The 71,700-nt window shown below is 42.1% G+C and overlaps 3 protein-coding genes and 1 pseudogene across 7 annotated transcripts; 3 read left to right on the top strand and 1 right to left on the bottom strand.

Annotated features, from left to right (window-relative positions):
* Positions 1 to 14,522: 14,522 nt before the first annotated feature.
* LOC109873688 (hamartin) lies at positions 14,523 to 49,769 on the bottom strand. 4 transcript variants are annotated; one of them, XM_031808772.1, is made up of 22 exons: positions 49,591 to 49,769; positions 30,495 to 30,708; positions 30,203 to 30,306; positions 29,893 to 30,045; positions 29,586 to 29,730; positions 29,276 to 29,430; positions 29,061 to 29,134; positions 28,734 to 28,912; positions 28,312 to 28,430; positions 27,491 to 27,656; positions 23,044 to 23,159; positions 22,833 to 22,923; positions 22,606 to 22,695; positions 20,624 to 21,260; positions 19,959 to 20,002; positions 18,697 to 18,863; positions 18,172 to 18,354; positions 17,965 to 18,075; positions 17,676 to 17,798; positions 17,216 to 17,403; positions 16,888 to 17,064; positions 14,523 to 16,739 (listed from the first exon to the last, which is right to left on the bottom strand). In XM_031808772.1, exons 2-22 carry the CDS (start codon positions 30,601 to 30,603, stop codon positions 16,052 to 16,054), a joined length of 3,819 nt encoding a protein of 1,272 aa, XP_031664632.1. In that variant the 5' UTR covers positions 30,604 to 30,708; positions 49,591 to 49,769; the 3' UTR covers positions 14,523 to 16,051. The 4 variants fall into 4 exon arrangements, with proteins under 4 accessions (XP_031664632.1, XP_020320941.1, XP_020320940.1 ...); XM_020465352.2 differs by lacking the exon at positions 49,591 to 49,769 and adding an exon at positions 35,955 to 36,251; XM_020465351.2 differs by lacking the exon at positions 49,591 to 49,769 and adding an exon at positions 35,977 to 36,251.
* Positions 39,520 to 44,708, top strand: LOC109873514 (zinc finger protein Gfi-1b). 2 transcript variants are annotated; one of them, XM_020465170.2, is made up of 7 exons: positions 39,520 to 39,701; positions 40,326 to 40,432; positions 42,259 to 42,429; positions 42,595 to 42,824; positions 42,995 to 43,132; positions 43,319 to 43,484; positions 43,989 to 44,708. In XM_020465170.2, exons 2-7 carry the CDS (start codon positions 40,333 to 40,335, stop codon positions 44,165 to 44,167), a joined length of 984 nt encoding a protein of 327 aa, XP_020320759.1. In that variant the 5' UTR covers positions 39,520 to 39,701; positions 40,326 to 40,332; the 3' UTR covers positions 44,168 to 44,708. The 2 variants fall into 2 exon arrangements, with proteins under 2 accessions (XP_020320759.1, XP_020320760.1); XM_020465171.2 differs by lacking the exon at positions 39,520 to 39,701 and having other exon boundaries at positions 40,333 to 40,432; positions 42,348 to 42,429.
* A 120-nt stretch (positions 49,770 to 49,889) lies between the features above and the next one.
* Positions 49,890 to 64,064, top strand: gtf3c5 (general transcription factor IIIC, polypeptide 5). Its single transcript, XM_020465879.2, has 11 exons — positions 49,890 to 50,483; positions 50,858 to 51,056; positions 51,644 to 51,842; positions 52,130 to 52,325; positions 53,158 to 53,262; positions 53,742 to 53,856; positions 53,983 to 54,063; positions 54,174 to 54,259; positions 54,385 to 54,467; positions 57,019 to 57,161; positions 63,789 to 64,064. Exons 1-11 carry the CDS (start codon positions 50,262 to 50,264, stop codon positions 63,938 to 63,940), a joined length of 1,581 nt encoding a protein of 526 aa, XP_020321468.1. The 5' UTR covers positions 49,890 to 50,261; the 3' UTR covers positions 63,941 to 64,064.
* Positions 64,065 to 70,086: 6,022 nt separating this feature from the next.
* LOC109874311 (bile salt-activated lipase-like) overlaps positions 70,087 to 71,700 on the top strand; it is a 3,828-nt pseudogene continuing 2,214 nt past the window's right edge.

Below are 71,700 nucleotides of genomic sequence, written 5' to 3'. Positions count from 1 at the left end.
TTGTCACCGTGCCTGATCATAAATCTATGGGCTCCCCTCTTTCCCTCCAATATGGGATGAGCCCCATGAATCAATGGCCGTAGTTTACGTCTCTTGCTCAACATAGATCTTAATGGTGGATGAATGTCTGTAGGTAAAACTGTGTTTATTCCAACTCCATGACTGATTCAGTATGCCGCCTCTCATCCACATGCATGCCAGGTAGTAGAAAATCAAATCACGGATATGAAAATTATCAAAATGTATATGGGGGACGATGAGAGAGAACAATCTGAAATGATTTCTGAGAACAGCGTAGATTCAAAACAGACAAAGCAAAAAGCGAATTAAGTCAATGATTTTCTAAGTGTTCATGCTGGCTAAAATGGGACTACTATAAAAGACTGCAGTGCAGGGGTGCATCTGGCTCTCTGTCATGCCAGCCCTAGCTGTGAAGTAAGTGTACTAATTGCAGTGATATGGGCCTGCTACAGTCACCACTGTTTGTCTGCACTAGCTAGAGGAACTAATTTAAGGGCTGGGGAAGAGCTGAGAATGCAGCCTGATAGGCTGAATGGCTGTGGAAGTGGGACACGGTGCCCTAACGGGGCGGGAGGGGGGGGGGTTCTCTATTGGCCACTGTTGTGCTGTTGAGCCGGTATACCTACACTCCCAACTAACTGAGCCAATATCACCACGCTTATGACCTAATTAGACATTAGCTAATGTGCCTATATGCCCATCATCCTGCCCTAAATACCATTAATTATCTCATGGTCAACCTTTTGGTTATCATGTGAAAAGGCAGTCTCTATAGTCATGGGCAGATTGGCCATCTGGCATTTCGGTCAAATGTGTTAGAAATACCAGGGCCAATTTCCGGTCCCAGTCTGCCCCTGTCTATAGGTCATGACACAATTAACCATGGCTGTTGATTCACATGAGCACCACTTCCATTGAGCCTTGCAATGGAGCCTCAAAAAATGCAATGAAATAAGAATTTCCAGGTAGCTGAGCTGCATGCAGTGAATAAAAACACAGTAACGACACGAGCCAAGGTTTGGCTGCAGATTCCAGGTTACAAGCAGCCCAAACTGTACGAGCTCTCATCCTCATCAACCTGCAGGTCTGAACTGAGCAATGAGCAGAGCGACCTGCAAGGTGTGGGAACCCAGGCCCTAATAAACCTGGAGCGCAGCTTGCCTTAAGGATACATCTTTTCCTGTCATGGAAAAACCAATCCACCCGCCCCGACAGTGATACCATCAGCCGTGCTCTGGGCGGCGTGACACAGGGATGACCCGCTGTTTCCTGCGTGAGGCCGGCTCTACAGACTGATGAGCACAAACATCAAACAGGCCGTGACAGACCTCCCAGCGACGTCTCTCCACTGCCCTGTCTCATGCTCTCCCCTTTTATTTGGGGTTGATGTAGGAGGACGGATCCTCAAATATCGATCATGGTGTGCTCCGTAAAATTCTCTCTCCAGGTTTGAGAGGTGATTATAGACCCAGGCCCAGCTGATGCAGACAGTGGTGTGTGTGTGTGTCTCTCTCAGATGCTGCTACCCAATATGTTCCAATCATCCAGACACAGACACCCCAAAGAGAATGACTAGAGGGAAAGATGTATAAAATAGGCCATGGAAATACTGAGAATAATGCATATGAAATCCAATCATAAAAATTATAATGATTTGGAGCCATCCCTCCAACCATCCTCCTTTCCCTTGCCTGCCTTCTGTTGAAGAGGCTCCAGAATTCCCCATAAGATGCAGCTAGATTCCAACTGTTTGCAATAGGAATGGGCTATTATTAATTAAGGTTGTGGGTAGAGTTTTTGACAGGGGCTCCAGAGTGCAAAGTGGTGTGATTCTTGGCGCTGACCTAGCCCAGCGGGGGTACTCGCTGCGTCTTTGAGGAGGGGGGAAGATAGAGGGTGGCAGAAAGGAGAGAGGCAAAGTCGTGGGGGCTGGCTCCATGCCGGCAACCAGGCCTGCCACGTCTGTGTTCCTGCTTTGAAGTGTCACCTTGAGAGAAGAGCCGATGGCCGGGAAGCAGGGAGGGCGGGAGCCGTGGAAAGGAGTGGCACTGTTGGCATTGCTAGACACGCCGTTTTAATATTACATGGGCTCCCGTCCATCTCTCTACACACATAGAAAATTCCTTCTGCTTGATTTAGTTTGAAAGTAGATCTTTGGGGTTTTTCTCCTCGCCGTGCTGTGGCTCAACACCTGTGCTGGTTCAGTGTCCACCCTGGCCTGAACAAATGTCAAGCTCTCAAAACGGAATATATTTAGTAAGGCATAATATCATTCAGCATAACGCCAAATGGTCAATAATGTATGACTAGGTGCTTATATTCTGATCAATTTGATGTACAGTATTTCTACAAGAAAGTAGGCTTGAACCAAACATGTAAGTTGGCAGCAGAGGCAATATAACGGACTATAAAACTACACTGAACAAAAATGTAAACGCAACATCAATTCAAATCAAATCAAATGTTATTTGTCACATGCGCCGAATACAACAGGTATAGGTAGACCTTACCGTGAAATGCTTACTTACAAGCTCTTAACCAACAATGCAGTTCAATAAATAGAGTTAAGAAAATATTTACTAAATAAACTAAAGTATATATATTTTTAAGTAACACAAGAAAATTGATGACTGGGAATACAGATATGCATCTGTTTAATTGAACCTTTATTTAACCAGGAAGGGCTCATTGAGATTTAAAATCTCTTTTTCAAGAGCGTCCTGCCCAAGATAGGCAGCACCAAGTCATTACAAAAATGACAGACAAACAACATGAAAAACTACAAGTAATCTAGTAAAAACCATAGAATACACAAGAGTATAACCAAATCAAACACAGCTAATTAAAAACATTGACAGGTCAGGGAATCAGTCTCAACATCATTCATCAGTGATTTAAAGACATTGACAGGTCAGGGAATCAGTCTCAAGATCATTCATCAGTGATTTATCGGAACAAGTTCTTCCAGTTTAAAAGTATTTTGTAAGGCGTTCCAAGACGATGGCGCAGAGTACATAAAAGCCCTTTTACCAAATTCAGTTCGGACATTTGGAACAGTTAGCAGGATAAAGTCCAGCGAACAAAGAGAGTACCCACCACATTTCTGAACAATAAAAATGCCCAAATAAAAAGGTAGTAAACCCAAAATGGCTTTGTAAATAAAAGTATACCAGTGCCTGAGCCTACGAGTGACTAGAGAAGGCCAACCCACCCTGGTATACAAAGTGCAGTGGTGAGTAAGGGTTTTGCAGTTTAAAATAAATCACAAAGTGCCATGGTAAAGGGTGTCAATTGATCTCAAACATTGAGGGGAAGCATTCATATATAAAATATCCCCATAGTCTAGTAAAGGCATAAATGTAGCTGATACTAGCCTCCTTCTGGCTTCAAAAGAAAAACAGGCCTTCCTAAAATAAAATCTCAATTTCAGCTTCAATTTTTTTGTAAGTTGTTGAATATGCAATTTAAAAGAGGCCGTCATCAATTAAAATTCCAAGATATTTATATGAAGTTACAACCTCAATCTCCTTTCCCTGACAGGTAGTAATAGGTGAAATGTTCAGAGGTCTATTTTTTGCTTTAGAAAACACCATTAGTTTAGTTTTGTCAGTGTTGAGGATAATCTTCAATTGACACAAGGTATGTTGAACAGTATAAAAAGCAGTTTGCAAGTTCTGGAAAGCTTTTGTAAGAGATGAGGCACAACAGTAAATAACAGTATCATCAGCATAAAAATGAAGTTGCGCATTTTGGACATTTTGTTTATAAATAGTGAATAAGATAGGACCAAGTACAGAGCCTTGGGGCACACCATTAAAGACATACAATTTAACAGACATAAGCCCATCAAATTGAGTGCACTGAGTTCTATCAGACAGATAGTTAGCAAACCATGCAACTGCATGCTCTGAAAGACCGACCCTCGACAACCTCTGCCTTAGCACAGCATGATCAACTGTATCAAAAGCCTTAGAGAGATCAATAAAAAGTGAGACACAATGCTGTTTTTTGTCAAGGGCTTCAGTGATATCATTTAAAACCTTCATGGCTGCTGTAATTGTGCTATGCTTCTTCCTGAAGCCCGGTTGGTACATTGATAAAATAGAGTTAGTAAATAAAAACTCTTTTAGCTGTTCACTCACAAGGGTTTCAAGTATTTTCACCAGGGGTGACAGCTTTGAGATTAGCCTATAATTATTTAAAAGAGTTGGATCTCCCCCTTTTAAAAGTGGTAGGACAAATGCTGATTTCCAGATTTTCGGGATTTCATTACATTCCAGGGTTAGATTGAACAGATATGTAAGTGGTTCAGCTATGAAATCAGCTGCCAGATTTAAAACGCAGAGATCCAAAAGATCAAGACCTCTAGGCTTTCTCTGATCTAAGGATTTCAGGGCTTTATGTACCACCTGCACTGAGAATGGCAAAAAGCTAAAAGTTTGACCAGCTCTCACTGGTTCATCCACACAGGGTTGTAGAGACAGAGGACACTGAATCAAACAGCCTACCAGATGATACAAAGTGCTCGTTGAAACAATTCAGCATTTCAGTTTTGTCATATGCAGCAACAGAGTCCTTCAAAACACATGGCGGTAATTCATTAACATTACTGTTACAGACAGACTTAATAGCCTTCCAAAACTTTCTAGGGTCATTCAGGTTGTCAGTGGTAACAGACATAAAATATTCAGACTTGGTCTTCCTGAGAAGAAAAGAACACTTGTTTCGTAACTGCCTAAAAATAAGCCAATCAGCATCAGAACATGATTTCCTTGCTTTAGCCCAGGCTAGGTTACGGTCATGAATAATACAAGACAGCTCAGAAGAAAACCATGGATTATCCCGCCCTTTAACCCTGAACCTGCGGAATGGGGCATGTTTGTTTACTATTTGGGAAAAACCATCATGAAAGAATTTCCAGGTAGTTTCCACATCAGGGATAAACTCAATCTTGAAACAAAGCCTGCTCATTAAAACACTTCAAATTTCTCTTACGAATTAAACGTGGGTTTGTCTTATGAACCTTAGTATTTCTAACAGCAACAACAACACAATGGTCACTTAAATCATTATAAAAAAACACCAACCGCAGAATATTTATGTGGAACATTTGTCAATATCAAATCAATCAGGGTAGATTTCTCTGGGCATTTCAGATTTGGGCGAGTAGGTGAGTTAATCAACTGGGTAAGATTCATAGAATTACAAAACATGTTTAAATCATCAGACACCGGCTTTAACCAACACCAGTGGAGATCACCAATCAAGATCATTTCACTGGAAAGAAGTTTAGACATAAGGTGCGTCAAAGAAGAAAATGCATCACCGAGAGCAGAGGGGGGTCTGTAACAGCCAATCACAGTTATAGTGAGCAGGGGGGGGGGTCTATAACAGCCAATCACAGATATAGAGAGCAGAGGGGGGGTCTATAACAGCCAATCACAGTTATAGAGGCCCTTTGAAACCTCAATATTCAAAGCAAGAAATTCCAACTGTTAACAAATAGTTCCAGACTATGCCAAACTTACAGGGAATTTAGTCTTTACATATATAGCCACACCCCATCTTTCTTAACCCGATCAGTGCGATAAACATTGTAACCACTTATACAAATATCCTTATCAAAACCGGACTTGCTGAGCCAGGTTTCAGAAGACACAATTACATCAGCATCAGTTGATTTAGGCCAAATCCTAACACCATAAATTTTTTGGACAACAGGCTGCGTACATTTAAATGAAAAATACCAAAACCAGATCTTGATTTAAAATCAGAGGGGGTTTGGAGACATTGCATATCAGGGCCAGGGTTAGGTTGCACGTTCTAGAAGGAAAAGAAACGCACACCTTTTAAGACGAGGTGCTGGCCAGCGGAGTAGAAACTTGAAAATAAATGAGTCATCCCGCAGTGTTTGTGATTATACCCTGATGAAGACAGCTTGGCTTTCGAAACGTTGGTATTACATTTTTGCATCTGAGCTCCAAGAGTGTGCGGCTTTCTTTTATTTTTAGGTTGCACCTGATATCAACAAAAGAAGAATAACTAGGCACCTCTGTTTAATAACCTTGCACGGCTTCTCTTTTTTTAAGAGACCTACTGCAAGCGAATTCTACAAGTGAGTTTCCAGACAATACAAAACATTCATTTAAAACCATTAGACTTTGGTAGTGACACAAATTCGTACTGTTCACATCATGCCACAAATACATCAGCACTTGGACGAGTGGACCGAGTGAAAAAGAGCTATCTGTTGGTCACAGATATCTTTAAAAAAAAAGGTAGGGGCGTGGATAAAAAAATCAGTCAGTATCTGTTGTGACCAAGCAGCAAGACATCTCCTTCTCATAGAGTTGATCAGGCTGTTGATTGTGGCATGTGGAATGTGGTCCCAATCCTCTTCAATGGCTGTATGAAGTTACTGAATATTGGCAGGAACTTGAAGACGCTGTCATACACGTTGATCCAGAGCATCCCAAACATGCTCAAACGGTGACATGTCTGGTGAGTATGCAGGCCATGGAAGAACTGGGACATTTTCAGCTTCCAGGAATTGTGTACAGATCCTTGCGACGTGGGGTCATGCATTATCATGCTGAAACATGAGGTGATGGCGGCAAATTAATAGCACGACAATGGGCCTCAGGATTTCGTCACGGTATCTCTGTGACATTGAAATTGCCATCGATAAAATGCAATTGTGTTCGTTGTCCGTAGCTTATGCCTGCCCATACCATAACCCCACCGCCACCATGGGGCACTCTATTCACAACAGCAAACCGCTCAACCACACAACGCCGCACACGTAGTCTGCGGTTGTGAGGCCGGTCGGACCTAATACCAAATACTCTAAAACGACGTTGGAGGCGGCTTATGGTAGATAAATTAACATTCAATTATCTGGCAAAAGCTTTGGTGGACAGTCAGTATGCAGTCAGCATACCAATTGCACATTCCCTCAAAACTTGAGACATTTGTGGCATTGTGTTGTGTAACAAACACCTGTGTAGTGATCATGCTGTTTAATCAGCTTCTTCATATGCTACATCTGTTGGGTGAATGGATTATCTTGGCAAAGTAAAAATGCTCACTAACAGGGATGTAAACCAATTTCTGCACAAAATGTGAGAGAAATAAGCTTTTTGTGCCTTTATAAATGTATTTTATTTCAGCCCATGAAACATGGGACCAACACTTTACATGTTGCATTTATATTTTTGTTCAGTGTACTTATTAGTTGGAGATAACTTTAATTAAGGGGTGTACACTCCATTTGATAGTACTGCTATCATAAACGAAATCTATTTCAGTGATGCTAATTGCTAAGCTAATGTTACTCACTTGCCCATATAATTGCTTTTTTATTGAAAAGTCAGTATCATTAGGGGAAAAACACATCCTATCAAAATCTTTTAGCAATCTTCCCATGTCCCTCCCTCCTGCCAAGACTCAGTGATGTAGAGCACATCAGAATATCAAGCACTGTGTCAGTCATTTCACTGGCAGTGTGCTACGAGAGAATGAAGAGAGCTTCTCGGGTATGAGGGAAGTGTAACAGAGAATGAGGAAGGAGGTGTTTTGAAGTGAGGAAATAAAATAAAAAATCTTTCTACCTACTTTAAAAACCGTCCCAGTTCACAAATAGCAGTTTTAACTCCCCTGATTAGCTCTGACATCTGCAGCCTTTCATCTTTCCCTCCATCTTGTTTTTTAAAATCACATTAACCCAAACGGGCATCCTTTAATGGCCTCTTTTTTAGGAAAGCTGAAAGAGGAAAGATAATTAAAATAATTAAACCATAGGGATTGGCCTGTGCATGCTCCTCTTCTCTCTCTCTTTCTCTTTTCTTTTCTTCTCTCCTTTTTTAAGTTTTGAATCTGCTTTGCTTACTGATTCAAGAGAGAGAGAGAGAGAGAGAGAGAGAGAGAGAGAGAAAGAGAGAGTGAGACTCACCACCCTCATTTAATTGCATTAACTCTCCTCTCAGAGGTCCAATTTTTTCATCCAAAAACAGCAACCAATATAGTCTGATGTGGAGGTGCATGTCAGCTGTCTAAATGTGATAGTGGGGGAAGGGCACATGTTCTAAACAGACTTTATAGTGCATATTTATTTAGTCTATTTTAGGGTGTTTTGCATAAGACCTCGTATTAAAAAAAGGAACAAGTATATTCTTTAATGATGATTTATTCATGGACTTTTAAGCTTTTAATGAGGACAAATGAAGCCGTTTTCCACAGTGTCAGTATGTAGTATGCTTACCAAAAATGTTCTTGTTTTGCATTTTTCATCCACTGTGTGACCATGTGGAATAAACACAAACATTTAAATAGAACTAGGCTTTTGAAAGGGAGACTTAGATAATCATGATTTTAACTTGATCCTGCATAAATTCCTTATCTTAAATATTTCTCCTATAAATTCTTATCAAATTCAAATCATGATACTTATCAGCTGCACAGTATTTTCTGCCTCTAAATTAGATTTCAATTCATGTAGATTATTGCAATAATTTAAGGGAACATCTTGAATGAATAAAAACTTTGAGTTTGATGTCCAGTGCAATGGACAGAAATAACTATTTCAAACTCATTATAATAGGATAGAACGTTGTCAAGTGCCTATAGACTTTCAAACAAAGTCTTACTTGAGGAAAACCTTCTTCTGGGCAACTTCAAAGAGCATTTCCTGGTCATTAAATATGTCATTATGATATTATTAGGAAAAGGAGGACATTAAGTATTGAAAAGTTTAAAACTTTACTGGCCACATGAATGTAACAGATGCTCCAGTTCATTGGAAAGTGTGGATATTATTCAGGAGATAGTTGCTGTAAAAGAGAGAGATGTGTTCGCCTGTATTAAAATATTTTTTCTTCTTCTCACTAATTGGTCTTTTGACCAATCAGATCAGCTCTGAAAAAGATCTGATATGAAAAAATACCAACTAGTGGAAAAAATATCAGAATTGGGCTTCCCGTGTAAATGCAACTACGTCTGCTTGCAATTTTATACATAAATATCTTCTGTTGCTTAAACTTGCACCCCTGTATTAACCTATTTAGAAACATCTGTAATGTAGTGTATTAATTGAGGTTTGGAAATTAAGGGTGGCAGGTAGCCTAGCGGTTAAGTGCGTTGGGCCAGAAACCGAAAGGTCGCTGGTTACAATCCCCGAGCTGACTAGGGGGAAAAACTGATGATGTACCCATGAGCAAGGCACTTAACCCTAATTGCTTTTGAAAGTCATTCTGGATAAGAGTGTCTGCTAAATGACTAAAATGTAACTGTGTAAGAATCAATGTAGCAAAGTAATACTCTGCATTACAGGTGTATTTCTGAAAATTGTAATGATATAATTCAAACTTTACTATTTTTGTCTCTCAAAAAAAATATTATCCACAGGGCTTTACTGTTGGTAAGAGATAGACATTCTCCTTAGAGCCCAATTCTAACTTGAACTTTTCCTCATTCAGATCATTTTCACAGGGCTTCATTTCAAGTTGGCAAAAAGAGAAGAAACCCTTTGCTGGAAATACTTTAGATTTTATATTAAAATGTTCATGGAATCTATGAGAACATTGAGGAGCAATTTCACATTTGCACTGACATCGAATTTCTCAAGAAATGTTAAATCACAAATTGCCAAGGATTCCCTCTGTGCCCAATTATCCTGCATCAATTTCCCTGACCCCGTGGAGGACTGGTGAATTAATCATACCATCTTCTTTTTACTCACTCATGAAATACATAGGCACATGTTTGATAAACTAATCACACTTGCTCAGTTATACCCACAATGATTCCTTTCCTTTCACAGACTGATATAGAACCAAGTAGTATTAACCCAGGGAACTAAGCTTTGTCGACGACACACACACACACACACAATATTGGCATAAATCGGTCACTATTCATTTTATGGCTTTGCCCAATATATTCATATATGGATTAGAAATGTACTAAATAAAAAGAGTTTCAGGTAATAGGAAGGAGAGGAATTTAGAATTATTTGATGCTTAGGAAATAGTCAGAATGGGCAGACTACACTGAACAAAGATATAAACGCAACAACATGTTGTTCCCATGTTTCATGAGCTGAAATAAAAGATCGCAGAAATGTTCCACATGCACAAAAGCTTATTTCTCTTACATTTTGTGAACAAATTTGTTTACATCCCTGTTATTGAACATTTATACTTTGCCAAGATAATCCATCCACCTGTCAGGTGTGGCATATGAAGAAGCTGATTAAAAAGCATGATCACTACACAGGTGCACCTTGTGCTGGGTACAATTAAAGGCCACTCTAAATGTGCATTTTTGTTACACAACACCATAGATGTCTCAAGTTGAGGGAGTGGGCAATTGGCATGCTGACTGCACGAATGTCCACCAGAGCTGTTGCCAGATAATTGAATGTTAATTTATCTACCATAAGCTGCCTCCAACGTCATTTTAGAGAATTTGGCAGTACTTCCAAACGGCCTCACAACCGTAGACCATGTGTACAGCTTCGTGTGTTCGAGCGGTTTGCTTATGTCAAAGTTGTGAACAGAGTGCCGCATGGTGGCGGTAGGGTTATTGTATGGGCAGGTATAAGCTACGCACAACAAACACAATTGTGTTTTATCAATGGCAATTTGAATGCACAATTTTTTTTTAAAGATATCTGTGCCCAACAAATGCATATCTGTATTCCCAGTAATTTGAAGTCAATAGATTAGGGCCTAATAAATGTATTTCAATTGACTGATTTCTCAAATAAACTGTAACCCAGTAAAAAAATATTTGAAAAGTTGCATGTTGCATTTATATTTTTGATCAGTATATTTCAGCAAGGTTGAAGTGTTATGATTGAGCTAGTTTGATACATGACTATTACATTCTATGCTGTCTTTTTGTACCACTAACCATTTCATATAGTTGACGAGTAATAATGCAACAGATGACATAATCGCACATATATATATATATATACACACACATAGTGAGGGAAAAAAGTATTTGATCCACTGCTGATTTTGTACATTTGCCTACTGACCAAGAAATGATCAGTCTATAATTATAATGGTATGTTTATTTGAACAGACAGAATAACAAAAATCCAGAAAAACGCATGTCAAAAATGTTATAAACTGATTTGCATTTTAATGAGGGAAATAAGTATTTGACCCCTCTGCAACACATTACTTAGTACTTGGTGGCAAAACCCTTGTTGGCAATCACAGAGGTCAGACGTTGCTCGTAGTTGGCCACCAGGTTTGCACACATCTCAGGAGGGATTTTGTCCCACTCCTCTTTTGCAGATCTTCTCCAAGTCATTAAGGTTTCGAGGCTGACGTTTGGCAACTCGAACCTTCAGCTCCCTCCACAGATTTTCTATGGGATTAAGGTCTGGAGACTGGCTAGGCCACTCCAGGACCTTAATGTGCTTCTTCTTGAGCCACTCCTTTGTTGCCTTGGCCTTGTGTTTGGGGTCATTGTCATGCTGGAATACCCATTCACGACCCATTTTCAATGCCCTGGCTGAGGGAAGGAGGTTCTCACCCAAGATTTGACGGTACATGGCCCCGTCCATTGTCCCTTTGATGCGGTGAAGTTGTCCTGTCCCCTTAGCAGAAAAACACCCCCAAAGCATAATAATGTTTCCACCTCCATGTTTGACGGTGGGGATGATGTTCTTGGGGTCATAGGCAGCATTCCTCCTCCTCCAAACACGGCGAGTTGAGTTGATGCCAAAGAGCTCCATTTGTCTCATCTGACCACAACACTTTCACCCAGTTGTCCTCTGAATCATTCAGATGTTCATTGGCAAACTTCAGACGGGCATGTACAGTGCCTTGCGAAAGTATTCGGCCCCTTTGAACTTTGCGACCTTTTGCCACATTTCAGGCTTCAAACATAAAGATATAAAACTGTATTTTTTTGTGAAGAATAAACAACAAGTGGGACACAATCATGAAGTGGAACGACATTTATTGGATATTTCAAACTTTTTTAACAAATCAAAAACTGAAAGATTGGGCGTGCAAAATTATTCAGCCCCCTTAAGTTAATACTTTGTAGCGCCACCTTTTGCTGCGATTACAGCTGTAAGTCGCTTGGGGTATGTCTCTATCAGTTTTGCACATCGAGAGACCGACATTTTTTCCCATTCCTCCTTGCAAAACAGCTCGAGCTCAGTGAGTTTGGATGAAGAGCATTTGTAAACAGCAGTTTTCAGTTCTTTCCACAGATTCTCGATTGGATTCAGGTCTGGACTTTGACTTGGCCATTCTAACACCTGGATATGTTTATTTTTGAACCATTCCATTGTAGATTTTGCTTTATGTTTTGGATCATTGTCTTGTTGGAAGACAAATCTCCGTCCCAGTCTCAGGTCTTTTGCAGACTCCATCAGGTTTTCTTCCAGAATGGTCCTGTATTTGGCTCCATCCATCTTCCCATCAATTTTAACCATCTTCCCTGTCCCTGCTGAAGAAAAGCAGGCCCAAACCATGATGCTGCCACCACCATGTTTGACAGTGGAGATGGTGTGTTCAGGGTGATGAGCTGTGTTGCTTTTACACCAAACATAACGTTTTGCATTGTTGCCAAAAAGTTCCATTTTGGTTTCATCTGACCAGAGCACCTTCTTCCACATGTTTGGTGTGTCTCCCAGGTGGCTTGTGGCAAACTTTAAACGACACTTTTTATGGATATCTTTAACAAATGGCTTTCTTCTTGCCACTCTTCCATAAAGGCCAGATTTGTGCAATATACGACTGATTGTTGTCCTATGGACAGAGTCTCCCACCTCAGCTGTAGATCTCTGCAGTTCATCCAGAGTGATCATGGGCCTCTTGGCTGCATCTCTGATCAGTCTTCTCCTTGTATGAGCTGAAAGTTTAGAGGGACGGCCAGGTCTTGGTAGATTTACAGTGGTCTGATACTCCTTCCATTTCAATATTATCGCTTGCACAGTGCTCCTTGGGATGTTTAAAGCTTGGGAAATCTTTTTGTATCCAAATCCGGCTTTAAACTTCTTCACAACAGTATCTCGGACCTGCCTGGTGTGTTCCTTGTTCTTCATGATGCTCTCTGCGCTTTTAACGGACCTCTGAGACTATCACAGTGCAGGTGCATTTATACGGAGACTTGATTACACACATGTGGATTGTATTTATCAACATTAGTCATTTAGGTCAACATTGGATCATTCAGAGATCCTCACTGAACTTCTGGAGAGAGTTTGCTGCACTGAAAGTAAAGGGGCTGAATAATTTTGCACGCCCAATTTTTCAGTTTTTGATTTGTTAAAAAACGTTTGAAACATCCAATAAATGTCGTTCCACTTCATGATTGTGTCCCACTTGTTGTTGATTCTTCACAAAAAAATACAGTTTTATATCTTTATGTTTGAAGCCTGAAATGTGGCAAAAGGTCGCAAAGTTCAAGGGGGCCGAATACTTTCGCAAGGCACTGTATATGCACTTTCTTGAGCAGGGGGACCTTGCGGGCGCTGCAGGATTTCAGTCCTTCACGGCGCAGTGTGTTACCATTGTTTTCTTGGTGACTATGGTCCCAGCTGCCTTGAGATCATTGACAAGATCCTCCCGTGTAGTTCTGGGCTGATTCCTCACTGTTCTCATGATCATTGCAACTCCACGAAGTGAGATCTTGCATGGAGCCCCAGGCCGAAGGAGATTGACAATTCTTTTGCGTTTTTCATTTGCGAATGGATTTGTGAATCGCTGTTGTCACCTTCTCACCAAGCTGCTTGGCGATGGTCTTGTAGCCCATTCCAGCCTTGTGTAGGTCTACAATCTTGTCCCTGACATCCTTGGAGAGCTCTTTGGCCACGGTGGAGAGTTTGGAATCTGATTGATTGCTTCTGTGGACAGGTTTCTTTTATACTGGAAACAAACTGAGATTAGGCGCATTCCCTTTAAGAGTGTGCTCTTATCTCAGCTCTTTACCTGTATAAAAGACACCTGGGGGCCAGAAATCTTTGTGATTGAGAGGGGGTCAAATACTTATTTCCCTCATTAAAATGCAAATCAAACATTTTTGACATGCGTTTTTCAGGATTTTTTTTGTTATTCTGTCTCTCACTGTTACAATAAACCTACCATTAAAATGATAGACTGATCATTTCTTTGTCAGTGGGCAAACGTACAAAAATTAGCAGGGGATCCAATACTTTTTTCGCCTCACTCACTCATATATATATATATATAAATAAATAAATCATATACATACACACATATTTGTATTTACACAAATACATCCTGTAGCTCCCACTGACAGTATTTGACATTAACAATAATTGTCTATGGACTTGTTCGCTCCAATCTACCAGACTGGTTTACCTGTTGATTGAACCACTGCAGGAAAAGGCTGAGTATTTAGAACAACAGTGCTCTCTAGTGGGGAATGACAGAAAATTGTTTCGGGGTCAGTTTGAGCCTTGAAGTAGAGTTGTGACTATAGAAAATCAAATGAAAAACATTCAGAGGATCTGTAGTGCAAAACATTGAAGACGATTTTTATTGTTCACAGTTAAACGCAAGCAACTGCTTTTAAGAACTTTGTTTTTTCAAAATCTCCAGCTCCAAAAGGAATCCCAGGTCAAGCTTTCCATTCAGTCCACGCTTGATTGTACCTTCTATATTGGGTTTGTTGTAGCCCCTACTACTATACTGTTGGCATTAAAGTGGATTGTTGAACATGCTTTAGATAGCAAGGCAGAGGGAATAACAGCTGAAGTTCACAGTGGACAACAGGATTTATGACCATTTAAACACATGGAAGAACCCAAAAGAAAGAGGCAATTCTGACTGTCATTGGTCAGTAGGACCAACAAGAATCAATTGGCAGAGACTTGTTTTTTCTTTACAGACTCACTGTAGCTATGACAAGAGGATGACACATGCAAACCTTTTATACAGCAATCAGCCCTTTTGAGAGACACCCAGATACCGAACTAGAATAGGAGCACTTGGTGAGGTCAATGAGTAATTTTGAAATGGTTGTATTCTATATCTGGTAAATGTTTGGCACTGTCTTTCTGTACACTTTCGGTTAGTGAACTCAAACAGAAAATACTGCTGCACACAGGTTGATGTACTGCAAATGATGTCAGAATTAACATAACAAGTCTGATTTAAAGTCAGGATAATTGGTTATCAGCAGCAACATTAGTTGCAGAAAGTTACAAGTACTTTAAGTATCATATTTGTCACTACTCATAAAAAAAAACATTTCTAAATGATTGCAACATGACTTAAACATACACTTGCATGCACTCTCCTTCTTCAACGCATACTAAAGGTCATTTCTGTCAGGAACATAATGAAACCAGCATGGAAAAAAAGCAATCCGCCTCCTATATTTTATCTACAATGAAACAGTCAAACTCCCACGTTCCTTCCCAAGCATAGCAGAGGAGTTGGACTCATTGACAATCTCATACTTGGCACAGCTACTCCCCAAGCCTTGAGGATCACACCACCCCAACCCACCTCCCTCACACACACATCAGTACAGGTGCTCAAGACAATAGCCAACCAAAACCAGGCTTTCATAACCATCCCTTTCTCACACTCTACAAGACTAACACATACGAATGAAAAGGCCCTCTCATACTTTTCTTAGTGTTTTATACTCGTCTAACTTGTTTTGAACCCAATATGGCGTATTCTTATAACTTCAAACAACAAATTTGGAACTAGGGTCTCTATTTATATGAAATTGTTTCCGGAAAAAATAACTCCCAGCTGTCTAAGTATATAAAATGCCTAAGTATAACTGCAGTCAGACCAGATAGATAATGTGGTCTCTGCTGGTAGATAGTAAAATGATCTTATTTAAACCTTCCTTCATTCCCATCTTTACATCTGGGATTAAATCAATCAGTGGTTCAAATCCTGTTGTCCACTTGAGGGAATGGGATAACACTGAATTTAACAGAGCTCTGTCTTCAACTCTTACGGTTCTACTGCTTATAGCTCTTGCTCCAGACAACCTCTTCTCTCGCAGTTTGGTGTCTCTAACTGTGCTCTTGTTGTGTTTCGTTGTAGTCCATGATCCTAAATTGCTGTTGCTGTCTGGGTTGTGCTTCGCTGGCCACTGCCACTGCCCCTCCCCTTGCTCCTCCCATTTCCCTCGTAGGACTCTCCTGCTTGATAGCCCTTTGCCTGGTTTCAGGTGGGTGCTCCTTGGCAGGCACAGTGAGAGGGGCCCCTACTATAGAGGCAGGGACAAGGGTAGGGGTTGGGACAGGGGCAGAGACAGGACATGTCAGAGCATTCCCCAGTGGGGGAAATAAGGGCTCCACACACAGCTCAGTCTTCAGGCCCTGTGAAAGGCCGGCCAGGTGGGGGGGCTCCTCGTCACACTGGCTTTCGCTCTTGTTCCGGAACAGCTCCCGCGCCCTCATGCCCAGGAAGCTGTTGGCGCTGGGGTAGGAGCCAACGGTGAGGGGGACGGCGTCAGGGGGCAGCGGGGTGGTGGCCAGGGGGGCATGGGGATGGGAAAAAGAGGGCTCCACAAGGAGAGGCGGGGGGATGTCCTGGGTGCTGCTGGCAGAGTTGACAGGGGGAGCTTTAGGTGGGTTGTTCGCCTTTGGTTGCCCTGGCAATAAAGTGCTGCCGTTGCCCCGTGGGGACTGATATGGTCTGCTGTCATCAGACCACTTATTGGTCCCCAATGTGACAGGTCCATCTGGTTCCATGATACTGCCATTACCATAGCGACAGAGGAAAACATGGAGGGTGATTACTTTATTATACGTTTGGCTTCCAATGGCACAAATACACATTTCTGCATGTGAATTCACAGCAATAAAATAAGAAAATGTAACTAACAGTTTGACAGCCATCTTACCAAGAGTCTATAGGAGGACCAGGATCGGTACTGCTGCCCCCTGCTGCGGAGGGTGTGGCAAGGCAGGCATGACCCTCCATCTCTAGTCTGCTATAGAGGTGCAGCAGCTCCGTTTGCAGGAGCTGCGTCGCTCTCCTCTGGGCCTGGTACCTGCTCTCTGACGCCTGCAGCTCGCCCCTGCACAGACCCATGGATATGTTCATATCACACACTTACAGAGACAAGCTGCTATGCTAACACACACATCTGTACAGAAAAACACAATACAACTGCTTTGATGCAAATAAGTCTGAGGCCTTTTCCACCTCTAAACCCAGAGCGCACATACTTGGCCTGGCCCTTGACATCCTCCAGGAACTTCTTCTGCTCCACGATGAGGTGTTCCTTCTTGGTGAGCTGAGTCTCCAGCTCGCCCACTCTCTGCTGCGCTGCCTCCAGCTTCTGGCCCTGCTGCAGCAGGCTCTGCCTCAGCCGCTCAACCTCCTTCCCCCAGGACGCCTGCACCATCTGGGCCTCCTGCAGGGATAGAGAGATGGTGGTGGCGACAGGGGACTGTAAACTAGTTTGGTATCTATGAGTTGTTGGTCTTTTCCAAATACATACGTATGGGAACAGGCCTCAGACAACGTTTACTACAATGGAACACAATATGGAAGACAGGTATTCTCTCATGGTGGTTACAGAAAGAGAAATCCATAGCAACTTTTCACTGATTCAGATTCGACACATGCTCTACTATCGAGTCGGTTATTTTTTCCCCCCCGTCGGTGGCCCTTGGCCCCTCCTACCTTGGTGTTGTCTGATCCCGTGTGCTGCTGCTGCAGTACATCCAGCTTGTGGGCCTCCCCTAGGAGCAGCAGCTGCTTGTTCAGGAAACTCATCTGCTGCTGGGTGCTCTCACTGGTGCTCAGCTGAAGAACACACATAACCAATCAGAAGGGAGACAAACCCCACAAAGCCCTCTGTTTGGTTGATTTATGTAAACAAAAACACCAAGCTTCTTAGTCCTTTAATCTATGCACATAAAGACTGATACTTTACAGAGCAGAGCAAGTAGAGCTAGGTGAAGTGCCTCACCTTGATGGTCATCTGGTTGAGAAGGTGCCCTGTGTGACACACCTTGTTGTTGGCTCTCTGTAGATCTGCCTCCAGCTCATTCATCTTCTTCTGATACTCATTCAACAGACTCTGGAGAGGACATTCCAGAGCAGAGATAATTCAACACAGTGCATGGAAGACTTGATATACGGTATTCTGTGTGTGTAAATGTGGTCATGCGTCTACCTGCAGTTCCTGGTTCTTGGTGTAGTAGTCGTCCCGGCCCTGTTGTAGCTGGCGGACCTGGCTGTGTAGTCTGGTGACCACGGTCTCTCGGTCGTCCCACAGCTGTCTGCAGCGCTGCTGCTCCACCTGCAGACTCTCCTTCAGAGTCACCACGTCCACACTCTGCAGGTTCAGCTGGTCCTTCTGCAGGCAGACACACAAAACAGGGAGCCAGGATGACACACCACTCACTGTTTCTGAAGTAATCTACAATGTCATATGATTTAATAAAACAGTTTTTTTTTCTCTCCACCATATGCAACACAGAGGAAAACCTACAATACTCTACTGAACCCTCACATGCATGTGTGAGTGAGTATAACCAAGTCGGCGAGTGAAAATGGGTCAAGAGCAGACGCCCGCTTCTTTCCGATTCTTTGAATGATAACCGCTTTGGCAGTCAGGGAGGTTGGAATCTCCAAACAGATTTGCGCTGGTTCTGAGAAGCTACGGGACAAATCCAGGGAAGGGAGGAGCGTTCATTACCATGGCGTTGTTCTGCTCTTCCAGTGCAGTGGCGTTGATGACGCGGCGCAGTAGACGTCGGTTGCGGACGGCGTGCTGCTCCCTCTTGTAGCGCTCGTACAGCAGCTGGCTGTGCAGCAGGAGCAGCTGGCTACGCAACGTGTGCAGCTCGTCCAGCGGAGCAGAGCCTGGGGCAGGGAGGACAGGCACACAGAGGGTTAATGACCAGGAAAATGGTGTGGTCATAGACAGATGAATCAGGATAATAGACTATTTACAGTGTACCAAACATTACGAACACTTAATATTGAGTTGCTCGAATGTATTTCTGAACTTATTTCTGATTATTCCTACTCACAGTTCCATCTCTCCCTCTACTGCTATTATGGGCTAAAATATCTTGGACATTGATTATTCATCATCTTTTATTAAAGTTGTATGACTTTTGCACTCTATGTAGTCAAACTAACAGAGGAAAGAGGGGACTGAGTAGGTGTACATAAAATAAACTGCCAGATAACATGAGAATTTTACACCGAAGCCTCAGTAATTCCGGGAGCTCTTGGTGGAGTTGACTTCACAATCACTTATACATTACTTCTATAAGTTGTATAACCAGGGGATCTCATTCAATTCCAATATTTGGCAAGCGGAGAGGGAGTTTTGGCCCAGACAAGGCTCTTATACAGTGATCAGCAGCTGGAGATGGTTAAGACAGAGCCCCTTGTATCCATCCAGAGAGGATCGGATTCTCATATAGCATCTAGGATCATGTGAACTCTGCTTGCCTTTATTATTGCTATTCTACCTCCAAGGTACTTAATGAGACCAGGTTTTTTTCCAGGATCCAGGAAAAGGGGCTTAGCTGGATGCCGTGTTTTTGGAATATTTTATACAAAAATTCTCCATGACTGTCCAGCTTTTACTTTGGTGATTGTTAGTTCTCAAAGATGATATTAGAGAAGAAGAAACATGTCCATATCCTTCCTACATACTTTATATCAGGTTTTAGTTGTTTAACTTTACTAAAAGCGTTTCCATCCCGAAAATGTATAATAATAATAATAAAACAAACGTTTCAGAAGCCCACCAAAGGATTTCAATGGCAGAAAAGTGTGAGCATATTGTCAAATGCCCCGTTTCTGCATGATGTAGGAAAACTACATTGTAGTCATTGTATGGTAAACACATCATGAGGCCTAAATAGCCTGAAAGCTTTCAGAGATCCCCTGTTGCACTAGCTAGTCCAGTGCCCCTGCAGTGCTCTGGTGCTGGTTCTATACCTCCAAAATGTGTCCAGTCAGCTGACTTGCTTGGCAAAGGTAATCTGTAAGAGAAAAAAAAACAGGGGTAGCTCAACAGGGGCAGCATTGGGACAGTACATCAGACCCCATATAAAAAGACCCGAATGGTAGATCCCAGCCTTCTCGACCCATCTGGGCTTGGACATACTTGTGTGTGTGTGTGTGTGTGTGTGTAGGCCCTCTGTCCCAGTGAATTACATCCCTCAAACAGGGCATGGTCAGCCATTCATCTTTGGGGAAGATACTAAAGAGGTGGGGGGGGGGGGACGTGCAAAGCCAGATAGTTCTGTAAAGAACGCCAACTCTGCTGACACGGTCTCTGCTATTGTATTATTGGTTTAGGAGCGAGGACTGTGTGTGTGTGTGTGTGTGTATGTAGGAGGGGAGTGGAGTGTGTCAGACAAAGCATGTAGTTCTCCACTGAGCATTTCCTGTGGGTTGGGCAGTGGACTGGAAAGAACCCAGCGAGGTTCACATCACATACACTCCGTCTTCCCCTTGCATCCAACACATACAGCACACAGAAACCCATGTTCTTGGACTAGGTACTAAGACAACGCATTAATGGTTTTGATAGAGACTGATTGGCATAAAGTTGATCAGACAGTTGTGACCGGATAGATATTAAAAGCTGGGCCCCTCACCTCTTGAGCACCTTGTCGTGGGTGTCGCTGCCCTGCTGAACAAGGTGATCTAGCACCTCCAGGGGGGAAGCATTCACCATCCCCTCGCCCTCCTCCTCCTCCTCCCTGTCCTCCAGTCCCTCCTGCTGCTGGCACATCCTCTCCAGGGCAGCTCTGCCCCGGGCTTCCGACGTCCTCCTCCCAACGAAGAGGGATGCAGCCCGGGGCAGAGCCAGGTCAAACAGGGCCTCGTAGGGCAGGGAGGGGTTCTTCATTGGGCGGCTTGGCGAGAAAAGGCCACTGAACTTGGCCACCTCGTCCTCCAGGGCAGAGAGGCTCTGGTGGAGAGGGTGTTGGATGGGGCTGAAAGGACACACGGGTTCAATAGACCAGGACTGGTCCAGGGCCAAGCCCCTACTACTGTCCCCACCTCCACCAATAGCCCCCTGGGCATTCTCCAGTGCATTGTCTGAGGTCGACACAGCATTGTGGGGGTCCTGGGGCGGCACGGGGCCGCCCAGTGGGGGGTTGGGTAGGGGCTTCTCCTGGGTACCTGTCAGGGTCTCGGTGGTGCGGTAGAACGGGGAGTCAAAGACCCTCAGGCCGGCCAAGTCCCACATGTCCTCCGTGATTTTCAGGAGCTCCTCTGAGATGGCAGCTGGTGAGTTTTTGGAGAAGTAAAACGGGAGACATGAGGCTTGTAGTGGAACAGGCTTTTGAGTCATTGGTGACTATTTCTATGAAATGTACACACACACACACAAAAGTATATGGACACAGCTTCAAATTAGTGGATTCGGCTAGTTCAGCCACACCCGTTACTGACAGGTGTATAAAATCGAGCACACAGGCACGCAATCTCCATAGGCCAACATTGGCAATAGAATGGCCTCACTGAAGAGCTTAGTGACTTTCAACATGACACCGTCATAGGATGCCACCTTTCCAACAGGTCAGTTCGTCAAATGTCTGCCCTGCTAGAGCTGCCCCGGTCAACTGTAAGTGCCGTTATAGTGAAGTGGAAACATCTAGAGGCAACAACGGCTCAGCCGCAAAAATTTTTGGACACACAAGCTCACAGAACGGGACCGCCGAGTGCTGAAGCGTGTAAAAATGGTCTGTCCTTGGTTGCAACACACACACACCGAGTTCTAAACGGCATCTGGAAGCAACGTCAGCACAATAACTGTTCGTTGGGAGCTTCATGAAATGGGTTTCCATGGCCGAGCAGACACACACAAGCCTAAGATAACCATGTGCAATGCCAAGCATCAGCTGGAGTGGTGTAAAGCTTGGACTCTGGAGCAGTGAAAACACGTTCTCTGGGGTGTTGAATCACGGTTCACCATCTGGCAGTCCAACAGACGAATCTGGGTTTGGCAGATGCCAGGAGAACGCTACCTTCCCCAATGCATAGTGCCAACTGTCAAGTTTGGTGGAGGAGGAATAATGGTCTGGGGCTGTTTTTCCAGGCCCCTTAGTTCCGGTAAAGAAAAATCTTAGCGCTACAGCACACAATGACATTCTAGAAGATTGGACTCTGGAGCAACTTGGTGACAAAAGTTTGGTGAAGGTTCTTTCCAGTTTCAGTATGACAATTCCCCTGTGCACGAAGCGAGTTCCATACAGAAATGGTTAGTCGAGTTGTGTGGAAGAACTTGACTGGCCTGCAACGAGTCCTGACTTTGGCTGCTTCTACAGGGTGGCCCCATCGAACATGGGGCCACCCATGAATTGGAATGCTGACTGCAAGCCAGGCCTAATATCAGTGCCCGACCTCATGACTGAATGGAAGCAAGTCCCCGCAGCAATGTCCCAACACCTAGTGGAAAGCCTTCCCATAAGAGTGGAGGCTGTTATAGCAGCAAGGGGGGGGGGGGGTCGACGAGCAGTGTCCACATACTTTTGGTCGTGTAGTGAAAATGGTTCACTCTCATTCAACTGAAATGTTATGTCAACCTCATATAGACCAGCTCACTCCCATTCTCAATCCTTGTACTCACTCTCTTCCCTCTCCTTCTCTGTCCTCTGCTGAAGCTCCTGCTCCTTCATAAAGACTGACAGCGTCTTGGAAACAGTCTCACCACCACCATCTAGTATGCAAAAGACAGCCAATAAACATTGTTTTATGTAAAACAGAACATGGACTGACAATGTTTAAAAACCAAGGTCATTGCAAAAAGCATACAAATAGTAATATCCATTTCCACATTTTTTCATGACGACTGACCTCTGTTGATGACTTCTCCCCCCTTTTCAGGATCTCCGATTGGTTCCAGCCTCACCAGGCTGGGTTTGGCTGCTTCTACAGGGTGACCATCCTGAAAATGAACAGTTGTGTTATTCAGAAGGTTTTATTTAACAAGGAAGTCCTCCCAAGTTCTCTACTTACACTACAAAAGGCCAGAATGCCCATTGTGGGAATTGATGTCATACTGTACCTTCTGTGGTGGACTGGTGGTGTTGGAGAGCAGGGGAGCAGGGATAGGGAAATCAGAGGGGGTGTGGGGTGGGGAGGAGGTGGCAGGAGTGCTGGAGGCAGGCGTGCCTTTGCCACCTGCTGACAGAACCCAGCAATTAGAAGAAAATACCAACCAAAATGTCATGTAGGATTAACACTAGAACTGTTAAAGCAGTCATTTTCACTGCTCATTAATATATATCTTTTTTTTAACACTGTCATTTTTTAAGTTCCCCTCCATCCTGGACTTTTCCTGAATAAGGCCTGGGGGGCCTGCTCAGCTCCTTGTTCCAACAGTTGAAAGTGCCCAGCTGATAATCGCCCCGTTAACGGCCTCGAAACTATAGCGAAAATAATTTCACACAACAGATGAAATATATGAAGTAAAGTATGATGGGGGAGAATGGGTGAGTTGAATAGAGAGAGAAAGCGAACAATGCCTAATTATGTAATCACCAATTGTGAATGAAGAACAGGGCGGGCCATTCTATTGTATTGATCCATTGAAATGACACTGAACAAAAATAAAAACGCAACGTTACAATAAAGACTTCTGAGTTGCAGTTCACATGAAAGGAAATCAGTCAATTGACAAATTCATTGGGCCCTAATCTATGGATTTCACATGAATAAGAAACACATATGCATGTGTTGTTTTTTTAAAAGTAGGGACGTAAATCAGAAAACCAGTCAGTATTTGGTGTGACCACCATTTGCCTCATGCAGCATGACACATCTCCTTCGCAGAGTTGATCAGGCGGTTGATTGTGGCCTGTGGAATGTTGTCCCACTCCTCTTCAAATGGCTGTGCGAAGTTGCTGGATATTGGCGGGAACAGGAACACGCTGTCGTACACGTCGATCCAGAGCATCTCAAACATGGTCAATGGGTGACATGTCTGGTGAGTATGCCAGGCCATGCAATAACTAACATTTTCAGCTTCCAGGAATTCTATACAGATCCTTGAAATGGGGTTATGCATTATCATGCTGAAACATATGGCGGCAGATGAATGACAACAATGGGCCTCAGGATCTTGTCACGTGCATAGATTTTTATGTATTTGTTGTCCGTAGCTTATGCCTGCCCAGATCACAACCTCACCATGGGGCACTCGGTTCACAACGTTGACATCAGCAAACCGCTGGCCCACATGATGCCATTCACGCTGCCACAGTTGATAACCGGGATTCATCTGTGAAGAGCATACTTCACCCACGTGCCACCGAAGGTGAGCCTTAGCCCACTGAAGTTGGTTGTGATGCCGAACTGCAGTCAGGTAAAGACCCGGTTAGGATGACGAGCACGCAGATGAGCTTCCCTGAGACGGTTTCTGACAGTTTGTACAGAAATTCTTTGATTGGGCAAACAGTTTCCTCAGCTGTCCGGGTGGCTGGTTTCAGATGATCCGCAGGTGAAGAAAGCCGGATGTGAAGGTCCTGGGCTGGCATGGTTATATGTGGCCTGCGCTTGTGAGGCCGGTTGGATATACTGCCAAATTCTCTAAAACAACATTGGGAGGCAGCTTATGGTAAAGAAATTAATATTCAATCCTTTGGACCGTGCATTTTGGTGTTTGGTGTATTTTATTTATAAAAAAATAAGTGTTACAGTGTTCCAACACATATGCTTTCAAGTTGTAACAAAACGCAGTCCACAGAAATGTTTTATTGAACACCTGATTAAAACGGTTTAGTTTTTACACAATCCTACTGTATTACTTGAAAAAGAAAATGTATTCTAATGTTACCCAAGGCCTTCATAAACACAACCAAATGCTTAATTTTGCAATAGCATATATGAAATATATTAATTACACTGTCAGAATGACTGCTCATTAGCTTAGGGGGGGGGGGGGATCCAATCGAGGCCCAGCGGTTCTAGTGTTAATAACAAAAAATCCCCCCCTATCAAATCTATTTAAAGCACACGTGGTAATATGTAATATTCCAACTTTATATCGGTTTAATAGAGAAACTGGTTCCACAACACATTTTTGAAGTATAAAGAGACATTTCTGGTATCAAATCTGACATTCCCAAGCCACTTCGAGATAGTGTGGGACACTTCTTCACCACATTACCCCCGCTGACTGGTACAGTGTAAAGGCAATTGCTTTCCAATGCCAGTCTATTTCTATGGTGCAGACATGCATAAAGTGTGAAGGTGGCTAATTTAAGAGTACTGTCTAACAAAACAGAGGGTGTTATTTAATGGAAGCCTCTCCAACATATTCCAGGTAGAGTCTGGAATTCCCCAGGGCAGCTGTCTAGGCCCCTTACTTTTTTCAAACTTAACTAAATACATACCACTGGCATTGAGTAAATCCAGTGTGTCTACGTATGTAGATTACTACACAGCGAGTGAAATCACTGGAACACTTAAGAGCTGCAGTTAGTTTTAGAATGAGTGGCAAGGAATAAGTTCAACCTAAATATTTAAAAAAAATAAAAGCATTGTATTTGGGACAAATCATTCACTAAACCACAACAATCTTGTAATAAATCATTTGGAAACTGAGCAAGATGAGGTGACTGAACCACTTGGAGTAACCCTGGATTGTGTACTGTCATGGTCAAAACATGTTGATACAACAGTACCTGAGATGGTGAGAAGTCTGTCCATAAAAAGCCCTGCTCTGCCTTTTTAACGAGGCAGGACCAACAGGCTCTAGTTGTCACACCTGAACTACTGTTCAGTCGTGTGGTCAGGTGCCACAAAAAGGGACCTCGGAAAATTACAATTGGCTCAGAACAGGGCAGCATGGCTGGCCCTTAAATGTTCATGGAAAGCTAACAATAATATACATTTAAATCTCTCATGGCTCAAAGTGGCAGAGGGATTAACTTCATCACTACTTGTTTTTGTAAGAAGTGTTGACATGCCGAATGCACCGAGGTGTCTGTATAAACTACTAGCACACAGCCATGCATACCCCACAAGACATGCCACCAGAGGTCTCTTCAAGTCCAGAACAGACTATGGGAGGAACACAGTACTACATAGAGCCATGACTACATGGAACTCTATTCCACATCAGGTAACTGATGCAAGCAGTAGAATCAGATTTTTTTTTAAACATAAAAATATACCCTATGGAAAAGCGGGGGACTGTGGACACACACTGATGTTGTATTGTAAATATGTGATCGTGGAGTATTTTATTTTATCTTTATTTAACTAGATAAGAACAAATTCTTATTTTCAATGACAGCCTAGGAACAGTGGGTTAACTGCGTTGTTCAGGGGCAGAACGAAAGATTTTTACCTCGTCAACTCGGGGATTCGATCTTGCAACTTTTCGGTTACTAGTCCAATGCTCTAACCACTAGGAAATGTCGTAATATTTTAAACTTTATAACTGCCTTAACGTTGCAGGATCCCAGGAAGAGTAGGTGCTGCCTTGGCAGGAACTAATGGGGATCTTTAATAAACCCCAGGAAGAGTAGGTGCTGCCATGGCAGGAACTAATGGGGATCCTTAATCAATACAAATAGTGTAAACAGAAAAGACAGATCGTACGTCATAGTATAAAGCTGTAAAGAAGCATGTTAGGATCATTTTCTACAGCATATCATACAAATCAATATTGTTTATTCAATCTATATCAATCCAGTCAAGGGAACCATTAGTTATCGACCTGATAAAGATGAGCAAAAAATAAATACTGAGCTATTTTGTATGCAAAAAAAGGGGGGAAATTATATTTTATGCTAACACAACTGCTCAGAGAAATATTTTGTAGTCAAACTTATTGGCACCCCTGTTTTCAACACACCCTGCGAGGGTAAAGATAGACCTTTTCTCAAATCTTTTATGAGATTGGAGAACACATTGGGAGGGATATTAGACTATTAGTCCTGCGGGGGCCCTTGTTAAGGTTAACAGCATCATGAACTTTACCAAGTAGCCAAAAAGCTGTCCGCCTCTGCCAGGAGGATGACACTTGGCCGCAAGTGAATCTTTCAACAAGACAATCATCCCAAGCACTAATCAAAATCCAAAGAAATGGTTAATTGTCCATAAAAATAAAAAAAACATTTTGCAATGGCCATCTCAGTCTCCGGACTTGAACCCCATTGTAAACCTGTGGTTTGCATTGAAGAGGGCAGTCCATAAGAACATATGAAGGATATCAAGGATCTGGAAAGATTCTGTATGGAGGAATGGTCTAAGATCCCTCCCAATGTGTTCTCATATCTAATAAAACATTTATTACAAGGAGAGGGTGCTAGTTTACTGAAAGCAGGAGAGGCAATCATTTCAACCCATATATTTTGTATTACTTGTATGCACTTTTTGTTTTGTTTAACAAAAATAGCTCAGTATTTGTATTATTTATTTTAGTATTTCTTGCTCCTCTTCATCAAGGGTACAAATAATAATGGACCTGACTATGTTGTAATAGTTGAATGATCCCTTGTCACCTGATGTGCTGTGGACACGGGGGCCTGGGAGGTGAGAGGCACTATGGGAGAGCTCTTGGTTGGGTGACATTCCCCTAGAGGAAGGGGGAGTGGCCATGCCACACTGGGAGGAAGGGCTCCAAAGTTCCTTTACCCCACAGGTGGAGTCAGGTTCACAGCTAGAGTTCTATAGGAAGACATTCACAATGTTACAGGTTAAGTGATAATTACACATAATTATACTGAAATGTTTGATAATGACAGATGTAGTATACTATAAAATTGTATCTGTAAATTAGGTTAGTGTTTTCCAGGATCTCAGTTTCCTACCGACGAATCCTCAGACAGACCCAGAGGGCTGAACACCAGAACGCCCTGCGTGGGTGGCTCACAAAGAGAGGGACAAGACAGTGTCGCCAGGGCAACCAGCTCCTGTGACAGACCATGGTAGAGTGGCAGGGCGGGGACATGTTTTCTGCTTTCTAAGGCCTGACACCACCGCCCGCGCCGATGATTCAAAGCCACACCCACCCACCCTGAAGCGCTCCCTCCCACCACTCCTCTCTGAAATAAAGGGGGCGATTCATAGGCCCGGAGGGGGGGGGGGGGGGGGGGGGGGCAGTGGAATCAGGGACAATTGACTAACCAGCATCTGACACAGCCAATATATCAAGTGTAAACAAAAGAAGTGAATTAGAGAAGAAGCAGCAGATAGCAGTGGCTACACACTCAGGCTGACAGTCTCCAACAAATCCTGTTTCCATCTTGGGACTAATCTGGACACAATTACTATAAGTCAGTGCAGTGAAATGTTGTGCAACAGAAATGTGTGACTGTGTTACCTGACTTCTGGAGGTCTGGGGGCTGCGATACAAGGACTGTGCCCCTGGGAGAGGGGCCAGGGACAGGGGAGGTGGCAGTGGCTGGCGGGGGGTAGAGAAAGGGGTTGAAGAGGAGCTTCCTGTGGGGAGGAGAGGAAAATAATCAAATCAGTCTGACTCACTGACTACCATATCCATGTGTTAAATCTTCCATTCATTCACCATTATTATCAACACCATCACCTCATGACAAGTCATAATTACACTCCAACTAATCTGGCAGCCAAACAACAGACACATTTCAGATGATTAATAGTCTGAGCATTCACGTGACTCAGAAAAACAGAACACATTTTAGACATGAACAATGAGAACACCAATCAAACTTATGACATTCCTATCCACCAACGGGAGGTGAGGGAGGGGGGGGGGGGTGTTCTCACCGTAGCTGTTGTGGAAGTCTGTGTAGGGGCTGGAGACGGAATCTTGTGGCCGAAGCTCCGGGTGGGGGTAGAAGTTCCCGGGCATGGTCGCATAGCCCTCCTCACACGACGCCTCCTTGGGGTCCAGAGACACTTTGGCACACTCTATAACGATGTCATGAATCTCAAACTTTTTCCACCTGCAGAGGTCCAGCATGGTCAATCACATTGAGGAAAACTATGTAATAATATTAATCTCTAATTTGTCAGCAGATAAGCTCTTTTCTTGGTTGACAGAATATGGTGCAAAAACAAGTGAGTGAAGCTGGAGAGCTGTGATTGACTGACCTGGTGGGATCAAGCTCATGGTCTTTAGTTCCAGTCACTAGTTCTGGATGTATACGGACATGTTCCAGCATTGGCTACAAAAAAAGACATTAAAAAAATATTGGGGAAAACACAAAGGATCAGATCAATTTCTAAGGGTAGAACATCTTCCTGAAGCCAAAATCAATAGAATAAAAATCTAAATTAAAGATTGCTCAAAATCTCAACTCTTTCACCTTCACCACTTCCTCAAAGGTGTCCACGTTCTCCTTCATGTTGTAGTGGGAGCGCAGGTAGGACACAAAGTTGCAGGGGTACATGCCATAGAGACGGTGGAAGAGCGAGTAGATACTGGCGTGTAGGTGGATGAGATACACCTCGGAGATGTGCCCTGGGGGAAGCAAGAGTAACATGATGTCAGGTCAGAGGCAGTGTGAACAAAAACAGTCCATCTAAAACCATGCCTGGCTCTCAACCATTTCCAATATTTTTTATTGTCTTCTATCTTAATAAAATAGCTCCTCGGAGTCTTTTCTCAGGGATTACCTGGGTTCTTCAGGTTCCAGGAAGCTAGGCGACCAAAGATGTCAAAGAACTCATACAGGTGTTGTTTGCCAGCGTGGGGGATCATGGGGAGCAGAGTGATCAACACCAGGACTCCAGTTATGAGGACCACCACGTCTAAATCCGTCTGTACAGAACAGGAAGAAAAACATTCAACATTAGCATACATATGAAAGATGTCCAGGACACTCGATTTAATAAGCTTGTGCTTCCAAGTATTTTTTTTTTTTAAACAAAAGCTTTCTATATAGGAGACCTCTGTGGCCAATGGCCCATCTTTCCCTCTTACCTTGAGGCATTTAAGCAGTGAGAGAAGCAGCGGGTAGCGGGAGATCTTGTGGATCCAGGACGGCTGCTTGCGGACCACATGGCCTAGCAGGGTGAGGGTAGGCAGCCGGCAGGCCTGTTTGGTCATACACTCGTTCATCTTGTCCAGTAGGTGCTGTGGTGGGTAAATTAAAAACATTGAGCTATAAGACAATCATATGTATTCATTGTTTCACAATGCATGAGTTTAAGTTATTGAATTAACATCTGATGAAAAATGGGGTTACAGTCTCTTGCAATATAAGGTGATGGTGGGGTTTGGAAGATCTCACCTTATCATGTGGCTCTCTGACTGAGGAGAGAATATGAATGGCCTGGGCCGAATTACTCTCCAGGAAGTAGTCCACCAGTCCATTCAGCAGCATGGCCCCTCGCTCTGCACAGAGAGGAGGGAATAATTAACATAGTCCCAACATCCACATTATGGTCCACAATATGGCTGCATCATTGAAATGACCAGAGCCCTCTAATACAATCAGAGTACAGGATAAAAGGTTGACTGACCAAGTCAGACTGACCAAGTCAGACTGACCAAAACAACTTATTAAAAAGCCAAGTTCTCACCAGTGCTGAGATGCTCATTGATAAGGCCTTTAATCTCCTCCAGTTGGTGGATGTCGGAGGACTCCAGGAGAGGGAGGAGGTCCCCTACGTTGGGCTGCTCTCTCGCCATGGTGACAGTGGTGGAGGGGGAGGTGGTGGTAGGAGGGGGTGTCTCTCACAGTGTCCTGCCTGGAGGGCTCCCTGAGCCTCCGGCCAATACAGTCTCCAGGCACCACTACAGGACAGGGCAAGCAACAGGACAGGGTCAAACCTAACTCAACACAAGTCAGAGAACTTCAGTGATATGGAGGTTATTAGATACAACTTCACACTGCCGGGATTCTAGAAAAGCATAAATTGTATTAACATATGATTATGACCCTTGTAAAGCCTAATCTAAAAAAAAGTCACAGCGCACAGACAAAATTAAGGAAAATAGCAATGTTATTAATGACACCTACTGTAGCTAGATACATAATGGTATTATTAGGCTTGTTACAATGCATCTCCTAATTGCTAAGGGTATATACATAAAAGATAAGGCCACCGATAGGTACAGTGTGCTTTTGATATTGCCATGAGAAATCTAGCACAATAGTTTCAAAGCAGTGAAACACTGACAAATTCTAATAAATATCTCGGACCCCACTTGGCCCAACGGAACAGACAAAAACACAATCTTAGTCATCTCTGTGCCCACAACTTAAACAACCATGCTTAATACAAGAGTCAGAGAAAATAATCTCCTCTCCAGCTAACAGCGGTTTGTCATAATATTCTGAGCGTTCACAGGATCTCTCTCCGTCTCAGTGACTCAACCTTTCAAAGGAAAAGAGGCCAAAGGAGGCATCCAAATCTCCAGCTGACAAGTGGGCATAAATAATTATGATAGGCAGGTCAAGATCACCCAGATGTCAATCACCCATGGTCCCTGGTGGGTAGGACCGTTGGGCCAGTAACCTAAAAGGTTGCTGGATCGAATCCCCGAGCTGACAAGGTACAAATCTGTCATTCTGTCCCTGAGCAAGGCAGTTAACCCACTGTTCCCCGGGCGCTGAAGATGTTGATGTCGATTAAGGCAGCCACCGCACCGAATATTCAGAGGGGTTGGGTTAAATGCGGAAGACACAATTCAGTTGTACAAATGACTAGGTATCCCCTTCTTCCTATATGTGGGAGAAAAACAGCAAGCCTGTTATTGTTTTCTTAAATCCTAATCCCATGCCTAGCCTATTTCTGACACTCCATCTTGAAACTAGGCTACTCCGTTTTAATCTTTATGGTGTCAGTGTGTGGCCCTGCTGAGATGAAAGGTTGACAGGCAGGCACAACTGTTAGCCTATAGACTACTCTGTTACTGAGGCTCTCCCCCACTAGTCTCGCAAGGTATCAATTAGCTCCTTGGTTTTAGCATTGGTCTAGGGTTTTAATATTGGTTTTACTTTATTTAACTAGGCAAGTCAATTAAGAACAAATTATTATTTATGTTGGCCTACACCGGCCAACGCAGGGCCAATTGTGCACCGCCCTATGGGACTCCCAATCACAGCCTGGATTTGAACCAGGGTGTCTGTAGTGACGCCTCTAGCAAGGAGATGCAGTGCCTTAGACAGCTGCGCCCCTCGGGAGCCTAACGGGTATGTAGAATTGAATTAGGGTGTTTTCAGTCAGTGGCACAACCAGGAACAACCCTCGGAGTGACCTCAAGCAGCAGCAGCTCTGGAGAACACAAAGAGCCTTTATGCAGCCCCATGCACTTCCATGTAAACACTGGAAATTACATTTGGCTGTGTGCAAGCCGTTAAGCGCCACCCTCATTCTCTCACAAATCATTTCACAAACAAAATCCATTTGAAGCCTTAGGCTAGATCTATGGACTCAACTGGACTAGGATTTTATAATAATTCTGTCATTGATCCCTAGTCCTAACCACAATCTGCAACAATGGACCAGATTTTTTTACATTTCACCTTTATTTAACCAGGTAGGAGAGTTGAGAACAAGTTCTCATTTACAACTGCGACCTGGCCAAGATAAAGCAAAGCAGTGTGACAAAAACAACACCGAGTTACACATGGAATAAACAAACGTACAGTCAATAACACAATAGAAAAATCTCTATACAGTGTTTGCAAATGAAGTAAGGAGGTAAAGCAATAAATAGGCCATAGTGGCGAAGTAATTACAATTTACACTGGAGTAATATGTGCAGATGAGGATGTGCAAGTAGATATACTGGTGTGCAAAAGAGTAGAAAAACTAAAACAAATATCAGGATGAGGTAGGTAGTTGGTTGAATGGGCTATTTACAGATTGGCTGTGTACAGCTGCAGCGATCGGTAAGCTGCTCAGGTCGCAGTGGTGGGTGGTATATGGGGCTTTGGTGACAAAATGGATGGCACTGTGATAGCCTACATCCAATTTGCTGAGTAGAGTGTTGGAGGCTATTTTGTAAATGACGTCGCCGAAGTCAAGGATCGGAAGGATAGTCACTTTTACGAGGGTGTGTTTGGCAGCATGAGTGAAGGAGGCTTTGTTGAGGAATAGGAAGCCGATTCTGTTTAATTTTGGATAGGACATGCTTAATGTGAGTCTGGAAGGAGAGTTTACAGTCTAACCAGTCACCTAGGTATTTGTAGTTGTCCACATATTCTAAGTCAGAACCGTCCAGGGTAGTGATGCTAGTCGGGCGGGTGCAGGCAGTGATCGGTTGAAGAGGATGCATTTAATTTGACTAGCATTTAAGAGCAGTTGGAGGCCCTCGGAAGGAATGTTGAATGGCATTGTAGCTCGTTTGGAGGTTTGTTAACAGTGTCCAAAGAAGGGCCAGATGTATAGACTAGATGTCGACCGATTATGATTTTTCAACGCCGACACCGATTATTGGAGGACCAAAAAAAAAGGCGAGACCGATTAAATCGGCCAATGTTTTTTTATTTGTAATAGTGACAATTACAACAATACTGAATGAACACTTATTTTAACTTAATATAATACATCAATAACATCAATTTAGCCTTAAATAAATAATGGTTTAAATAATGCAAAAACAAAGTGTTGGAGAAGTAAAAGTGCAATATGTGCTATGTAAGAAAGCTAACGTTTCAGTTCCTTGCTCAGAACATATGAAAGCTGGTGGTTCCTTTCAACATGAGTCTTCAATATTCCCAGGTAAGAAGTTTTAGGTTGTAGTTATTATAGGACTACTTCCCTCTATACCATTTGCATTTCATTAACCTTTGACTATTGGATGTTCTTATAGGCACTTTAGTATTGCCAGTGTAACAGTATAGCTTCCGTCCCTCTCCTCGCTCCTCCCTGGGAGGAACACAACAGCCACCCTCGAAGCAGCGTTACCCATGCAGAGCAAGGGGAACAACAACTCCAAGTCTAAGAGCGAGTGACGTTTGAAATGCTATTAGCGTGCACCACGGTTACAAGATTGGATCCCCCGAGCTGACAAGGTGAAAATCTGTCGTTCTGCCCCTGAACGAGGCAGTCATTGAAAACAAGAATGTGTTCTTAACCGACTTGCCTAGTGAAATAAAGATGAAATAGGTGTAAAAAAAAAATTAAAAAGCCAAATCGGTGTCCAAAAATACCGATTTCCGATTGTTATGAAAACTTCGGCCCTAATTAATAGGCCATTTCAATTAATCGGTCAACCTCGAATACAGAATGGTGTCATCTGCGTAGAGGTGGATCAAGGAATCACGCGCAGCAAGAGCGACATCATTGATGTATACAGAGAAGAGTCGGCCTGAGAATTGAACCCTGTGGCACCCCCATAGAGACTGCCAGAGGTCCGGACAACAGGCCCATCGATTTGACACACTGAACTCTATTTGAGAAGTAGTTAGTGAACCAGACGAGGCAGTCATTAGAGAAACCACGGTTGTTGAGTCTGCCAATAAGAATACGGGGATTGACCGAGTCGAAAGCCTTGGCCAGGTTGATGAAGACGGCTGCACAGTACTATCTTTCATCGATGGCAGTCATGATATCAGTTAGGAACTTGAGAGTGGCTGAGGTGCACCCGTGACCAGCTCGGAAACTGGATTTGCATAGCGGAGAAGGTACAGTGGGATTTGAAATGATCAGTGATCTGTTTGTTCACTTGGCTTTCGAAGAATTTAGAAAAGGCAGGGCAGGATAGATATAGGTCTGTAACAGTTTGGGTCTAAAGTGTCTCCCCTTTTGAAGAGGGGGATGACTGTGGCCGCTTTCCAATCTTGAGGAGTCTCAGACGATACGAAAGAAAGGATGAACAGACTAGTAATAGGAGTTGCAACAATGGCAGTGGATAATTTTAGGAAGAGAGGGTCCAGGTTGTCTAGCCCAGCTGATTTGTACGGGTCCAGGCTTTGCAGCTTTTTTAGAACATCAGCTGTCTGGATTTGGGTGAAGGAGAAGCAGGGGGTGGCCAGTTTATGCAGGGGGTGGACTTTACAGTGTCCCAAAACCTTTTTTAATTAGTGCTGCAGGATGCAAATTTCTGTTAGAAAAAGCTAGCCTTTGCTTTCCTAACTGACTGTGTATATTGGTTCCTGACTTCCCTGAAAAGTTGCATTGCGCAGGAACTATTCGATGCTAATGCTTAGGAAGGAGGATAATGAGTTAGTCTATTGCACTAAATAGCCAACTGCAAAGGGACACCCTATCTAGCCTAGTAATGCAACTTGTATCATAATTGTGTATAGTAGCTACATACCAAATACACTGATATTCCTTTTTATTTACGGTTGCATATGATGAATTACCTATGGCCATCTAGTTATACAACAGAATATGCCTACAAGTAGGAATGTGCTGTAATATCAAATGCAATGAGATATAACGTTAGCTAGCTAAATTAGTACCTATGACGCCTACGCCCCAAGCTTTTCTCAAAATGTGATACTGAAAGCAGCTGCAAGATTGCAAGAAGTTGCAGCTGAATACAACAAATATATCTAGCTAGGTAACGTTACATCATTCACCTGTAACGGGCCATGTAAAAATCAATCTGCAGTCAAAAGCAAACTAGCCAAGAATTCTCAACTACAGTATCGAGGAGTTAAGTATTATTGGCTAAACGCTAGCTAGTTGCGTCGCCAGCAAGCAGACTACTATAGCTAGCTAACGTTATCTGGAATGACCACTTACTGTCGTAAACAACTCAGGGGGAACAATGGGCAGGGCTCGGTTTGTTGTATCCGAGTATCTTACATTAGTTCATCTTGGCAAGCTGAAAACTATTTCAACAGATGCATGGTCATGAAAGTAGCTAACTAGCTATGACTCAAACCATTATTGTCATCGTCAACAGAAATAGAATTAACGTTAGCTGACAATCCAAAAAAAGTCATTATAAACAGCTACGGCGAAGGGAAACAAAACATGCATTTGACAGTCATGAAAGAACATCAGAAACACATAATACCCACGCCTTATATTAATGACATTTTAACATCTGAAATTCACCATTATATATTTAAGTACCTCAATACATGGACCTGTTTACCTGTCAGAGTCGCTGCACTCCACAGGGCGCCGCCATCTTGAACACCTCACAGCCCCTTCCTCTGCAAGCAGCCTCCGCTGACTCGCACGCAAAGTAATCCCTGAGACATTCAGTCTCTGCAGTTGCACACTGCCTAGTATATTTATCTAAATAACGCTACACCTACGCTTATTCAAATTGTTCCATTCTGCTGTAATGATATTTTAGTGCACCAAACGACTAATTTCCTCACTCTACGAGAAATGAAGCATTGTTTTTCTCAGGTGGAGGGATGAGTTTATATGTAATGCGTTTTCGCGTGACTCAGGTAGTGAGCGCATGCGCTCAACAGAATGGACACATTAGGCGTTATCTGTAGCACTATATTGAATAACTCCAATATCATATCCCATACTCACCTCACAAATTGAAATATGCAACACAGAAATATTTTCTAAATGTTATCTGATGGTGTTATTAGCCTACATAGGCTTATTTATACAGATCAAACATTACCCAACATAAACCAAGCATTCCACTCAAGACAGTTTTAACTACTTTTTGGGGCCCATTATTAGGATTTCCTTGACTACAGTTACTACAGATATGATTAAGAAAGACTTGTGAACATCAATCTAATTCAGGAGTTCCCAACCTATTTCACACAGGGTCCCCCATTTCACAACCAAAAAAATAGCTGGAAAGAGAGAAGACATGGTTTTATGTTTAACTAGGCAAGTCAGTTAAGAACAAATTCTTATTTACAATGACAGCCTACCAGGGAACAGTAGGTTAAATGCCTTGTTCAGGGGGAGAAGGGCAGATTTTTATCTCGTCAGCTCTGGGATTCAATCCAGGAACCTTTTGGTTACTGGCTCAATGCTCTAACCACTAGGCTACCTGCTGCCCGTAAACCATGCCTCCCTTCTTTCTATTAGCTTTTTATAGACACTTAATTTTATTAACTAAATTGTGTCCTGAAAAGTGCAAAGTAGGCAAGGGATAAAATACACAGTCCTGTTTACCTATTAGAGTTTCTGCAGTCCACACGTGTTATGGAACGAACAATGGCAGTATGAGATGACAGGTAGCCTAGCAGTTAGAGCGTTGGGCCAGTGATCGAAAGGGCGCTAGTTTGCAATATCCTAGCCGACAAGGTGAAAAATCTTTTGAGCTGCTCTTGGCCCTTTGAGCAACACACTTAATCCAAATTGCTTCAGGTAGACTCTGGCTTTGACCCCACTGGGATATGTATAATACATATATGTGTGATGTAGGAAAAACATAAGCAACCACAAACATTTTGGCTTGTAACCGTTGGGCAAGTAACCAAAAGGTTGCTGGTTCAAAACCTGGTGCTGACAAGATGAAAAAAATATGTCACTCTGCCCTTGAGCAAGGCATTAAACCCCAATTTCTCCAGGGGTGGTGGACAATGGGGACCCTGGCTGTGACCCCACTCTCTTTTGGTATCTCTGGGGGAATTGGGATATGCAAGAAAGACATTATCCACTACACAATTATGTGTAACAAGACAAATGTAAGCACCCCCCAAATTATTATCATCATCTTAGGTACATTTCTATTGTGGGGCCGTAATTGGATGACTTTTATTTTGATAGCGGATGCTGTTGAACCGGGACTGACCACAGGCACAACAGTCTCTTGCACTGACTCCCTGCATTTTACACACATGCACTCCCTCACATAAGCACGAACACACACACACCACATGAATGCTGCAACTGGACACCTATTTATTTTACAACACTAGGTCTATTTAATATTGCACAATCTATTACACAATTCCCTGGCACGTGTAAATATCTTACTTCAATTCGTTTGAGTGCCTTCTTGTATTATATTTGAGCTAATTTGAATCCTATTTCTATCCATTGAGCTTACATTTTTTTGTACTCTTTTATTCACTTAATTAGTCTACTATTCTACTGTTGTTGCATTGTCAATAGGTAAAGATGCAAGTAAGCATTTCGTTGCACTGTGTATTCTACATATATCATATATGATTAATAATCAATCTTGAACTTGAACTGTTGCTTTGGCTATACATCACAGGGGTTGCTGGGATAGCCCTTCAGTCTAGAGTTTGGTGCCATAGCTCTGCTGATTTTATTTCTCCTTATATTTCATTTGTCCCCTGAAGTTGAGTGGTTGCTCTAATCAAACCATGATCTATATCGGAGTGCATGCATTCGGAGTGCATTTACCCTGCCTGGGCTTATATCGGCTGGCAGCTGGCTGTTCTTTCAAGAATGAAAGCTAACAAACTATCACCACTGGTGATCTAGACGCTAGACTAGAGTCTTGTGAAGGCCCTATAGAGTTAGATAGAGGACTTTAGATGAATAAAACCTATTCTGGCATGAACGGTCGCCATTGAGGGCTTCAAGAATTTTAAAGTAGTCAAGTGGGTGGGACTTCCTTTGGGTTAAGGCAGGATCACATGAATCCATCCGGGTCATTAGGAGGGATCAGCCAATTAATTATACTAGTCAGCAAACACTAGGCACTCTTTTAGTTTATTTGCCAAATCAGAAGTAGTAGAAAATGGACTAATTCGACAAGGAGATTCCCTCAATGGCGCTCCCCGTACGCTCACAGACGCCATAGTGGGACAAAAACAAACATGATATCTGTGTAATTCTCTGTGAGGCTCCTGCATGAGAAAAATGTATTGACCAGAAACTGCCACGTGATGTCGCAAGTGTGCCTCTGCACTTCATTGCGGTGTGAGTTCATGACCTTAAATACTCGTCTTGGCAAGATTCAGTATATTAGTGTCGTTTACAAAGATTACATCCATTGTTTTACTGTTATTGTAACACAAAATAACTTCATTGTATTTGTTTTATTCAAAATAATATTTTCATTATTTTCAACGCACTGATCCATTAAGATACATATTTATGACAGTTTGGATAGAGTAGACCTACTGTCTGACAAAAGTTATGAGAAACAAATCTAAGCTGTCAGTAACTGATGGACAGGTACACAAAATACAGTCCAGTGCAAACAAGACTGTGTAAACATGAATAATCGGAGACTGGTTTGGTGTGTGTATCTATGGAGGAGCTGGTGTCTAGTTTTGCTTATTTAAATCTTAAATCACCCAAGACAATGTATTGGCAATTGTATTTACACAACACAGAGAATGTAACCACTACTGTAAATCTTGTAAATCAAATATTGCAAGTTGTAGGCTAATGTGTTAAACTTTTGGATTGGATTAATTTTTTTATTTTTATTTTGGATTGGATTTTAATAGCTGTAAAGTACTCTGTAATTGGTGAAATTACCTTTGTTCCTTCCAATTTGAAAACCATTATATGCCAAACAAAATATAATCATGTGGGAGACATGATGTTCAATAATTATTTCAATTTATTTGTGAACTGTTTGAAACTTAAAATCGTTTGTAACAGTTTGAGGAGCTGTGTCTACGTTCATATATGTTTTTCTACGCAAATTTCCACCTGTGAGTTGGCGCTCTCATTGGTTGAAACCACAGTCAGATTCCACCACAACACTATCTGATTGAAAATCAGGGAGGGGAGCAAAAGAAAAGAGCAAAAAGTGCGGAGCTTAAATGTGCCATCTTAAATCTTATCTTATGTCTTACAGTGGTTTGGATTCTGAGTTTTGCGAAAGGATTTTAGGAAATATTTACAGTATATATACAGTAATACGACCACTATCCTACCTAGCCTACTTGTTATGAACTAACGGTAAGTGCAGCAAGTGCATATTATTATAACGATTCTTTTTCCTGTCGCATAATTTATGTAAATTTGTATTGATAATTCGAAAAAATAAAATAGATTAATTTAGGTTATAAAAAAATGAATTTTACAATTAGCCTATCCAAGTCAGTAATGTGTTATTATTTTAAACATCACAAGCCTATCTATCATATGCTTTTATTTCAGTCTTTTACAGCGTTATTTCATGATAAGCATACATACTTAAATAGGTAACTCAAATACTGATTGATCATTCTGTTGTATTGGATTTGACAGCATATTTATTTGTGGCATAGTCTGGGAATTAGTTGGTATGGCTTGGTTATTTTAAATGTACAATTCATGTAGGACTACAGTTTATTTAGCCTACATTTAAAACATTCGTGTCAGCATAAAGTCAAACAACCTACCTAAACATATAATAATTTATTTAGCCCATTGTTTCCCTCGCTCAAACTCGCTCCTTCAAAATGTTTATATCAGACATTCTAAAAATGTTGAAAGTTCAGACTCGTAAACTGCATTATAACATGTTAGGCCTAGGCCTTCATAATACCTCAAATATTTGGAATTGCCCATAAGCATTTGCATAATTATTTTTTCCAACAGCGTTGTCATGCCACGATCCTTTTTGGTGAAAAACAAGAGGTGCACATCTTACAATGTGCACCAATCTCACGAAGATGAAGCCGAACCGAGGGACCCGGCCTTTACAGGTTAGTTAGAATGCCAAGATTATCATGGAGACACATCAATACCTTTACACGTGTATTATGAGAAGTGTATAATGATTTGCTAGTTATTTCATGCATTGCCACAGTTTATAATTCATCAATTGACAATGACAAGTTTACATTTCCTTTACTCATGTAATGTGCATCACAGACATCAGTATTTTTTTTTAAGTATCTGCACCACTATAGGCTATTGCAAAAAAATGAAAAACGAATTACATGTATTGACTTGAGGAAAGTGAATCCATAATTATGAGTTGCAGCATGCAGTGAGACTTTTATAAATGTATGTTTCATTAACATCATCATAGAAAATACATAAAATTGAGGACAGAGGCAACACCTGTTGAACTATTAGACGAAGTATCGTCCAAAGCAAGGGAAATATGCTCCGACTTTTATTGATGGTCGGATTTGTCAATGCGTTCACAATTCGCTGAATTCTTCGAATTCATTGGAATTCGCCTATTGAAACTGAGCGGTTAGGGCTGGTTTCACGGATATGCAAAATATACATTTTTCTGAAGAATAGCCGTCAGAGTTTGCACTGTACATGTAACTGCCAAAATAAAGGAAACACAACATACAGCGTTTTAATAGTGCGTTGGGCCACCACGAACCGCCAGATCAGCTTCAATGCGCCTTGGCATAGATTGTACACGTGTCTGGATCTCTATTGGAGGGATGCGACACCATTCTTTCACGAGAAATACCATCATTTTGTGTTTTGTTTGTTGGTCTGTCTCAGGCGCCACTTCAGAATCTCCCATAGTGTTCCATTAGCTTGAGATCTGGCAACACACACACACACTTTAAACCCTTTGAGACCCCTGTTTCAAAGTCACTTGCTGTGTCCAAATACTCATACTAGTGTACTATACTGAAGAAAAATATAAATGCAACATTTTCAAATGTTTTACTGAGTTACAGTTCATATCAGGAAATCAGTTCATTGAAATACATTTATTAGGCCCTAGTCTATGGATTTCACATGACTGGGCAGGGGTGTGGGCCTGCCCAGTTGACATCCACTTGACAGCCGGGCCCACCCACTGGGGAGCCAGGCCCCACCAATCAGAATGGGACCAACACTTTACATGCTGCGTTTATATTTTAGTTCAGTGTACATACTTAAACTGCATACTCATTTCGGAGTTTGATCTAATTTAATTAACTTGTCTTTTCCAACTCAACAGTTTCACAACAGCTGATAATCAGATAAATTGATGCACTGTACCAAAGTGAACGAATGGCGGGAGTCAACGCAATCGTGCATTAGATGATGCATTGGGAATACTATTTTCTAAATTTCGCACACTATAAAATTATTTTATTTTGCATACTATTTAGTATGCTAGTATGGTTATTAGGACATGCCCACTGAGATGTCTTCTTCTAGCCATGAATGCCAACATAATGGGAAACTGTGTATTTGTATACATGAACCTAAGCATAATGGGAAACTGTGTATTTGTATACATGAACCTAAGCATAATGGGAAACTGTGTATTTGTATACATGAACCTAAGCATAATGGGATGTTTTAATTGCTCAATTAACTCCGGAACCACAGCCACATCTGTGTGGAAGTACCTGCTTTTAATATTACTTCTACCCATCATTTACTCAAGTGTTTCCTTTATTTTCGCAGTTACCTGTACATTTATGTACATTTTCATAAACGTTTTTCATATAAAACATTTTATTTTATTACTTTTTAACTCTCCATTGTTGGAAAATGGCTCCATACATGTTGTATTCGGTCCATGTGACAAAAAAAGCCATTCTATTTGATTTGATCTTGTCAGAACCAAAGAGTCCAGAGTCTCCAGTCAGTCCTCAGTCACTGGGTCAGCCCACTCATCCCGACCCCTATTCTTACATGAAAAATGAACAGGAGCCTGAACGGCCAGTCCCCTTTCACCCTGACCCAACGGGACAACCTGTTACCCGTGCTCCTCCACCATACTACTTATCAGGTGAGAGACCCTCCAACTGGGCTGGGATGTTGTGAAGAGACAAAAATCGTTGGGAATATAATATAATAGAACCTTATTGGTCCTAAATGGGACAACATATGATTCAGAATGTTTTTTCAGAGGAAGTGTTCATTGAGTCAATTGTCTTATTACTTCTACCCTCAGAGGCTCACATGGCAGAGCTCCCTGCATACTACAAGCCCTCCTACACCTGGGACTCTGTACCTGCGCCCTATGACCTTTGTCCGATGGGCTTCCCCCCCTCCCTCCTGCAGCACTCCAGCAGCCTGTTTGGGGTTAAAGTCAGCCAAAGCCCTGAACCCCAGCAACCTCTGGACTGCAGCACACACTACTACCCCACCTCGGGAACTTATCACTGCATCACCTGTGACAAGGTACATATGCAGGAGTGGTGTTATAGCTTTCTCTTTACACTGTGTAACTGACAATAACTAATGGGCCTATACAGAATTAGACTGCCAGAACACTTGTTTAAAAGACTACACATTGACATTGTGACTTCATGGTAAGCTCCTCCTAACCCTGTCCTCCTCTGCCACGGCAGGTGTTCTCAACCCCTCATGGTTTGGAGGTGCATGTCAGACGCTCCCACAGCGGGACCAGACCATTCGGCTGCAGCATCTGCAGGAAAACCTTTGGTCATGCTGTCAGTCTGGAGCAACACATGAACGTTCACTCACAGGTACCCACAATGCACAGTGTCCTGTTGGAGATGGTTAAGGAGACAAGACAGACAACCAGAGATGTGTACTCTGGCACATTGTCCAAATTGCCCTAAGTTATGTGTATACTTCCATAGAAAAGTACTTTCATGACAATGATATTTGAGATGAGATGATAAATTAAGTACATGTTTCCTTAAACAAAGAAAAGAAGTTTTGAATGCAAGATGTGTGGAAAGACATTCAAGCGCTCCTCCACCCTCTCCACCCATCTACTCATCCACTCCGACACCAGGCCCTACCCCTGTCAGTACTGTGGAAAGAGGTTCCACCAGAAGTCGGACATGAAGAAACACACCTACATCCACACAGGTGAGGAGAGAAGAGCATCCACAGAGCATCAAAGTTAGGGATCCAACCACTGATTTGATTGTACTGTAATTTCTTAGAAAACTAAAAAGCAATGTTAGTGATTGCCTCACACTGTATTTCTCTGCTTTCTAGGTGCTGTTAACACATTGTTTCCTAGAGTAATATAACTGCCGACGAATCAGACTAATAAACTTAAACAAATGTCCATCTGATTTGCATATCTGGTTTTCCTACTTTGCCAAGGCCTCTGTGAAAGGAGCTCTGTGCAGGTGGAATATGTCTCCAATGAATGTTTGACAAATCTTAACAATGGCACGATTCTTTCCTCCCAGTCACTGATACTGACTTTACAGCACAGATATATGCATAACATGTTATCGGTTTTCATACTTTTTATACTACATGTACAGCAAGAGCATCAATACAAAATGAAACTGTGATATTTGATTCTGATAGATTTGATAATGACACTGTTTAAACATGTCTTTGTATGTGTCTATTTAGGTGAGAAGCCCCACAAATGCCAGGTGTGTGGCAAGGCATTTAGCCAGAGCTCCAACCTCATCACACACAGTCGTAAACACACAGGCTTTAAGTCCTTTGGTTGTGAGATCTGTGCCAAGGGCTTCCAACGCAAGGTGGACCTCCGCAGACACCATGAGAGCCAGCATGGCCTGAAGTGACGAGGTTGAGAACAATGGATAGAGAAGAAGAGGAGAGAGTGCCTTAGTAAAACAACATAGCAAAGAAAGGGAAAGAAAGACCAAACATGTGCCTTAGTGGTGAGCATCATGGTGCATCATGACACAAAATGGCCACTACGGACACAATCATTTTGTTTTACACATATCGTATTGAATCTTATCCTTCTTGTGAAAAGGCATTTTTAAGTCAATCAGAGCCAGCAGCTAACCAGCATAAATTAGACAAGGCAAATTATGAAGATATTTTTTTCATAAAGTATTTGCTATCACTTAAGGAGGAACAGCCCTTTGGAATAAAATATAATTCAACTGATATCCTTTGGGTGCATTATGATGTTGTATACTTATGACAGAGGCCTTTAAAGTCAAATGTGAAGAGAGATAGGTCTCATGATTTTGTTGCATAATGTATTTAAGAAAAGGCTTTATATGTTCACAAAGAGTGCGTTTGCCATTCATACTATAGTTATAAATGAATCTTGTGTCAAATAAAAAGGAAGCAATGGTATGAATGAACAAATGCTCTCCAAATAACGGTGAGATTTTATTATAATCCTCGTAATCACTGTGGTTTGCGGAGAAAAGACAACTCGCACTCCGCCCATATTTAACATAATCATGCATTCACTGTCGTGTGACAAGTTGACATTGTGAAGGAAAGGAAAAAAAACAGTCAAAAGGTCAATTGCAAGCAGCATGTTAGCTTAGTAAGATGAGATGGCTCACGGGAAAGCCTTTATGTGTGACCGTTTACTCATGGCGCAGATTGCATGCAGACTGTCTTCCAACTGGCTCTGTAGCAGTCCTCTGCAAGGCTGAGCTCATGTTGTCTGGGGCTGAAATCTCTAGCATGACCAGTCAGAGATCATTCCAATCTATACCTGGAAAACCATGCAAATCTCAAGTCCACCGGGTTTTCAAATGTCACACAGAGGAATGGACTGTCCATGCATGCCATCATGCTCACCAAAGAGCGGAGAGGGAGGATCAATCCCCCTAATCCTTCCAAAATCTCAATCACTAATATACAAACTGCTGAGGCCTTCCCCATGTATGATGCAGTTCTTCACACCCGTAAGCAAAAGTCTGCACATTCAACTTCATCTCTAGTTAGTCACACTGTTGGTCTTCAAGTGGGAAGAAGTGTGTTCCCTCTGTGTCATGATATTGGGATATACTGTATGACAACAGACAGACAGAGGATGGAGTACTCAAACAGCCTGTCCCCATACTGTACCACACCCATCCATTCTGACAGGTTTGCTTTGACATACACATTGCACTTCTCATGAAGACACAACACCTTCCTCAAACACCAAATCCAGTTAGGCCATTTAAGCTGTTACAGTCAAATCAGACCATTTCTTAGTAAAAATCTGTCATCAAATACTGTATACGTAGCTGGCCAAGTACAACTATGGGTTAAATCAGGTTTTGAGGTTTTAGACCTACCACTGTCCACAACTGTTTGCTCATTTCTAACAAAAATATATTAAATTCCCACTTTATGCTGCAGGGTAGTAGAATTCCATGAACTTTCAATAAATTCCCTGGTGTTCCGGAAATCCTGTTTGGAGGGTTCCAGATTTGCCTAAAAAACTGATTTCAACCACCAAATTAACACTCACAGAGAAATTGTCGGGAAAGTAATTTCAGTGGGTGAAAAATACAACACCAATACATGGTCACAGCAGCAGTATGAGTTTGTTACAGAAATCAGTGTCTAGGTGCGGAATGAAACATACAGCCTGTCCACTGTCTGGTACAGTTGGTAAACAAATCTGTGGTGCCATGCAAATTAGTGTTTATATAACCCAGGCAACAGGGTCCGTTGTGCTCAGGAGAAACAGTTATAGTTGCAACCTGGTGTGAGGGTACAGAGCAAATCAAAACACTGTACAGGCAGCCAATGGCAGAGAGAGGAGCAGGACGAGCGGGCCTAAACAAACAGGACATGGGTCCTGCATTGGAGGGGTGGAGCCCAGACTGTAGCCTGGGGGGAAACTGGGAAAATTAGGGGACCAGGTCCACCCACACACACCTGAGCTGAACTTCCCTTTTCAACATTCGCATACAGGTGTGTGTGAGTGCTTTTTATCATTTAGTACAACACAACGCAGGGTTTTAATTAAAACAACACAATATAGTAACGTCTCAATAGCATATATTAATTATTGTATGCTTTTATGCTCTCTTTGTCTCTCTCCTCCCCCTCTTCATTTGCATCTCCTGTGCCGGCCTGGGGCACAGTGGCATCCTAATCCTGAAAAAAACTAAACTGTACGTTTCTCTGGAACTTCAATGTAAAACTGACCACTCTAAGTAAAGCTAAAATTAACATCTTTAAACACTTCCAGCTCAACAACAAACTTAAGCTAAATCAAGACAAATTATTTTCCCCTCGTTTGAGTTTTTTAAATATTTTTACTAAAAGATAATTAAACAAAAGGTGAAATCAACAAAGCAAACTGCTTTCTTTTCAATTGTGCAGCACTAATTCGTCTAACGGCCCATGCCTACTGCCTTGCCAGCAAGCTTATGGAGGAATCAGATACCAGAAACCGACTTAACACGGACAAACACATTAACAGAAAACAAGAAAAAAACTCTAAATCTGTTCCACCCAGCCAAGACCCTGTAAAACACAAGAAAATCATGGCACACATCTGCACACACTCTTAACCTAACCACACACACACACAGGTAGAGAGCCAGAAGATGAATTAAATTTGTCTTGCAAATGAGTATGCAAAATATCCCTGGTCTGTGCCCTGGTAAAGGGTTGGAAGGTGGAAAGGTGTGCCAGCCCGAGGCTAAAAGCTAGGGCAGACATGTTGAAGAACTCCCATGGGCTGCTCTATCTTAAAAAATATGTACTATTTTATGTACTACTTTAATTAGCATACACTGAGTATTTACTCTGTTTCAAGCAATGGAAGCCATAACATCGATGTACAGTCATATAGTAGTATTATTAGTTTGCAATGCTTGACATAGAAAGTCCATGAAAAGTATGAATTGACAATATATATATATTTTTAAAGTTACACATCCCTAGCTACATGAACTGCCCCACTCCAAATCAACTGAAGGACAAAGAACCCTATCATCCATGTTTATGACCTCAGAGCCAGGTACTGGATGATATGAGATAGAGAAGAGACAGAGAAGGAGAGGAGTGACCAGGCCAAGTCTAACACACGCAGATTACCAAAGAAGAGAAGATAAAAGGCAATCATGATTTAAATCCAGGGAGTGGATTATTTGTTTGTGTAAAGCATCAAATTAAGGTAAAGTCATGCTCTTCTCCAGAACCCAGCTGGGAAAGCTGAAGAGGTAAAACATTGAAGAGGCATGAAGCTTGATTTGATCTACTTTTGCTAATACAACATTCATATCATCCTTTTGCTACTTTTATTTGACTTTTACATGTTTATGTTTAGCCTTGAATCTCAATGCTATTGTACTAGTGAACTAAAGAAGAAGCCAAACTGAGGCAGCTTTCTTCCATTTGCCTAGACACAGAAAGTAGGTCTCTGATCACATGAGAGTGGCAGCCTGGTGATACCATTTGAATGACAGTTATCAGGGGGAAGAGTGCAGTGGATCAGAATGACAATAATGGCAGCAGCCATCTTCGCTGCAGCTCTGAGGCAGTTCATCATCCAAAAATGGCTTTGCCTTTCCAACCGCCACACAATCAGCTGCAAGGCATGGGCTTCTGACTGCACATGATGCATTGAGAGAGAGAAGAGGAGAGAGGGAAGGGAGAGAAGATTAAAAAGGAGTGAGGACTGAGCAGGGTCAACAAGGAAAGAGTGAAAATTTAAAAGAGATAGAAAAAGAGGTGGAAAGAGAGAGGGTGAAATCTGGGGCTATACAGCAGGCCTTGCTGGGCAATGGTGGGTGTGTGATAGTCTTATCATGGCTGCCCCACACTGTAACGGTCGGAAACATGCCAGCGGCTCGACAGGGAGGAGTGCAGTCCCTCCACAGAGATAGCACCCAACACAGCCGTAATCTGGGAGACACAGGAGCACGGACCAATAGACAGAGGTGCTAGATCCCACTCCGTGTGACACCCAGGCTCCACCACACCACATGACAAATTGTTTCTCCCAGCATGACCTCTTCTACCGTCTCATCTCACGCAAAGCACAGAACTTCATAATACATCCTGACGCAGGAAGCACGAATGCCTTATCTGGCTCTACTCTAGAAAAGCATGGCACTAGGGTTCTTATTCAAACAGCTGTTACACACCAAAATCATCTCCATTTCAGGGGATGGAGTGAAATATAGTTATTTGTAATATACACTGTGACTGTGTTGGAATTAATCTGAAGCGGTAAAACTGAAACAGGACGTCAAAACAAAAGTTTCACGACTTGACTATCTATCAGAAGGACACCAGACATCATCAAGCCTACAAAAAAACAAGAAGCCAATGGAAAACATATACTGTTTATCTTGAGTCACATCATATTAGCTTATATTGCCCTTAAGGCACAGAAGTCGGATTTTAAAAAAGTAAACAGAAATGTCTATCACTAAATAGAACATTGCTAAATTGTAGGCCTTTCCAACATATTCTAACACAACTTGCTTTGCTGATCTAATATTACTTCTCTGTATAATCAGATTCTCTTTCTGATGGAGGATGTTATGAGAGTATACAGATTACACCACACTTGAGGGAGGAGGACATGAAACAAATGCACAAACCACTGTTTCAAAGTTTCTAACAGCAAGACCAGATCACTCCTTTTCTAAATAACAAGGAAACTCTGGGGGCAGGATCCCAAATTGGAGTTTAGCGTAAAGTAAACTTTTAAAATGGTGATACAACTGATATAGCATTTCAAGTTGGCAAGAGAAAATGTATCAATAGGGTGAGGAAAATTACAAGTGGCTTTATCAATCTGAGACAATATCCAAACATTTCAATGTTATGTGTAAGACCGAAGTATACATTAAAGGGAGATTTCAGGATTTTGACAGTGAGGCCCTTTATCTACTTCCCCAGAGTCAAATGAACTTGTGGATACCATTTTTACATCAGTGTTGCAAACGGAACCTTATGTCTTTTTACCAAAGTACAGTACTTGATTTGCGTGGGAGCACACTGGAAGTGAGTACCAGGTGGCCCACCTAAACACGAAAAGAAGTCACTTAATGGCAAAGTTGGGTTGGAGCCCGTAAAATATCGCCTTTCTCTGTCGGCGCCATCTTCTGTCCGAGGAATCGTGCAGTATGACAAACAAAAGCGATACAACATCAAAATGTGTATGAAGTCTTTAGCGCATATATATTAAAAGCATAATAACTGTTTATAAAGTGGTGGAAATGTCCGTTCGACTTGTAGCTAGTGTAACACAATTAAGAACGTGCCATAAACTCACTCCACAGCTAACGTTAGCTTGAAATGTCCTGGATGGAGCCATCCAGTTGATAGCTTTCAGGTGGTTCAACCTGTTGGAATGTCAAGTAGAGGATCACTGGTTTAAGCCCAGTATGGGGAAGTTGGTAGGTGAAGGAATGTTAGCAGCACGAGAGAGACCACAAGGACACACCTGATGCTTAAACCAAAACCTGACCTTAACTTAATTGTATGGCCTTTTTTCTTGCAGTACAGACTGACAATCGTTACACTAGTCTGTCTCTCTCCTGCCCCCTTCTGGCTTTAAATTGCTTAGACTTCAGATCTAGTTTGAGGGTCTGTGCTATCAGGATACTTAGGCTGTTCCAAGGATCACGCATAATACTGACCGTAGTGAGAATTATTAGACCTGGCTGAATATAGCCTAAGAGGTTTATAGGGATAAACTAAATATTGGAGCTGACATCAAACATGCTTCTTCCATAGCCGATATTCGTCAAGTCTAATCGTTCTCTCTGGTCGGAACTATAAACACTTCCAATTGTTTCCACCCGTAAGGATTTATTGGTCGAAATGTTTGAGCTTTTTACGAATCAGAAAACCACACTTCAATCTGTAAATTGTTTAGCTAATTAGTCAACTTAAAGGCATTCAAATAACGCAAACTGTGACAGTTATTTATCCAAAGGTGAGATGGCAGCATCGGGGTTGGACGATTTGAATTTTACAATGAAAGAGATAACTGGCTCCGGCAGCACAAGTGATGAGACGTTCACTGCCATTGTTGTGCCTGAGAGTTCGTCGACTCTTTCCCTATCAGAGGACAATAAACTCGTCTGTGTGGAATATCCAGGTATTATCTCCAATGTGGACAAGATGCTGGAAAGTATTGGGGGTATACAAGGGATGTCCAAGGTGAGCAAGCAATTCTAGCTAGCTACACACGCCGATCAGCGCATCCGCGACTTGTCACTCGCTTGCTACGTTACTCTGCTTGCAATGTTTATGCATATATATATGTGTGTGTGTGTGTGTGTGTGTGTGTGTGTGTGTGTGTGTGTGTGTGTGTGTGTGTGTGTGTGTGTGTGTGTGTGTGTCTGTATATAGCTAGCGACATATTTTAACTAGACATTTTATAATTCACACCATATTAGTTTACTGTAGGTAACCGGTGTTAGCTATTTCAGACACACATACCTGCTCACATGTTGTTCCCATAATCACCACCACTATTTGTGTTGTTCATAATAATAATGATGATGAACTAAAAAGGAAGTGCTTCTCCACAGACCTATGCTGACCCCAGCAGACGGTTGGAACTTCGCTTTCGTCCCCAGGACCCGTTCTGTCACCCTGTCTGTGGAAACCGTTACCCCTCCACCAACCTGCTGCTGCGCATGAAAAGGAGGGTGCGTAAAGGCAACCCCAAGGAAGCCCAAATCAGCATGGACATCCTGGGTGTCATTGGGACAACATACAAATTCCAAGGTTCAACTTCTTAAACTTCAAACACTTGAATGTCTGTGACCCCTTTATATCGCTTTATGATTCCTTCCCATTGCCTCCCTACTCTGCTCTGTGCTGTTATTACTCTTAATTGTGTATTTGTTGATGTAAGTTGTACACTAAGTGTACAAAACATTAAGAACACCTGCTCTTTCCATGGCAGACTGACCAGGTGAATCCAGGCTAAAGCTATGATCCCTTACTGATGTCACTTGTTAAATCCACTTCAGTGAGTGTAGATGAAGAGGAGGAGATGGCTTAAATAAGGGTTTTTAAGCCTTGATACGGATTGTACGTCTCAATTGAGGTTGAAGGTGCAAGACCAAATATTTTAGTGCCCTTGAACTATGGTCGTAGGTGCCAGGTGCACTGGTTTGTGTCAAGAACTGCAACACTGCTGGGTTTTTCACTCTCAACAGCTTCCTGTGTGTATCGAGAATGGTCCACCACCCAAAGGATTTCGAGCCAACTTGACACAACTGTGGGAAGCATTGGACTTGCGCTGCTCAATATTAGGAATGTTTTTCTTAATGTTTTGTACACTCAGTGTATATTGTGAATTGTTGCAGGGATGGCAGACTTCCAGTATCTTGCGGTGCATTCAGCAAAGGACGGCTCACACACATCCCTCTACGATAAGATCATCTTGCGTAAACCAGAGAATAATGAGTTCTTTGAGCAGCCTGTGCCCCTCTTCCTTCCTCCACCCATCTTCTCTCGCCTGGACAGTGCTGTGGACTATAACTACCGACCTGAAATCCAACACAAGTAAGCAGGGGCATTGGAGCAGTGTTACACTACACAGTTTCACCCTCATCAGAGGTAGTGTGTTCAGCTCAGAAACAAATATGCCAATGGAAGTCAACATGTGTGTCAGCAATTATGCATAAGAATTCCCAACAACAAGAACTTTACAAAATGGTGTGTTCCACAACAGGAGCAAGACAGGAAGCCCCTTATTTAGTTATAAAGATGCAGGTGCTAATAGATTTGGCCATTGGCCAACCTGTAGGAATTATTAGCTAAACCATTGTGGTCTTGTGTCTTCCGTGCAGAGAAGGCCATTGTCCCCCAACAGTCTCCAGGGATAATCTGATTGGTTTGAGTCGAGCCCGTCGGCCTCATAATGCCATCTTCCTCACTTTTAACGACCAGAACATCCCCACTGAGCCCCTGGAGGCTGCCAAGGTCAACTGGAAGAGAGTGTGTGTTCACCCCAGTGACATAAAGGCAGAGGAACAACTGAAGGAGGTTAGTATACTTTACATTGGGTTACTGAGGTTATTGTGAAGACTGCAGGAGGTCACACACAGTGGGTGATGTTTTATACAATTTGTATTATTGTTAATCACAGACGTGTTAATTACATATGCATAGGAACATAGCTTTTTTCAGTTTGAGCCTTTGTTTGTTTTATTCTACTGCTATTTCAAGACAGAAGTTCATTAAAGTTACCAGCCTCTGAAATTTCAGCCCAAGTAAATGCTTCATAGAGTTCAAGTAACAGACACATCTCAATATTAACTGTTCAGAGGAGACTGCGTGAATCAGGCCTTTATGGTCTAATTGCTGCAAAGAAACCACTGCTAAAGGACACCAATAAGAAGAGACTTGCTTGGGCCAGGTAATAAGAGCAATGGTCATTAGACCAGTGGAAATCTGTCCTTTGGTCTGATTTTTGGTTCAAACCATCGTGTCTTTGTGAGACGCAGAGTAGGTGAACGATGATCCCCGCATGTGTAGTTTTGATGCTTCACTATTCTACAATGTAGAAAATACTAAAAATAAAGAATCCCTTGAATGAGTAGGTGTGTCAACTTTTGACTGGTACTGTACATTGAAAGTATAGGGAGCGTTACGTTTTTCACCGCGACCGGTGATCAGAGTTTACCCGCTTATTTTTACAACTACATCACTGGCATTACCTGTCCACCTATTTTTATAGATTTTTTTTTTTACATGACCATGTATAAAGGATGTTCCTATGGTATTTTTCTATGGAAATTGTCCATATCAGAAATGTTTAGTCTATTCCTTTGATATCTCACCTGTGTTAACTTTTCCCAAACTACACTGTGTGTAGATGTTTGAGAGCCGGCCCATCTGGTCCGGGTACGCAGTCAAGGCCAACCTGGACCTCCACCCTGATAAACTGAAGCTGCTGCTCCCTATCATGGCCTACTATATGGTGAGGAGACCTAGACCAGCCAATGGAAAAAGCGATAGAAAACATATCTACAAAAATAGTATATGTCTGCTATCTAACTGTCACCATGGATACTACAGCCCAAGCTCAAGGTCACATACCTGTATACCATTCATCAGGATGCCAATTGTTTGGCTGTCTGCATATTCTCTGACACCTAACTAATCTATATGGTGAGCAGACCCAGACCAACAGGGGGTCAATAAAGGGAAATAGAGCATCTCTCTATTTACATGCCATGTCTTATTCAATTCACTTGACTTGAAATGAACCTCTTGAGAGAAGTAGAAATGGATGGTGGCAAGAGAGAAAGAAGACGCAAACATGAATATTAAATTAAAGTGTAGTGGGAAAAACAGAACGAGTCCTCGCAATATAATCATTGAGTGAGTCAACAGAACAGCCCATTGTTCTTATTTGCCATACAAATTCTATTGAAATCGGTTATGTATATCCTCTAGGTGACAGGCCCCTGGAGGAGCCTCTGGGTGAGATTTGGCTACGACCCTTGCAAGACACCAGAGGCCAAGAAATACCAGGTGCTGGATTTCAGGATCCGCTGCAGTACCAAGCATGGTGAGGAGTGGGGGCAGGGTGGAGGTTTGGTTCAATCTAATCTGGAGGGACAATTTAATTCCACAGCCTTTGTTAATCATGCGTTGTTTTATGAGACTGTGTTTTCCCCCCTGTGACTGTCTTTAGGATATACTATAAATGACATGCCAGTGAAGGCCAAGAGGAGCACTTTCAACTATACCCTGCCAATCACACTTAACAAAGCAGGTGGGTAACTGGGTATATGTCTGGTGTGTGTGACTGGGTCTGTGCTTGCGTGTGTGTGTCCGTGTGTATTAGTGAGGATTGTCTCACTAATGTCCCTCTTTGTTGTTCAGTGCCCCAGGCTGCTAATGTGACAGATTTACCTCCTGAGGGCCCTGCTGGTGGACGTAGTGCAAATATAACCAGATACCAGCTCAAGGTAAGAGACTATAGTCTTCCCCACAACTTACTCACTCTATAAATATTATACTGTACTAACAAGAATGTCACAGTAATAAGACCTCAGATACCAACCTCCTTTTACCCTGTCTCCTGTTTGTCCAGGATTCCTCATACATATTCCGAGATGGGACCCTGCCCCCCCACAGGCAGATGTTCTACCAGCTCTGTGATCTGGATGTGGAGAGGTATAATCTAACATGGTATATGGGTGATTCCATTAGAGATTTGCCCAAATATATTTGTTTTGGATCTTCCTGGAATAAAATCCATAGAAAGGTCATTTGGGGGAAGGATGTTTGGCAAACCTTTAAAAAAAAATCTGTATCCAGAATAATTATGTTTAACATTTTAGCCTTACCAAGTCTTCTTTAAGACACTACAACAATGAGTCAGTAGATGCTACAAAGCCAGACGTAGTGTCATTTTAAACAGTACTGTGTGCTCTGAAATATGACTAGTGTTGAGATTAAGAATACAATTTCTGTACATTCATTTATGGTTCTTTAAAAATATAAACCTACATTTCTTAAGTACCCTTTTTGATGTTCATTATTTGGCATATTGTTTTAAACAATATACTCTACAAGTACATAACATTTCCAGAGTTGGTGCTCTGCTACTTTTGAAGTTATGATACATTTTATGAGCAACACCAATATATTGAATGGGAAAATGGATTCAAAGGAACTCCTTCTGCTGGTGACTTACTAAATATGCAATCCTAAAGGAGGGCTGTGATTGGCCTTTAATTTAAATAATTAAATGGTTTTGAGCACACGGTAAGGTTTCAAATAACACCAATAATAGTTTTTTTTAGCATCTATAGAGTCATTGTTGTAGTGTCTAAAATAAGGTGTGTGTAAGGCCAAAATGTGAAAAATTGCCTAACTTTATTAATTATTCTAAGGTATGCCAAACATCCTTCCCCCAAGGGACCTTTCTTTGGATTTATTTAATAATACAGTCTAAACATAACTACAGTGCCTTCAGAAAGTAATCATACCCCTTGAATTATTCCACATTTTGTTGTTTTACAGCCTGAATTCAAAATGAATTAAATGTATTATTTTTCTCACCCATGTACACACAATACCCCATACTGACAGTCATATATTTTATTTATTTTTTTAAATACAGAAATATCTAATTTACATAAGTATTACTTCTACTTTGTAGAAGCTTGTTTGGCATTGATTACAGCTGTGAGTCTTTCTGGGTAAGTCTCTAAGTGCTTTCCACACCTGGATTGTGCAACATTTCCCAATTGTATTGTTTTCAAAATTCTTCAAGCTCTGTGAAATTGGTTGTTGATCATTGCTAGATAAACATTTTCAGGTGTTGTAGATTTGGCGTTGTGTTTTAGGTTATTGCCCTGTTGAAAGGTGATTTCATTTCCCAGTGACTGTTGGTTAAGCAGACTGAAGCAGAGTTTCCTCTAGGTATTTGCCTGTGCTTAGCTCCATTCTTTCTTTTCCAGGAATAACTCTGCAGTCCTTAACAATTACAAGCATACCCACAACATGATGCAACAGCCACTATGCTTGAAAATATGGAGAGTGGTACTCTGTAATGTATTGGATTTGTCCCAAACATAACACTTTGTATTCAGAACAAAAAGTTAATTATTTTGCAGTATTACTTTAGTGCCATGTTGCAAACAAGATGCAAGGTTAGATTTTTATTTGATTTTGTTCTGTACATGCCTCCTCCTTTTCACTCTGTCAATTAGGTTAGAATTGTAGAGTAACACAGCCATTAAAACCTGTAAGTGTTTTAAATTCACCATTGTCCACATGGTCAAATCCCTAAGCGGTTTCCTTCCTCTCTGGCAACTGAGTTAGGAAGAACGCCTGTATCCTTGTAGTGACTGGGTGTTTTGATACACCTTCAAAGTGTAATTCATAACTTCACCATGCTCAAAAGGATATTCATTGTCTGCTTTTTTTTTTTTTTTTTTTTACCCATCTACCAGTAGGTGCCCTTCCTTGAGAGGCTTTGGAAATCCTCCCTGATCTTTGTGGTTGAATCTGTTTGAAATTCACTGCTCGACTGAGGGACCTTACAATTATCTGTATGTTTTTAATTTTTAATTTAACCTTTTATTTAACTAGGCAAGTCAGTTAAGAATATATGTTTATTTACAATGACGGCCTAACCCGAATGACGCTGGGCCAATTGTGTGTGTCCCTATGGGACTCCCAATCACGGCCAGTTGTGATACAGCCTGGAATCAAACCAGGGTATGTAGTGAAACCCCTAGCACTAAGATGCAGTGCCTTAGACCGCTGCGCCACTCGGGAGTGTGTGGGGTACAGAGATGAGGTAGTCATAAAAAAATCATGTTGAACACAATTACTGCACACAGTGAGTCCATGCTACTTTATGTGACTTGTTAAACAAATGTTTACTCCTGAACTTATTTAGGCTTGCCATAACAAAGGGGTTGAATACTTATTGACTCAAGACATTTCAACTTTTCATTTGTAAACATTTTGAAAAACATAGTTCCCCTTTGACATTATGGGTTTTGGTGTGTAGGCCAGTGACATAAAAACATCTTAAGTTTAATCAATTTTAAGTTACAGCTGTAACAACAAAATGTGGAAAAATTCAAGGGGTGTGAATACTTTCTGAAGGCACTGTATATTTGGACTAATCTCCTTTGGAATTGCAGTGGCAAAGGTCTCTGCATGTTGTCTGTTTGTGTCTAATGTTTTGACCCTGCTCCTGGCTCAGCATAAGGAACGTGATCAGTCGGAACGATGGCCAGGAGGAGGAGTGTGACGAGAGGGATGGCTGGTGTCTGTCCCACACCTCTGATGACCTCCGAGATATCATGTCCTCCATGATCAAGCAGGTTATCCGTGCCAAGAGGTCAGGTGAGATCTCTCTAACACTGGAGCAGCATTCACCTATGATCGACCTGGCAGAGTTTGACTTCATGGTGTTTAGGGGGTTTTGAGTGTGTGTGTGTGTGTGTGTGTGTGTGTGTGTGTGTGTGTTGAATTGCAGTTCTTTCATAAGAGTTGAAGGAGAACCCCCTGGTCAGGGATAGAACTGTTACTAAACACAACAAGTGATGACTACAGTCCTTCCCACAGGTCAAGCTGCTTTTTATTAATGTTCAGATGTTGTGCATGAAAAAATAGTTGATATGCCTATACTTTTTACATATAATTTCCAACATTTGGTAGGCAATTTTGTTATTCGAAATGTCCAAAGAACCTCAGTTTGACTGGTTTTAAGGAAATGAAAGGCTGGGAAAATGATCCAACTTGTTTCTGGTAATATTGCAGTTCTTCTTGGATGCATATTTTATGTGGTTGGTTGGAATACTGTCAGCTTTTATATTGCTGAAAAAGATAGCATTTCTACACTCCTGTTCCCGAGACAAAATTGACATTTGGTTTATGAATTTACTGCAAGAAATGAATAATTCAGCAGGAGTTAATATTATATTATGCTTCATGTGAGAGGTTATAGGCCTACAGTTGATGTCTATTTCACTTATCTGACCAGGGAATTCGGCCACACCTTCAGCGACCCTACTTCCGCTATCCCTGATGTGAAGTGAACTAGTGTGGTCCAAGATTAACCATGCTGCTGGCCCAGTCACCATGATAATACTTCCCTCTAGCTCTGGACACAACAGTCTGTCTTTCTGAGGTTGTGGTTACTTCCCCACTGCCGGTGTGCAAGTGTGGGAACAATGGGTGCATCTATACTGAAGAAAAATATAAACGCAACGGGCAACTTCAAACAGTTTCAAATCAGTCAATTGAAATGCATTCATTAGACCCTAATTGATGGATTTCACATAACTGGGAATACATAAACATCCCTTTTTCAGGACCCTGTCCTTCAAAGATAATTTGTAAAAGTCCAAATAACTTCACAGATCTTCATTGTAAAGGGTTTAAACACTTTCCCCATGCCTGGTCAATGAAACAATTAATGAACATGCATCTGTGGAACGGTCATTAAGATACTAACAGTTTATAGACGGTAGGCAATTAAGGTCACAGTTATGAAAACCTATGGACACTAAAGAGACCTTGCTACTGACTCTGAAAAACACCAAAAGAAAGATGCCCAGGGTCCCTGCTCATCTGCATGAACGTGCCTTAGGCATGCTGCAAGGAGGCATGAGGACTGCAGATTTGGCCAGAGCAATAAATTGCAATGTCCGTCCTGTGAGATGCCTAAGACAGCGCTACATAATGGACAGCTGATCGTCCTCGCAGAGGCAGACCACGTGTAACAACACCTGCACAGGATTGGTACATCTGAACTTCACACCTGCGGGACAGGTACAGGATGGCAACAACAACTGCCCGAGTTACACCAGGAATGCACAATCCCTCCATCAGTGCTCAGACTGTCCGCAATAGGCTGAGAGAGGCTGGACTGAGGGCTTGTAGGCCTGTTGTAAGGCAGGTCCTCACCAGACATCACCAGCAACAACGTCACCTATGGTCACAACCACACTGTCGCTGGACCAGACAGGACTGGCAAAAAGTGCTCTTCACTGATGAGTCACGGTTTTGTCTCACCAGGAGTGATGATCAAATTTGCGTTTATCGTCGAAAGAATGATTGTTACAACGAGGCCTGTACTCTGGAGCGGGATCAATTTGGAGGTGGAGGGTCCGTCATGGTCTGAGGCGGTGTGTCACAGCATCACCGGACTGAGTTTGTTGTCATTGCAGGCAATCTCAACGCTGTTCGTTACAGGGATGACATCCTCCTCCTCATGTGGTACCCTTCCTGCAGGCTCATCCTGACATGACCCTCCAGCATGACAATGCCACCAGCCATACTGCTCGTTCTGTGCGTGATTTCCTGCAAGACATGAATGTCAGTGTTCTGCCATGGCCAGCGAAGAGCTCGGATCTCAATCCCATTGAGCACGGCCGGGACCTGTTGGATTGGAGGGTGAGGGCTAGGACCATTCCCCCCCAGAAATGTCCGGGAACCTGCAGGTGCCTTGGTGGAAGAGTGGGGTAACATCTCACAGCAAGAACTGGCAAATCTGGTGCAGTCCATGAGGAGGAGATGCACTGCAGTACTTAATGCAGCTGGTGCCCCCCCCCCCTTTGTTCAGGGACGTATTAGTAACATGTCTGTGGAACTTGTTCAGTATGTCTCAGTTCCAGAAAGATGATGTTCTGAAAGAGCTGCAGAACCTGGACCCCTACAAATCAGCCGGGCTAGACAATCTGGACCCCTACAAATCAGCCGGGCTAGACAATCTGGACCCTTTCTAACATTATCTGTTGAAATTGTTGCAACCCCCATTACTAGCCTGTTCAACCTCTTTCGTATCATCTGAGATCCCCAAATATTGGAAAGCTGCCGCGGTCATCCCCCTCTTCATAGGGGGAGACACTTTAGACCCAAACTGCTACAGACCTATATCTATCCTACCCTGCCTTTCTAATAGAGGTCAACCAATTAATCGGAATGGCAGATTAATTAGGGCCGATTTCAAGTTTTCATAACAATCGGAAATCTGTATTTTTGGGCGCCAATTTAAATTTATATATATATACCTTTATTTAACTAGGCAAATCCGTTAAGAACACATTCTTATTTTCAATGACTGCCTAGGAACTGTGGGTTAACTGCCTTGTTCAGGGGCAGAACGGCAGATTTTCACCTTGTCAGCTCGAGGGATCCAATCTGGCAACCTTAACTAGTCCAACGCAATAACGACCTGCCTCTTTCTCGTTGCACTCCACAAGGAGACTTCCTCTTACGCGAATGCAGTAAGCCAAGGTAAGTTGCTAGCTAGCATTAAACTTATCTTATAAAAAACAATAAATCATAATCACTAGTTAACTACACATGGTTGATGATATTACTAGATATTATCTAGCGTGTTCTGCGTTGCATATAATCTGACTGAGCATACAAGCATGCAAGTATCTAAGTATCTGACTGTGCGGTGGTAGGCAGAAGCAGGCGCGTAAACATTCATTCAAACAGCACTTTTGTGCGTTTTGCCAGCAGCTCGTCGTTGTGCGTCAAGCATTGCGCTGTTTATGACTTCAAGCCTATCAACTCCCGAGATGAGGCTGGTGTAACCGAAGTGAAATGACTAGCGAGTTAGCGTGCGCTAATAGCGTTTCAAACGTCACTCGCTCTGAGCCTTCTAGTAGTTGTTCCCCTTGCTCTGCATGGGTAACGCTGCTTCGATGGTGACTGTTGTGTTGCTGCTTCGAGCCCAGGGAGGAGCGAGGAGAGGGACGGAAGCTATACTGTTACACTGGCAATACTAAAGTGCCTATAAGAACATCCAATAGTCAAAGGTTAATGAAATACAAATGGTGTAGAAGGAAATAGTCCTATAATAACTACAACCTAAAACTTCTTACCTGGGAATATTGAAGACTCATGTTAAAAGGAACCACCAGCTTTCATATGTTCTGAGCAAGGAACTGAAACGTTAGCTTTCTTACATGGCACATATTGCACTCTTACTTTCTTCTCCAACACTTTGTTTTTGCATTATTTAAACCAAATTGAACATGTTTCATTATTTACTTGAGGCTAAATTGATTTTATTGATGTCTTATATTAAGTTAAAATAAGTGTTCATTCAGTATTGTTGTAATTGTCATAATTACAAATACATTTCAAAACAATCGGCTGATTTTAATCGGTATCGTCCTTTTTGGTCCTCCAATAATCGGTATCGGTGTTGAAAAATCATAATCGGTCGACCTCTACTTTCTAAAGTCCTCGAAAGCCAAGTTAACAAACAGATCACCGACCATTTAGAATTCCACCGTACCTTCTCCGCAATGCAATCTGGTTTCCGAGCTGGTCACGGGTGCACCTCAGCCACGCTCAAGGTACAAAACGATATCATAACCGTCATCGATGAGAGACAATACTGTATAGCCGTATTCATCGACCTGGCCAAGGCTTTCGACTGTCAATCACCACATTCTTATCGGCAGACTCAACAGCCTTGGTTTCTCTCATGACTGCCTCGCCTGGTTCACCAACTACTTCTCAGAGTTCAGTGTGTCAAATCGGAGGGCCTGTTGTCCGGACCTCTGGCAGACTCTCTTCTCTGAATACATCAATGATGTCGCTCTTGCTGCTGGAGATTCTCTGATCCACCTCTACGCAGACGACACCATTCTGTATGCTTCTGGTCCTTCTTTGGACACTGTTAACTAACCTCCAGATGAGCTTCAATGTCATACAACTCTCCTTCCGTGGCCTCCAACTGCTCTTAGATGCAAGTAAAACTAAATGTATGCTCTTCACCTGCCCGCCTGCCCCACATCACTACTCTGGACGGTTCTGACTTAGAATATGTGGACAACTACAAATACCTAGGTGACTGGTTAGACTGTAAACTCTCCTTCCAGACTCACATTAAGCATGCCCAATCCAAAATTAAATCTAGAATCAGTTTCCTATTTCGCAAACAAAGCATCCTTCACTCATGCTGCCAAACATACCCTCGTAAAACTGACTATCCTACCGGTTCTTGACTTCGGCGATATCATTTACAAAATAGCCTCCAACACTCTACTCAGCAAACTGGATGCAGTTTATCACAGTGCCATCCGTTTTGTCACCAAAGCCCCATATACCACCCACCACTGCGACCTGTACACTCGTTGGCTGGCCCTCGCTTCATATTCGTCGCCAAACCCACTGGCTCCAGGTCATCATCTATAAGTCTTTGCTCACTGGTCACCATAGCAGCACCCATCCGTAGCAAACGCTCCCGCAGGTATATTTCACTAGTCACCCCCAAAGCCAACTCCTCCTTCGGCCGCATTTCCTTCCAGTTCTCTGCTGCCAATGACTGGAAAGAACTGCAGAAATCACTGATGCTGGAGACTCCTATCTCCCTCACTAGCTTTAAGCACCAGCTGTCAGAGCAGCTCACTGCACCTGTACATAGCCTATCTGTAAATAGCCCATCCAACTACCCCATCCCCGTACTGTTATCTATTTGATTTATTTTTGCTCCTTTACACCCCAGTATCTCTACTTGTACACTCATCTTCTGCACATCGATCACTCCAGTGTTTAATTACTGTATTATAATTATTTTGTCACTACGGCCTATTTATTGCCTCTGTTATCCTACCTCAGTTGCACACACTGTATATAGACTTTTTATACTGTATTATTGACTTTGTTTGTTTCCTGTGTAACTCTGTTTGTTGCTTTGCTTTGCTTTATCTTGGCCAGGTCACAGTTGTAAATGAGAACTTGTTCTCAACTAGCCTACCTGGTTAAATAAAAAAGTTGTTGAGTCTTCTGTTCATACAAATATTTACACATGTTAAGTTTGCTGAAAATAAACGCAGTTGACAGTGGGATGACGTTTCTATTTTTGCTGAATTTGTGTGCATCTGTTGGTCATAGAAACCTTAGGGGCATGGATCAGACAACCAGTCTGTATCTGATGTGACCACCATTTGCCTCATGCAGCACGACACATCTACTTTGCATAGAGTTGATCAGGCTGTTGATTGTGGCCTGTACCATGTTGTCCCACTCCTCTTCAATGGCTGTACAAAGTTGCTGGATATTGACGGGAACTGGAACACGCTGTCGTACACGTCTCAAACATGCTCAATGAGTACGCAGGTCATGGAAGAACTGGGATATTTTCAGCTTCCAGGAATTGTGTACAGTTCCTTGCGACATGGGTCTGTGCATTATCATGGTGAAACACGCAGTGATGGCGGCGGATAAGTGGCACGATAATGGGCTTCAGGATCTCGTTATGGTTGCTGTGTATTCAAATTGCCATTGCTAAAATGCAGTTGTGTTCATTGTCCGTAGCTTAGGCCGAGCCTATACCATTACTTCACCATGGGGCACTCTGTTCACAATGTTGACATCAGCAAAATACTCGCCCACTTGACGCCATACACGCGGTCTGCTGTTGTGAGGCCAGTTGGACGTACTGCAAATTCTCTAAAATGACATTGTAGAGAAAATAATATTACAATTTCTGGCAACAGCTCTGGTGGACATTCCTGCAGTCAGCATGCCGATTTCACACACCCTCAACTTGAGACATCTGTGGCGTTATGTGACAAATGGCACATTTCCGAGTGGCCTTTTGTCCCCAGCACAAGGTGCACCTGTGTAATGATCGTGCTGTTTAATCAGCTTCTTGACATGCCACACCTGTCAGGTAGATGGATTAACTTGGCAATAGAGAAATGTTAACAGATATTTAAACAAATCTGTGCACAGCATTTGAGAGTAATAACTTTTTGTACGTATGGAACATTTCTGGGATCTTTTATTTCAGCTCATGAAACATGGGTCCAACACTTTACATGTTGCTTTTTATATTTTTGTTCAGTATAGCATGTTAGATAACCTGTGCATAAATGAATTGTCCATTAAATAAGTGAGTTTGTGTGTATCGTTTGACTTGTTTCTGTAAGATTTTAATCAATTATGGGGATATTGAATGTTTTAGTCCATCATACAGTATATCTGTGCTTTCTGCAGCTCCATACTCTTCTGGGCCGGAGAGTTCTATTCCCAGGCGAAAGACCCCAGAAAGTGGAGAGGATGATGAAGAGGAGAATGAGGAAGATGAGTTTCATCCCTCAGAGGGGAGTGACAATGAGATGCAGACAGAGATGCTGGATTATATGTGAGGATGGACACGTCTACCCCTGCCCTGAGAAATGGACTGGAATTGTACAAACTTGCTTCGTTCTCTATACAAACATACTTTTTTGTGTATTTGCAAATTAGTGTGAATAAATGTGTTTAAGTTGAGGAGTGATCTTTCCTTATTGTCCACAATGGAAAAATGTATTCAGGAGAAGTGTATCAGTTATCAATAAGCTATTAGTTGGTGAGTTTCTGGCTGTACACATAACAATAACCAATGGAAAAAGTGACAAGAAACACTTTCAACACACCTCCAAAAATAGCATGTGTCTGTGTCTAACTCTGTCACCATGCATACTACTGCCCATACCCACGGTCACATACCTGTACACCATCCACCAGGATGCCATTTGTTTTGCTGCCTGTCTGCATATTCTCTTGACACCTAACTAATCTCTAAACTGTATAGATTAAGTTACATGAGCTGCAAAATATGTAGTAACGAGATGAGCTCTGATTTGTATTTATTATGGATTCCTGGGGTCCAGCAAAATTGTCAGTTATACAATTTTTAAAACATTACAATACATTGACAACACATTGTGTGCCCTTAGGCCACTCCTCCCACAGATCTACGACTCAAAATCTATGTGTGTGCAAGTGCCTGTGTTTGTGTCTCTTCACAGTCCCCGCTGTTCCATAATGTGTATTTTTATTCTTAAATCATTTTACTGCTTGCATGAGTTATTTGATGTGGGAGAGTTTCATGTAGTCATGACTCTATGTAGCACTGTGCGCCTCCCATAGTCTGTTCTGGCCTTGTGGACAATGAAAAGACCTATCGAGGCATTTCTTGTGGGCTTTGCATGGGTGTCTGAACAGTGTGCCAGTAGTTCAAACAGACAGCTTGGTTCAACATGTCAATACCGCTCACCAATACAAGTAGTGATGAAGTCAATCTCCACTTTGAGCCAGGAGAGATTGACATGCATATTATTATTGTTAGCTCTCTGTGTACATCCAAGGACCAGTCAGCTACCTTGTTCTGAGCCAAGTCCCTCTTTGTGGCACCATGACCACACAACTGAACAGTAGTCCAGGTGCAACAAAACTAGGGCCTGTAGTGCCTTGTTGAAAGTGTTGTAAAAAAACAGACAAGTGCTATATTATGGACAGGCTTCTCCACATCTTAACTACTATTGTATCAATATGTTTCGATAATAACAGTGGTATAATAATAATAATCCAGGGTTACTCCAAGCAGTTTAGTCACCTCAACTTGCTCAATTTCCACATGATTCATTACAAGATTTAGTTGAGATTAGGGTTTAGTGAATAATTTGTCCCATATACAATGCTTTTAGTTTTTTGAAATATTTAGGACGAACGTATACCTTGCCACCCATTCTGAAACTAACTGCAGCTCTTTGTTAAACGTTGCAGTCATTTCAGTTGCTGTAGTAGCTGACGTGTACAGTGTTGAGTCATCCGGTAGACCCACTATATTGTGGATAAGGAGTTACCTTTCTAAGAGAACACAGAGGGTGTTCTTTAATGGAAGCCTCTCCCAACATAATCCAGGTAGAATCAGGAATTCCCCAGGGCAGCTGTCTAGGCCCCTTTACTTTTTTCAATCTTTACTAACGACATGCCACTGGCTTTGAGTAAAGCCAATATTGCTATGTATGTAGATGACTCAACACTATACACGTCAGCTACTGCAGCAACTGAAATGACTGTAACATTTCACAAAGAGCTGCAGTTTGTTAAGGAATGGCTGGCAAGGAATAAGTTAGTCCTAAATACGTTTTTCCAATAGTAGACTATGATCGATAATGTCAAAAGCCGCACTGAAGTCTAATAAAACAGCCCCCACAATATTTTTTTGCACCGATTTCTCTCAGTCAATCATCAGTCATTTGTTTAGGTGCTGTGCTTGTTGAATGTACTTCCCTACAAGCGTGCTGAAAGTCTGTTGTCAATTTGTTTACAGTAAAATAGCATTGTATCTGGTCAAACACAATTATTTCCAAAAGTTTGCTCAGGGTTGATAACAGGCTGATTGGTTGGGAATATGAGCCAGTAAAAGGGGGCTTTACTACTCTTAGGTAGCGTAATAACTTTAGCTTCTTCCAGGCCTGAGGGCACACACTTTCTAGTAGGCTTAAATTGAAGATATTGTCCACTATTATCCTCAGTAATTTTCCATTTAAATTGTCAGACCCAGGTGGCTTGTCATTGTTGATATACAACAATAATATTTTCACCTCTTCCTTTTTATAGAATTGAAAATTGCAATGCTTGTCTTTCATAATTTGGTCAAATATACTTGGATGTATAGTGTCATTGTTTTGTTGCTGGCATGTCATGCCTAACTTTGCTAATCTTGACAATGAAAAAAACATTGTCATATTGTCATTGTCATTGTCATGACATTGTCATTGTCATGGTTTTGTCATAAATGAGCCACCTGATTCAATGAATGATGGCACGGAGTTTGCCTTTATGCCCAAAATGTAATTAAAGGTGTTCCAAAGCTTTTTACTATCATTCGTTATATAATTTATATTTGTTTCATCGTATAGTTTCTTATTTTTATTCAGTTTAGTCACATAATTTCTCAATTTGCAGTACTTTTGAAAATCGGTTGTGCAGCCAGCCTTACAGTGCTTTCGGGAAGTTTTCAGACCATATTTGCCACATTTTGTTACGTTACAGCCTTATTCTAAAATTGGTTACATACATTTTCCCCTCATCAATCTACACACAATATACCATAATGACAAATAGAACACTTTAAAAACATTTTTTACAAGTTTTAGGTAATTTATTAAAAAATAAAAACAGATACCTTATTTACATAATATTCTGGTGCATCCTGTTTCCATTGGTTATCCTTGATATGTTTCTACAACTTGATTGGAGTCCACCTGTGGTAAATTCAATTGATTGGACATGATTTGGAAAGGCACACACCTGTCTATATAAGGTCCCACAGTTGACAGTACATGTCAGAGTAAAAACCAAGCCATGAGGTCGAAGGAATTGTCCCTAGAGCTCCAAGACAGGAGTGTCGTGGCACAGAGGGTATTAAAACATTTCTGCAGCATTGAAGGTCCCTAAGAACACAGTGGCCACCATCATTCTTAAATGGAAGAAGTTTGGAACCACCAAGACTCTTCCTAGTGCTGGCTGCATGGCCAAACTTAGCAATTAGGGGAGAAGGGCCTTTGTCAGGGACCTCCAGAGTTACTCTGTGGAGATGGGAGAACCTTCCAGAAGGACAACCATCTCTTCAGCACTCTATCAATTAGGCCTTTATAGTAGAGTGGGCAGATGGAAGCCACTCCTCAGTAAAAGGCACATACAGCTTGCTTTGAGTTTGCAAAAGGGCACCCTAAATGACTCTCAGACCATGATAAACAAGATTCTCTGGTCTGATGAAACCAAGATTGAACTTTTTGGCCTTCATGCCAAGGGTCACATCTGGAGGAAACCTGGCACCATCCCTACGGTGAAGCATGGTGGTGGCAGAATCATGTTTTTTTTCTTCTTCAGTGGCAGGGACTGGGAGACCAGTAAGGATCAAGGGAAAGATGAACGGAGCAAAGTACAGAGAGATCCTTTGATGAAAATCTTCTCCAGAGTGCTCAGGACCTCAGACTGGGGCAAAGGTTCACTTTCACACAGCCATGACAATGCAGGAGTGGCTTCGGCACAAGTCTCTGAATGTCCTTGAATGGTCCAGCCAGAGCCCGGACTTGAACCTGGTCGAACATCTCTGGAGTGATCTGAAAATAGCTGTGTAGTGACGCTCCCCATCCAACCTGACAGAGCTTGAGAGGATTTGCAGAGAAGAATGGGAGAAACTCACCAAATACAGGTGTGCCAAGCTTGTACTGTCATACCCAAGAAGACTCGATGCTGTAATCGCTGCCAAAGGTGATTCAACAAAGTACCGAGTAAAGGGTCTGAATACTTATGTAAATGTGATATTTCAGTTGTTTAATTTGAATACATTTCCAAACATTTCTAACCCTGTTTTTGCTCTGTCGTTATGGGGTATTGTGTGTAGATTGGGGGGGGGGGGACAATGTAATCCATTTCAGAATAAGGCTGTAACGTAACACAATGTGGAAATAATCAAGGGGTCTGAATACTTTCCGAATGCACTGTATTTGCCATACCTTTTGCCTCACCCATCTCAACCATTACATTTTTCAATTCCTCATCAATCCAAGTGGATTCAAAAGTTTTTTTTGTCATGTTCTTAATACAGTAGGTTCATGTTTTAGTAACTAATAAGCAATTTCATAAATGTGTCAAGTGCAGTGTCTGGTTGCTCCTCATTACACACCACAGACCAGCAAATAGTATTTACATCATCAACATAAGAATCGCTACAAAACTTATTTAATGACTTCTTATACACTATATTAGGCCCAGCCTTTTGAAATGTGGTTTTCCTAGATATGGCTACTATATTGTTATCACTACATCCAATTGATATGTTTCTGCCATTTCTGCAGTATTAGTAAACGTGATCAATACATGTTGATGATTTCATTCCTGTGCTGTTTTTTTTTTTTTTACAATTAATTGACCAACATTGGGTTCAATTATTTGAATTCCATTTCATTTTTTTTTTCTGTGAGCTCAATGTGTAGTTTCTCTAGATATAAATCAGATCAAGCCCGACCTGTGCAATATAGGAGGGAGTTGTAGTTTCCAACAGGCCAATATTCTACATAGTTTAGCGAGAGAAAAAAACATGGTTATTAACTACAATGACCATAAGTAGTTGTGCTCTTACTTGTCCTGTATGTGTGGAGGCAGACACACAATAGACAGCAGTTGCTTCGTGAATTCTCTACCTGAGTGATTGATAGTTTTTATTCAGCAGTCATAAAAGTATGCCTTATTTACTTTGGAAAAACAACTAAAACAGTGATTTTTGTCAGACAGCATAGGCAGCAAAAAAAAGTAGGAGTTATTTTAACCCAAGTTTCTCTACAATTGACCCCTGTTTAGACCCACTCTCCCCTATGCACTCACAACCATGCTGCTGCTGACAACTCCTACTTTAAGATGGTGCAGTTCCAGCATATTTATGAGTTGAGAAATAAATCAAGTAGGAATGGAAAGGCCGTTAAAACTGCTGTTTTTTCCTCCGGTATTTCAAGAATTGTTGTGCATTGACTGCTTGTAAGAATGGATGTCTCCCTCCCTGTGGCACTCCTGAATGCGCCTCGAGAGGAATATTTATCTTGCATAAAACACACAACAACAAGCTGACTAGGTAAATACAGTGAGCTCCAAAAGTATTGAGAGTGACAACTTTTTTCATTGTTTTGGCTCTGGATTTGAAATGATCCCATATTCCTAGTACACAATGATTATGTCAAGCTTTTTGGATGCATTTACTGTTTATTTTGGTTGTGTTTCATATTATTTTGTTCCCAATAGAAATGAATGGTAAATAATGTGTTGTGTAATTTTGGAGTCACTTTTATTCAAGTTAAGAATGTAATATGTTTCTAAACACTTCTACATTAATGTGGATGCTGCCATAATGACAGATAATACTGAGTTAATGAGAGCTGTTCTAGCATCTTCAATGTGCACCTCTGCAGAAATATTTTTTTATGTTCCATATTTACTTTGCCGCGGTGGCAATCATTTTCCCGTTGTACAATGCCACATATAAATGCCTGCAGCAGAAACACTGGGCAGCAGCTCTATAGAAATGAGATGATGACTTGGAATGAAATAATATTAATACAATTCAATTAAATGTAATATACACAACTGAAATATGTTATTAAAGTGAAGTAATTTAAAGTAATGTGAATAAATGATTGTTAACTCACATAATGCATAGTGCTTTTAATAAAAAAATGTTAAAGGATTTAAATCGAAAACCGTGCTAACTTTTTCTTAATCAGAGAACTGGAAGGAAAGGCGGCCAAAGGAAGTGTTGGCTTTGGGGATGACCAGTGCAATATACCTGCTGGAGTGCATGTTACGGGTGGGTGTTGCTATGGTGACCAGTGAGCTGAGATAAGGCGGGGCTTTACCTAGCAAAGACTTATAGATGACCTGGAGCCAGTGGATTTGGAGACCGCTTATGCCTGGAGCCGGCCCTGACATGCAGAATCTGCCCACGGGAAAATAGTAGGTAGATGACATGTCTTCCATGTCAGGTAACTATGGTTTGTGGGACCAGCACGCTGCCATTGCTTGGGTAAACAGGAACATCCGGGCCTTCGGGGGAGACCCCAACAACCTCACCATCTTCGGGGAGTCTGCCGGCGCTGTTAGCTCCAGCTTCCAGGTGTGGGACTAAAAAAGGAGAGTAACAGTTCTAATACAGAGCTCTCAGGGCAAAGATAGTGATGTCAAAATACAAAGAAAGTCTAGTAGAATGATGTTTCTTCAGTCTCAATGTTATAAACTCTTCATTAAAATGTCATGATTATTCAGTGTCTTCCTGCCATAAAGCATACATTAATTGTCAAAGTGTCTAGTTTCTGTTAACTGTTGTGTCTATGAAGTTAGTTGGTGGGGGGTGATACATTTAACAATGAGAACAGTGAGATTTATTTTGGACCATGATGTCCTGTACGCTACATAGTCAGCTGTTTGTCACAAGTTCCTGAGACCTCGGAGAACTCTGTGTCCTGTGTCTAAAAAGGTTGATGGAAAACACTTGTATTTCAGACCTTGTTAACGTTGAACTTTTTAGATAGTTTAAAATCATTAAGCAGGTTTCTCCTGTTATGATTGTAAGCAAAGATAGGTACAGATATGCCATTCAGCTTGGGTCCTCTGTCCACAGTAGGTTAGCAAATGATAATGTAGCAAATGCAATGTACTAATTCGAGTTTAAATGTACTTTAACTCCACACAGACACTCTCTCCCCATAACAAAAGGCAATCTCACAGAGTGGTGTTGTGTTTCAGATTATTATGTGTCCAATAGAAATTAATGGCAAATAATGTATTGTGTAATTTTGGAGTCACTTTTATTCAAGTTAAAAAATAGAATATGTGTCTTAACACTGTTAAAGGGATGTTTCATCCCCCTTTCTGTCTCTTTAGGTTGCTGAGAAGGTGGGCTGCCCCAAGGATGATCAGATGATGGCCTGCCTGAAACTTATTGAGGCTAATGTTCTCACTCTGGCCGGTACCACGGCCCTGGGTGGTTCTCCCTCCAGTGAGTATTCACTGAGATTTATGTACAGGGCTGTGGCACGCTGTGAGAAAGACACAGAGGAGGATGTGATTTGCATGCGTTGATGCCTGTAATGATATCTGTATAGATGAGCATTAGCCTGATGCTCACGTCTCCTCAGCCCACCATTTTACACAGTAATTTGGTGATGACCATGTCCTGCTGATAGCATCAAGAGGTATGTCTGTCTCTGCCTGCCTTCTCTAGCCCCCATGGTAGACAACCTGGTCCTCTCCCCTGTGATCGATGGGGACTTCCTGCCAGATCACCCAGGCAACCTTTTCCACAATGCCGCTGACAGCGACCACCTCGCTGGGGTCAACAGCATGGATGCCCACCCCTTCACTGGCCCGGACATTATTTACCTGGGAGGAAGAGGGCTGATTGGTGTAGCTTAAATGGAACTGCAGATTTGACAGAACCAACTGAGTCCAACAAGTAGAAGTATAATCAAATAATAAAGGACAGGGTTATCAGTTCAGCCAGGTCCCTAACACAGTGAGATTCAGAAGGGGTTGATATATCTGTTGGGCCTTATCTCTAGGGTATCCAATCAAAAATGCATAT

This window comes from Oncorhynchus kisutch, linkage group LG29 (genome assembly GCF_002021735.2).
Source record: "Oncorhynchus kisutch isolate 150728-3 linkage group LG29, Okis_V2, whole genome shotgun sequence".
Lineage (NCBI taxonomy): Eukaryota > Metazoa > Chordata > Actinopteri > Salmoniformes > Salmonidae > Oncorhynchus > Oncorhynchus kisutch.
Note: the sequence above shows the minus strand (reverse complement) of the source record. Positions and strands in the feature narration are given on the sequence as shown.

What these genes read in the sequence shown, in the direction of transcription:
- LOC109873688 (XM_031808772.1), bottom strand. Translation starts at nt 30,603, where the DNA reads ATGGCGAGAGAGCAGCCCAACGTAGGGGACCTCCTCCCTCTCCTGGAG. An exon ending in CATGAGCTTGATCCCACCAG is followed by an intron (nt 28,913 to 29,060) that starts GTCAGTCAATCA and finishes GGACCTCTGCAG; the next exon opens with GTGGAAAAAGTTTGAGATTC. An exon ending in CCCAGACCTCCAGAAGTCAG is followed by an intron (nt 27,657 to 28,311) that starts GTAACACAGTCA and finishes GTCTTCCTATAG; the next exon opens with AACTCTAGCTGTGAACCTGA.
- LOC109873514 (XM_020465170.2), top strand. Translation starts at nt 40,333, where the DNA reads ATGCCACGATCCTTTTTGGTGAAAAACAAGAGGTGCACATCTTACAAT. An exon ending in TCCACCATACTACTTATCAG is followed by an intron (nt 42,430 to 42,594) that starts GTGAGAGACCCT and finishes TTCTACCCTCAG; the next exon opens with AGGCTCACATGGCAGAGCTC. An exon ending in ACATGAACGTTCACTCACAG is followed by an intron (nt 43,133 to 43,318) that starts GTACCCACAATG and finishes CCTTAAACAAAG; the next exon opens with AAAAGAAGTTTTGAATGCAA.
- gtf3c5 (XM_020465879.2), top strand. Translation starts at nt 50,262, where the DNA reads ATGGCAGCATCGGGGTTGGACGATTTGAATTTTACAATGAAAGAGATA. An exon ending in CGACCTGAAATCCAACACAA is followed by an intron (nt 51,843 to 52,129) that starts GTAAGCAGGGGC and finishes TCTTCCGTGCAG; the next exon opens with AGAAGGCCATTGTCCCCCAA. An exon ending in TATCCGTGCCAAGAGGTCAG is followed by an intron (nt 57,162 to 63,788) that starts GTGAGATCTCTC and finishes TGCTTTCTGCAG; the next exon opens with CTCCATACTCTTCTGGGCCG.